A 64,424-nucleotide genomic window follows, 5' to 3' on the forward strand; every position below is an offset into this window, starting at 1 on the left:
AAGCAGAGTGGCGAGCTTTACAATGCTCCTCCTGCTGAAAATCATTCTAAAAAAAGAAAAAAATTGCTATACCGTTATTTTATAATAATATTAAAAAATAATTTATTAAAATAAATTTAAAAAATTAAAAAGAGCCGATTTAATCAAGTCATATGGTATATACTATCCTAAAACGTGTTTCGTCTCTGCATACAGATTTGTGACAATCTCATTTATAAAGAATAATAATTTGGCTTAGTCCGATTCTCCTCTAATACATACGATCATTGGGAAGGTTTGCCTCGGCCGATTTCTTCGTCAGATTAAAAAAAAAAAATTGCAAGAGGTTTGAAAGAATTAAAAATTTTTTTCTATCTTGTCCCAGGAGAAGAGAAATGGTAATAGGCTTTTTTTTTTTTTTTTTTTTTTCCTTAGGAAAAGAAGGAGGGAGGGGAATTAATCCCACCCGCGTAATAGTCCTTGCTAGGCCCCTTTTCCACCAGAAAATGTCTGATACGGATAGACAATACACTCATACCCTCCTCGACCCGTGGGGAGCTCCACTAACATGGCAGCTCCTTCTACGTGTGAGTACGTCATTCCAACACCATCTCAGTACCGGCGGACCAGATGACGACTCCATCGGACAAACCAGGCGAGGGCATCCGGTCCCTGCATTTAATCGACGCCCGCGCGTTTCCAACCCGGGCCATTGCGGTGGAATCTTAGCTCCGTTCCAACCGTGTTATCACCTTGGTGGTGGTAATAGGCATTTCAAAAGATATAATATGTCAGAAGACAAAGCTGGTGTATATATATATATATATATATATATATATATATATATATATATATATATATATATTTTTTTTTTTTTTTTAAGTTAAAACCCGAACACCTCCACCGTTCGATGCTCAAAATCAGAGCACAACATGGGTCGGGTCTCATCGCTCTCCCGGATAGAGACTGCCTCGAGCCTTTGTCGTGCTGCGACTCCGAGTCTGGAAGACCCGATTCTCCGCATCAAAAGAAGGAATCCTTCGCATCCGAGCAACTTGGAAGCTCTCGAGTCAAGGCAATTGTGGCTGTGAAAGTTACCGCTGCCAAACTCATGCCGGCAAAGAGGAAGAAGAAGCAAAGCTTGGGAGATAAACAGCCTGTTGATCTATAATGAGCTAGAGCGCGTGGCTTTTCAGAGGAGGAAGAAGCTTCAGTGTATTGAGGAAGTGTGCTTTCTAATTGTGGTGGTCCTTCGAGAATATATCAAAAATCCTAACGTGGAATGCTATCAAAGACTTAATCTCCCTCCACCTCGAATTGCCAAATTGTTCTTCTTCAAGAAACAAAGATTGTCTCTCCTTCCACTGCTTTCTTGGATTCAGCAGAATGGTATGACATTTTTTCTTGCTCCATCCAAAAAGCTTTGAGTAGTGCCTCATTAGATCATTGCTCTATTGCATTAGATTGTAATATGAAGTTCTTCAAATGTAATATTTTTAGATTCGAATCTTGGTGCACTAAAGAGGCAGATCTGGATGATCTTGTTATTGCTACTTAGCGCAGCTTTGTTGGATGTTCTGATCCTACTGCAATGTGGGTCGCAAATTTGAAAATGCTTCAGTCTGCACTTGAAACTTGATTTGCCTTTAAGCGAATCGCCAACAAAGACATCAAAGACAAGATTCTTCATGAGCTGGATTTTCTAGATAGGAGAAGAGCTTATGGACCATTCATCTGATGAATTATATGAAAAAGAGGAACTATATTGGCATCAAAGATCTAGAATCATTTGACTCGATAGGGAGACTGAAATACTTCTTTCTTTAATAATGTGGCTTCCAAAAGGAAAAAAGATTTTATTACATCATTATGAAACGGCGGTATTGAATACTCTAATTAGGAAGATATTGTTGAGAGGATAAACTTAATTTAATGAATAACTTTTGGAGGATTTATGAATATGTGAAGGGTTACCTTGAGAGTGGTGATTCATGTATATGTATTTAAGTGGTTCGTATCTTTTGGGTTTTCTATGTGCATTTAAGTGGTTTATGTCTTTTGGGTTTTCTATGTGTATTTAAGTAGTTCATGTATTTGGATTTATTCATGTACCTAGAAGTCCTATAAATACCATGTAAGTCTTATAGTTTTGTAAGCAAGGCAAGAGCCAAAGTGAATAGAAAAAATCTGAAATATTCTTCCTCTCCATCCTTTCCTCTCTAATCTCTCTTCCTATATTTCCAACAAACTAGTATCAGAGCTCCAGTTTCTTGATCCTGGAGATGGCCAATTCTACCTTTCCATTTCAATTCCCTCGCCTTACAAAAGAGAATTATGAGAATTGGTGTATTCGTATGAAGGCTTTGCTTGGATCGCAAGATATATGGGAGATCGTAGATAGAGGCTATGAGGAGCCTCATGAAGAAGCTTTGATGAGTTCTGCTCAAAGGGAGGCTCTACCCAGAATGCGGAAGAAGGACCAACAAGCTTTCATCCTCATCCATCAATGTTTGGATGAAGCCATGTTCGAGAGAGTGGCTAATGCGACCACCGCTAAGCAAGCATAAGAGATCTTACAAAACTCCTACCAAGGAGTTGATAAAGTGAAGAAAGTATGCCTTCAAATGTTACAAGAAGATTTTGAAGGTATACGAATGCCAGAATCCGAGTCTATTACGGATTTCTTTTCGAGGGTGTTGGCCATAGTAAATCAAATGAAGTGGTACGGAGAAAGATTGGAGGATGTCCGAGTCATTGAGAAAATTCTTCGTTCGTTGCATTCGAAGTTCGATTACATCGTCGTAGCCATCAAGATGTCCAAAGATTTGGAGACTATGACGATTGATCAACTTATGGGTTCGTTACAAGCCCATGAAGAGAGAATCAACAAGAAGAAGGAGAAGCCGATCGAGCAAGTTCTAGCCACCAAGCTCTTGCTGAAGGAGAAGGAAAGGGAGTGTGAGAAAAGTCAACAAGGAAGAGGACGTGCATGGGGACAAGGTCGAGGGAGAGGAGGAAGAGGAAGAGGAAGAGGCGGACAAGGCAATCAATACTCCAACAATGAATAAAGGAGGCAATTTTCAAGAGGACGTGGTAGAGAAAACTACACAAGGCAAAATGATAAGTCCAAAGTTCGGTGTTACAATTGCCAAAAGATCGGGCACTATGTTCGGGAGTGTTGGAGTTCTCCTTTCAATGTTGAAGAGAAGGCTCATTATGTTGAAAATGAGGAAGCGGAGGCCACTTTGTTGCTAGCATACAAAGGAGAAGAAAGAAGCAAGAAAGATTTGTGGTATCTTGATAATGCCGCAAGCAATCACATGTGTGGAGATAAAAGAAAATTTGTGGAGATTGACGAATCGGTGATCGGGTTTGTCACTTTTGGAGATAACTCTAAAGTTCCAATTGAAGGCAAAGGTACGATTTTAATTCGTATGAAAAATAGTGGCCATCAACTTATGAGTAATGTTTATTATATTCCAAGTATGAAAAGTAATATACTGAGTTTGGGACAACTTTTGGAGAATAACTATGAGGTTCATATGAAAAATCGTAGTCTCTTACTTCAAGATGATAGGGAGAATGTGATTGCTAAGGTGCCCATGACAAAAAATAGGATGTTTTTGCTTAATATCCAAACTGATATTGCTAAATGTCTCAAGACTTGTGTGAAAGATTCTTCTTAGCTTTGGCATTTGAGGCTTGGGCATGTGAATTTTGAAGACTTGAAGTTGTTGGGACAAAAAGAGATGTTGAAGGGCTTGCCGACTATTGACCAACCGGATTAAATATGTGAAGGATGCCTTGTTGGCAAACAATTTCGAAAGAGTTTTCCAAAAGAAACTATTTCAAGAGCAAGGGAGCTACTTGAACTTGTTCATGCCGATGTTTGTGGACCAATCAAGCCTTTTTCATTTGATAACAATCGGTATTTTCTTCTCTTTATTGATGATTGTAGTAGAAAAACTTGGGTTTATTTCTTGAAAGAAAAATCTGAAGTATTTGGTGCTTTTAGAAAATTTAAAGCACTTATTGAAAAACAAAGTGGCTATTATATTAAAGCCTTGAGAACGGATAGAGGGGGAGAGTTTACTTCTAATAAGTTTAATGAGTTTCGTAAAGCAAATGGCATTCGGCGGTTCTTGACTGTTCCAAGATCTCCACAACAAAATGGTGTTGTCGAAAGGAAGAATACGAGCATTCTCAATATGGCTCGAAGCATGTTGAAGACAAAGAAGATGCCAAAAGAATTTTGGACGGAAGCGGTTGACTGTGCAGTGTACCTATCCAACCGATGTCCAACTAGAAGCCTATGGAACAAAACTCCTCAAGAAGCATGGAGCGGAAGAAAGCCAAGTATTTCCCATTTAAAAATTTTTGGGAGCATTGGCTATATTCATGTACCTGATCAAGAGAGGTCCAAGCTTGATGATAAAAGCAAGAAGCACATCTTCATCGGGTATGATCAACGTTCCAAAGGCTACAAGCTCTACAATCCAAGTGTTGGCAAGGCGACTATTAGTAGAGATGTGGAGTTCGATGAAGAAGATTCTTGGGATTGGAGTAATGAAGATAAGGAGAGGTATGATTTCTTTCCATTCCTTGATGAGGATGAGCAAAGAAGAGAAGTTCAAGAGCCCATAACACCTCCTCGATCACCAACAACTCTTAGTACACCTTCTTCATCTTCTAGTGGAAGCTCTAGTCAAAGGCAACCACGAATGAGGAGTCTTCAAGATTTTTATGAGGTAACAGAAAATTTAAATGATGATTTAACTCTTTTTTGTCAGTTTGCCGATTGTGAGCCTATAGTTTTTGAAGAAGCGGTTAAAGATGAGAAGTGGAGAATTGCCATGGATGAAGAGATCAAGTCAATTGAGAAAAATGATTCTTGGGAGCTAGCAACCATACCGGAAGGTCAAAAGCCCATTGGTGTGAAGTGGGTTTTCAAAGAAAAGAAGAATGCAAAAGGTGAAGTAGAGAGATACAAGGCAAGGTTGGTAGCCAAGGGATATAGCCAACATCCCGGGATTGACTATGGTGAAGTGTTTGCTCCTGTTGCACGGTTGGAGACCATCCGAATGATAATCTCATTTGCAGCTCAAAAGAAGTGAAAGATTTATCAAATGGATGTCAAATCAGCTTTTTTGAATGGCATTCTTGAGGAAGAGGTTTATGTTGAACAACCTTTGGGCTATGTGATCAAAGGTCATGAAGACAAAGTGTTGAAGTTGAAGAAAGCATTGTATGGTTTGAAGCAAGCGCCAAGGGCTTGGAATAGTCAGATTGACAAGTATTTCCAATAGAATGGGTTTACCAAGTGCCTACATGAGCATGCTCTCTATGCTAAGGTGCGTGAAAATGGAGATATTTTGCTTATTTGCTTATATGTTGATGATCTGATTTTTAAAGGCAATAATCCAAGTATGTTTGGAGAGTTTAAGCAAGCTATGACTAGAGAATTTAAAATGACCGATATTGGTCTCATGTCTTATTATCTTGGCATTGAGATCAAGCAAATGTAGGATGGAATTTTTATTTCTTAAGAAGATTTTGCCAAGAAAATTCTTAAGAGGTTCAAGATGGAAGATGGTCAACCTGTGAACACTCCGGTGGAATATGGCGTAAAGCTGTCTAAACATGAAAAAGGAGAGAAGGTAGACTCTACAACCTTCAAAAGTTTAGTTGAAAGTTTGAGATACCTAACTTGCACAAGACCGGATATACTTTTTGGAGTTGGGCTTATTAGTCGGTTTATGGAGTCACCAAGCATGACACATTTCAAAGCGGCGAAACGAATTCTTCGTTACATCAAAGGTATAATTAGTTTTGGCTTGCTTTATTCATGTTCTAATGAATTTAAGCTTGTGGGCTATAGTGATAGTGATTGGGCCAGAGATATGAATGACCGGAAGAGCACTACCGGTTTCATTTTCTACTTGGGAAATACAGCTTTTACTTAAAGTTCGAAGAAGCAACCAATTGCGACACTTTCTACTTATGAAGCTGAATATGTTGCTGCTACTTCTTGTGTTTGTCATGCCATATGGTTAAGAAGATTATTGAAGGAGTTACAGATGCCACAAGAGGAGGCCACAGAGATTTTTGTTGACAACAAGTCGACCATTGCATTGGCAAAGAACCCGATTTTTCATGATAGAAGCAAGCATATAGATACAAGATATCATTTTCTTAGAAATTGCATTGCAAAGAATGAAGTGCAAGTGAAGTATGTGAAGACCCATGATCAAGTTGCAGATATTTTTACTAAGCCTCTCAAGTTTGACACTTTTAGCAAGTTGAGAATGATGCTTGGAGTTACAACAAATTAAGTTTAAAGGAGGGTGTTGAGAAGATAAACTTAATTTAATGAATGACTTTGGGAGGATTCATGAATATGTGAAGGGTCACCTTGAGAGTGGTGATTCATGTATATGTATTTAAGTGGTTCATATCTTTTGGGTTTTCTTTGTGCATTTAAGTGGTTTATGTCTTTTGGGTTTTCTATGTGTATTTAAGTGGTTCATGTATTTGGATTTATTCATGTACCTAGAAGTCCTATAAATACCATGTAAGTCTTATAGTTTTGTAAGTAAGGCAAGAGCCAAAGTGAATAGAAAAAATCTGATATATTTTTTCTCTCCATCCTTTTCTCTCTAATCTCTCTTCCCATATTTCCAACAGATATCGCCAACGGTCTTCACTTTTTCTACAAGCATCTTCTTGGATTCTCCTGTCATCCTTCCTTATCTACTATTGGGACCTTCTCTATGGCAGTTCACCTCTGGATCTCGGTTCTTTTGTGGAAGACTCCTCTTTGCAAGAAATTAATAAAACAAGTGGTTTTCTCAATTGGAAGCTTGAAGGCACCTAGACCACATGACTTCTCTTTCATATTTTTTTTTCAAAGATATTGGCAGAGAATCAAATATTATCTAAAGATTTTGCTTGATTAATTCCACAAGGGCAACCTGGGCTTGTCAAGATTCAACTTCGCTTTTGTGACCCTCATTCCCAAGAAGGATGGATAAATAGATCACGGTTCAGGACCTTCGGCCTATCAGCTTATTGAATAGCCTCTGTAAGATTATTTCTAAAATTTTGGAGACTCGCTTGTCAGATTTGCCTCCTTAGTTGATGAAGCTCAGTCAACTTTCATCAAAGAAAGGTCTATCTTTGAAAATTTTCTTAGTGCTCATGAGATGTTGCTAGGAGTATGGTGCAAGCTAGAGGATTCCCTGATAACCAGATTAGTTGGATCTGTGAGTTCCTATCTTCTTCGAGAATATCCATCCTTATTGATGGATCTCCTGGTAGATGAATTTAGTGCAAGCATGAACTTAAGACAAGAGGATCCTTTATCTCCAGCACAGTTTATTTTTATTACTGATGCATTGGCTAAGCTTCTCAAACAGGCTAGTATTGTTGGTCTTATTGAAGTGATTAGGGATGCTTAGTGCTTCTCAAGCATCAAAAACCTTCACTTCGCTCGTGATACTCTCCTATTTTGTGCTGGGAAAAGAGGAAGTATGGCTGCCATAAAATCAATTCTTTTTCTGACTTTTGAGAATGCGTCTAGATTGAAAATCAACTTTAGCAAAAGTTTAATTATTTACATCAATATAGATGATGATGAAGCTAATTATTCATGTACTATGATGAACTGTAAGAAGGGCAAATCACTGATGACCTATCTTGGACTTCCTTTATGTGTCACTAAAGTGCCCAAACAATGTTGGATACCGCTTATTGAGATGATTGGAGCAGGACTTTCCTCATGAAAGGGTAAATTTCCTCCCTTGGGTGGAAGGCTCACATTAATTAATGTCGTCCTATTAGCTCTTCCCTCCTACCTCATGTTAGTTTTCAAATTACCTAGATGGGTATGCAACAGAAATTGATAAAATGAGGCAAAGCTTCTTGTGGAAAGGATAAGACTCTATTAGTGGATTTCACTGCTTAGTAAACTGGGAGTATGTTTGCAAAGACAATAAAGGAGGTTCTGGGATCAAAAAACTTCGCTTCTTTGTTGGCTAAATTTGCATGGAAGTTGCTAAATATTAGCATGCATACTATACAAAAATATTAGCACATGCACATAATTATAATAAGCATGCCTTTTCTGACTAATTTGGATCAATGAAAGAGTGAAAGAGACATCAATCAAACTCTGATAATCAAGTAGCACGATATTGCCGTCAGAGAGGAGTTTAAGCTTCATCAAAATCGACTAAAAAATTTAGATTTAGTGTGACCAATAGATTTGCAATTTATGAAAATAAGACAATATTAGCCAACAATCTTTTCAGGCCACCACTAAAATCCATTCCTGATTAATATGTAGGACCTTTATTCGAGTGTCAACCTTCAACATAGAAAAGTGGTGCTTGAAGAATTTCGCTTCTTTAAGCATATGAAGATGAGAAATATGAACTAGAAAGGAAGCTGCCAGACATAAATGCATCATAACTATCTTCTAAAACAATAGCACACTGTTGCAAGGCCAAATATTTGATCATTTAGACATGTAAGGAGCTTGATGAACGTGATACAAAAACTCAGGCATGCAAACGTACGTATTTTTTCATGACCCAAATTCTCATTGTAACTAGTGTATATGCTGAACATATTAACATCGATCGGAAGCCATATTGCAGCCCTACAAAGTATGATCACCACCTCTTCTTTTGAGACTACAAGCAAAGTCCAGGTCTCTTTTTGTCAAGCACCAAACGATGCACGTCTTGGACCGAATGACATCGTGGTGGGATCACAATCCCATGGTAGGATCATAATTGTAGTAAAAGTTTTCGTATAATATGTATAGCTTGCAGTGCTACAAATGGGCGTTTGTAACATCCAACAAAGTTTCTTTCTCTGCAAATGACGAAGAAATGCCGAGGATTTGCTTTTCCTCAGTCCTGGAGTGCAAGAGCAAACCAAAAACAATGGTGACACCGATAGTTTTAAAGCCTTAGATTTCATGGAAATAAGATATCATTGGAAAGGAAATTTGCAGACTAACAATGTGATTATTGGTAGATTATTTACATGTAGTGGAACTGTGTTGTCTGGACTCTATAAGAGTTTTTATCAGACTTTTCAGAAAAAAAAATCCATATATGAGATCGAGGTCAAGTGTTCGGTGCGAAGCATGTTGTTGAAAATATAGCTGGAGATTATTAGCACATGAATCAACTTGTATTATCGAATACCATAGCTTCACATCACTAATGTACTATGTTCCGCATGCGATATTGGTTCCCCTGACTGCTCTATCATGGCATCTTCATGCACCCTAGGGCCTAGGCTCATCAATAGTATACGGTAAACCACATTCTTGTAGTCTCGCTGCAATAAACCACAAAATCATAAAAATGATCTATATTAAGCTACACAGGAGAAATTTTGCAGCATTATGATTGACAAATTGAAATTTGTAAGTTGGTTGCATTAAGCTAATTTTGAACTAATACATGAAACATCTCCCATGCGAGGCGAGTTTCGAGGCCCAGTGTATCATCCTAGAGAGAGACTCAGTGGAGGTAGTTGAGTGAATTCTACAGAAGGGGTCGGGGGTCTTCGACTATCGCTTCTAGAGGACGTTCAGCGGTTACTGCAGGAGTGTGATGCCTTTCAGGTTGGTCATGTGTTCTGAAAAGCGAACAGAGCTGCTGACTGGGTCGCCTCCTTTACTGCTCATCATTCTGGAGAGATTCTTTGGACCCGCTGTGTACCTGTCCCTCCACCGTTGTGGAGTATTTTGTTCCTTGACTCTGTAGGCAATGCTCACGCTAGATTAGTGTGAATGGCCGGTGTGAAACTATATTAATTGACCAAAACTGTGTCCTGCAGGATAATAGAATTTGAGTTTTTCTTTGACCTAGCTCACCTACCAAGCACTCAAAGAATGTCCCTTGTAAGGAATCTCATCCCTCAAGCAATCTTCAGCAAAGGGCCTCTTCTTTACTGTTGGCATCCATCTAGCTTGCTTGCTGGGTTATGCCCAAATCTATCTTTCTCTTCGTTCAACTACCATTGGGTCCCACACTCCAAAAAAAAAAAACTGCCACTGGGTACTGCCATCCTTCTTAAAACACTTCCAAAATAACTAATTGAAGGCACATGAGTTGCAGGCTATAATAAAATCTATATTAATGACTGCTAGATCTCATCCACATAAGAGAGAGATAAATGACCCGCTATTTAGATTCTCGACGAGCAGGGGCACTTTGGAGCTCACATGTGCTTGTTTAAGTGCTCAAGATCTTTATGTCGAGTTTGTAAACTAGAACAAGGGATTTCCTATTTCAAATCGAAGTCATGACTTCAGCTCTTATTGATACATTAGAATGAATCTTAGTTTATCTTAATGCATACATCTGGCATCTAAATTAACTTCTTGTTCTTGTATCATTCCTCCCTCTCAGGCATTTTCAAGCATTAAAATATTGTCTGCCAAAGATCTGGCAGTTATGAATTAGTCGAGATAACTAAAGCAGCCAAACGTAGATAAGTATACTTAAATATTTTGGCCTTCAATCTTAAACCCAGCAATATTCATCAAGCACATACTTTTGTATTTCTTTTGTCGCCATTCACATGATTCAACTTTAAACCACAATGATGATGATGATGATGATGTTGATCTCCCTCTTAAACCCATCCTTCATTCCACATTCAAATTCACATTTACTTGAATATATTTATATTACACTGTAAATATTAATTTCATCTTAATGTTGAGTGTAACCCTAAAAATCACTTTTTATGCTGTTATGCAGTCTTCTGTTCTGTCCGTGAAACCATGGAACCCTAGAATACACCTGGATCATCCACAACAGAAACCATCAGCACTAAAGAAGCCTGTCCTGGTCCCTAATCCCAAAAAAACATCTATAAGGGTATTTCTGAAAAACCAACCCAGCATTACTGTTGCAATAGGTAGAACGAATAATAAAACAAGAAAAAAAAAAGAAGAACAAAAATGTACAATATTTATCTGATTCGGTCTATTGACTTACATTCACAAGTAGAGATAATGCAAAAGTTTTACTATAATTTTTTTTTGAAGATTACAGAGTATAAAATTACCTCACACACAAACTTTAGCCTCTTGGGTACTCAATTATAGAGTAAATCGATTAGACTCGATTAAGTATTTCCAAAATAACCAAGTTAAGCCAATATATAACTGGTGTCCTAAGTCGGTATAAACTTGAACTAGTATCCTAAGTCAACTTTCTAGAATTGACGTGGACTCGGCTTTCTAGAACTTTTAAATTAAAACATACTCAATAAATCTTTACCTTGGCTTAAAGTTTACCAAGTCAAATATATGGAAACATTTCTCACTATCTCTTCTATACCTACCCCTAAGTGCATCAATCTCTATAAACACCAATCAAGTCTAAGCAATGTTTGAACTTGTCAACTAAAAGTGGCTCAATCTCTTCATTCATTGTTGTGGCCCATTGCACAAACTTTTTGCTATTAATTGTATCCTCATATGAAGAAGGTTCCTCACCCCAATAATCTTAACTATTGAAAGAGCATAAGCACCCATATCTGCATATCATAAATGCGGTCCAATCTGCTTTCTCTTACTACCAGTAGCATTGTACTATTATTGTTGTTGTGACGCATCATTCTGTATAGAATTCTGCATCTTTATCTCGTTGGGTTGAATCGGAGAGTTTTGTGATACTCTTCTTGGAGCTTAATATCAAGTTCCACCTGTTTACTAACACCACGGTCTATATTTGCACTGTCAATAGATTCCTTCTTTTGGTTTAATGTAGTAGACTCATCAAAAGTAACATCCCTGCTAATAATAATTTTGGTTGACCTAGAATTATCTGTAACCATAATCTATATCCTTTCACCAATTGGCATAACTTAGGAATACACATCCTTTTGCCCCTAGTTTTTTACCATCATTCATATGAATATATGTAGGGCAACCAAATGTTCTCAAACCAAAATAATTAACAGAATGACCGGGCCATACCTCATGCAAATGTTGCACTCAATTGCAGTTGATGGAGACCAATTTATTAGGTATCGTGCTATATTAACTGCTTCAATCAGAAAGTTTTGTTGAGTCTAATATTTGGAGAATACAACAAGCTCTCTTCATAAGTGTCCCATTCATTCATTCTGCAAGTCTATTCTGCTATGGTGTTTCCATTATAGTGCGGTGTCTCACTATACCTTTATTCTTGTAGAACTCATCAAATTCACCCAAATAGTACTCCAAGCCATTATCCATTCTCAGCATTTGACTTTTCTTTCTGGTATGCTTCTTAACCAAGCCTTTTTACTGTTTAAATTTGACAAACACCTCATCCTCGTGTTTTAGAAAATATACCTAGATCTTTCTACAATAATCATCAATGAATGTCAGAAAGGAATGATGTCCAATCATCGATGCAACTGGAGAGGAAACCCACAAGTCTGAATGGATGTAATCCCGCATACCCTTGATACTATGAGTATTGGTATTGAACTTTGCCCTACAGTGCTTGCCAAATACATAATGTTCACAAAAGTCTAGTCTTTCTATCTTCACACCATCAAGCATGCCATTTTTGGACAAAATCATCATCCCTCTCTCACTCATATGCCCTAAATGCATATGCCATAACTGATAGATTCCGTATCTAACAACCCTTCTTTCATAAGTAGGTGGTAGAGCCAATGCTTTAAGTATAATTAATTTGTGAGTGGCTTAGTCATGTATCTACTCTTCAATTTTAACCATAGTCCAGCTACTGCCTTCTCTTTAATGACTTCTCAGAGCACCTCATCTGTCAAACATAATTAAATTGTATTGTGCACCTTCGCTAGCAGCTCCTCCTTGCCTTTATCGGGCATGCTATCTGGTAACTTCTTCTTGCTTTCCAATACCTTCCACAACCCTCGTTGCACTAAAATGACTCGCATCTTAATCTACTAGATGTTGAAATCGTTCATGCTATTGAACTTATCGATTTCGAATTTTGCAATCGTTATCACAAAACTCCAATCAAAAAGACCAAGATTCTAATACCACTTGTTGTGACATACAAGGAGACAAGCGTAACAAAAAAGAAAAAAAAGAAAAGAATAAGGGCACAAAATATTTATGTGGTTTGGTCTATTGGCCTACATTCATAAGCAAAGACAATACGAAAGCTTCACTATAACAAGAACCGGAGATTAGAGAGTATAAGATTACCTCACAAACCCTAGCCTCCAATACACCCAATCTCTAGGATACCGAATTGCACTCTTCTCTTGGGGATATAAAGGATATATATAGTAGAGTAAATCGATTTAGACTCAAACTGATATTTCTAAAATAATCAAGTTAGGCCAATATATAACTGGTGTCCTAAGTCGATGTGGACTTAAATTGGTATCCTAAGTCGACCTTCTAGAACTAATATGGACTTGACCTTCTAGAACTTGTAAACTTAAGATATACTCAACAATTATTAAATAAACTATTTAATTCAAGTTAGATAATTAGGAGGAGTCTTAATTAAGCAACTAGCTTTCCAATCTACGCCTATAAAAAAATTCTCCAAAGCCCGTTCGTTAATAGATAAATATCATGATTCTGGGTGTACTCACGGCTGATGTAGTGAGACGCCGGTACAAAAAAAAAAAAAGACAAATATCATAAAAAAATTGGTCAACTTATTTATTAACTAACTTACCTATATTCTCATGCTTCTTTACATGGGTAAGTTATTTTTCCATAGATAGCATTTACCCATGAAATGGAGGAAAGTTTTACCATCTAAGAAGCGGATAACTCATTTTTCCAAAAAAAAACCTTTTATTATATTCTCAAAATACCCCTAACCCTATATAATATAACAATAATAATATAATATATATATTATATTAGTATATTATAATAATATGTTCCTATAATAATATAACATATCATTATAATAATATTTTTATATTCTAATATATTATATTAATATTATAATATAATATATTATTATATGTTATATTATTTTATATTATATATATTATATAATATTAATATTATTATGTATAATAATATTTATATAACAAAGGATATTATCAAAAATATGGATAAATATTAGCACTTCACTTGCAAAATAGTAATGCAAAAAAAACATGGATAATAAATTTTGGAACTATTTTTCAATATATAAAATAATATAAATATTTTTTTTAATCTACATATTACCTAAAAAATATTTGTTTAGAAAAATATAGAATTTCGGATAAATTTTTTGCCCTCTAGAGACTGGCCCCTAATGTTGCAAATGTAAAGCAAAACAAAGTTCCACCGACTAGGCTACTCCCCCATCCATTGCTTTCGCCATCCCTTCCCTTCTTGAAACCCCCCACCCCCAGAGCCAGCTAAGAAAGAGAGAAAAGGGCGCAAAAATTTTTAAACCCTCCCAAAGTTATGATTCTCACGTCCCACCAGGAGGTCCGGAAACCCTTCCTTCAATCCAACTCAACTCCAAAGAATTCAGCCACTCTTCCTCAAATTACCACCCCAGGGGAAGCCCCCATGTTCTAAAGATCCCATTTGCCCCCCCTCTTTGGCCCACTCCCTACTAGCCTTCCCATAATACGCCTCCATCGCCAGCCATGACCGAGGTGCTTCGGTCCCCCTCCCACCTCCCTTCGTCTCCAAGTCGGCTTTCGCTTTCTTGGGACCCGAATAATGGTTCCCCGGGCCTTTCAAGCGGCTATGGGGTCGAGGAGGAGGAGGAGAAGGTCCCTGGGGCGGTGGTAGAGAGGAAGAGGGAGAGCCGGAGGCGAGGCGAAGACGAGGCGTCGGCGGGGGCGGAGGAGCACCTGCCGGTGTTGGCGCTGCTGCTGGCGGTGGTGAGGAAGTCGCTGCTGGGGTGCAAGACGGAGGCCGCGGAGGAGCTCCGGGGAGCCATGGAGATCGGGCGGCCAACGGACGTGCGGCACGTCGCCCATGTTACCTTCGACCGGTTCCATGGCTTCCTCGGTTTGCCCATCGAGTTCGAGCCCGAGGTTCCCCGGCGGCCACCCAGTGCCAGGTCTACATTCTTCTCTTATCTTGTCTTGATGATATTGGATTGCTGCGAAAGTTGTGACCTTGGAACCAAATTTGGTTTTTCAGAGATGAAATCTTTTTGAAACAAGGTGAAAGGTGGCTCATTTTTATGTTCCTCTTCAATGCTGTTAAAAAAGAAATGTTTTCTTTTTCCGGATTTATGAAGGAATCTTCAATTTTTATTTTGATTTTTGGTTCTGCGCCGATATTTCAGGTATATCACGTTGGAGTTTAAATTGTTTAATTTCCACATTAGTTCTCTTAATGAAATGGATGTCTGCTCACCCAGTCTTTTGCCTCCAAAAAAAAAAAAAAAAAGAAGTTCGGATTTCAAGTACAAATATATGCAGATTTTAATATGTTGCGGTGATGAGTGCTTTATAATTAAAGATTTCGCACACATGATTAAAGATTTCGCACGTGCGGGGTCTTCTTGGAGACAGAATAGAGATATAGGGTGGCAATTTTTGGTAGCTGGAGTCATCATGTGATGGTTATGAGTTTTATTTTTTAAAGAGATCAAAGTAACTTGCGTAGATCTCATACATACTCAACAGAAACTAGCGGTTATATCCTGCATCTCTTCTAATATAATGTTTTTACTTCATCATCTCATCTGCAGTAAGCAATACAAGTGTCATTGGTTGTCCAGTTCATAAAGACTCCATATCTATCAATGTTTATCAAACTTTTGCTTTTGTTTTCCTGAATCCTTCACCTTCTCGCCAATCAGTCGTATTAACAGTACTGCAAACTCTTCCAATTCTGATCCATGTTATTTCAGATGATCACCGCCACTTACCTTGATTTGTTAACATGAATGCTAGCCCCAATCCTTCTTAGTAAGAAATTGGTGGAAGTACTTCTAGTTGCTTCAGTGGTTTCTGCATTCTCTTAATATTTGGATAATCCATAAGGCCACAAACTGGTCATATTACTTCATTTTAGATCTAAGCCTGGTTTTGAAGCATGAAAGGGCTTGATATGGTCTTTATCATTTGAAAGGTCAGTTTTGGAACCTTCTTATGCACTTGCCAAAGAGTGCTTCACATGGATGTCTCCTAAAAAAAGGCTGTAAGTACATCTTTTTAGCCTCAATTTCATCTCCTCTGACTGCATGATGGGTGGTTCCCTTATACAAGCATCTAATCTACCACAACTCCATCAACAAAGTGTTGTTCCTCAATTTTGTCTTAAGAAGTGCACTGATCTTTCATCTATTGAATCATGCCGTTTGGATTAGTCTCTAATTGCAGTAATCCAACCAAGGATTGCAAGAGATACATTCTTTTCCTTAAATTCCATAATAATCATCTATCCTTGTGCGCAATACCACCTTAAAAATATTGCCTTTGGTGTTGATCTTTGCTGAGGAATAGATGGTGCCTTTACTCCTGATGGTTAATTGCACAGTGTGCCCCTAATGAGCCAGCAATTTTGGTGCGAATTGTCCCATGGGAAGGATTGAAGAATACTTGATTCTGTCGGGCTTCAATGGACAGATAATATTCCAGAAAAATAAAGGGATTCCCATAGACAGGGAGGTTGATACTAACAAGTAATTAATTGACAGTACATTGAACCTGAAAGCCACTTTTATCTTTCCCCTCCTAAAAGAAAAGGGTAGGAGGTTGGGTTAGGTGAGGTTCGGACGGTTATAATTTCAGTCATGGTAAAGTTTGAATAGTAATTGATTCTATAGAGACTGGAATGACGTTTAAAGGAATCTTATTCTAAATACAAGGACTTTTACTTGTTGAACAGATCCTGTAAACGTAGAAATCAATGCTATGAGAGAAATTGACGATAACCTCATTCTAGAAGTCAATTTTGGTGGATTAATGGTTGAAAAGAAATATCATCCAAAGTAGAGAAGACAGAGAAAGAGAGGTACTTGTCAATAAAGATAGTTTTGGTGGAGCTGTAACTACCAACACATGCAGGAGTCATCACATGCAGTCTGTTAGAGTCTTCATCCTTGAGTCAGACCTGGAAAAAAGAGACAAATCGATGATATTTTATTCAACACTCTATTGTTAATTTGTCAATCCAAACATGGAAGACCTTGAAAAAAGCCTGAGCTAAACAACTATCATGACTTAATTAAAACTGACATGACCAGTTGAGAAGTCACATGAGGACTTTAAAATTACTTGTAACACTGTTGCTCTTGGCGGCTTAAAAAATCAGCCCAGATGACTGTGTGACATGACCAATCCATCCAAGCCAATATAGTAGCAATTAACCCAAAAACAAATGAGATACCAAAATGCCTAAACTATCCTTATACTCTGATTTATCCTGTTAGAGTTTCCTTCTGGCAGTATTTATTTATTTTTTCAGTGCTTTTCCACTTCCTCTTTTACTTGCTTTGCTCATTGCTGTTGAAAAGGGAAGTAATAAACATTTGATGTAAACAAGGCCCTCTCCTTTTCATTTGGTAGATTATGTGAATCTTGCTTCAACATTAATTCATATGCAATTCGAATCCTTGAAAATGGAAATAATTATTAAATCCCATTTCATATACATAACTATCATAAGTATAATGTGTTCTAATGTGCAATACGACACTGCACGTACGCATGTTCTCCTTTAGCAGATGGTCAGTGACCATGTTCATGTCTTAGAGATGTTTATGTTAATAAGTATCTGGTTTGGTTGACCATAACAGAAACTTCTATAATCCAAGATAAACAAACTTGAGTCTGCAATAGTTGATCAGGTTTATACATCTTAATTTGCCACTTATAATCCTCTATCAGTACAACATCTTGATAGTGCTTAAGTTTAAGCTTTTGTGGTTACAAGTTCTGTTCTTTTTCTAGGATTCTGTATACAAGTCAACCTCGTTGATGCCGAAATGCTGCTTTTCCTTTGCTTTATAGCTACCTGTTCCATATGATGCATCATCCAGCATCTAGCTCAAAATCACAATTCACAGTCCTTTTGTCAATGCAAATGTATTGCTATGATCTTTTTGATTCTGTTGTTGGTGCAATTAGTTTTCTACCATGCGCTGTAGAAGAATTTAACACCATATCCAATTCCTGGAACAGTGCAAGTGTGTTCGGTGTCTCTACTGTGTCTATGCAATGTTCCTATGACTCTAGAGGGAACAGCATTCCAACAATACTCTTGCTAATGCAAAAACGTCTCTATGAGCAAGGCGGCCTTTGGGTAAGCTTCAACTGATGCTAAATACATTATCTTATGATTTCTGATGCCTGACACTTGATTCCCCTTCTAATTGAACAGGCTGAAGGGATTTTCAGAATCAATGCTGAGAATAGCCAAGAGGAGTATGTCAGAGACCAGCTAAATCATGGAATTGTACCAGATGGTATTGATGTGCACTGCCTGGCAGGTTTAATCAAGGTAATAAATGGCCATGTGGCTGCACTAATTTAGATTGATGTTGCATTTGTGAGCATCTTCAGACAGTTCACCTACAGCAAGCATCTTACATTTCTTATCATGAGTAGTAACAAGTAACAAATGTTGGGTCTGAGACGATTCTCATTAGACTGGCATATTGGTTTTGGCTAAGTCCCATTCCTACCTCAGGGAGAGCTGAGATGACTCTGGTTGTGTCTAACATGATCATGTCTGGACAAGCCTGCACACCTATTGGTGATGGGAGGATATAAAGTTTGATGTCATCAACTGTATTTCTATGTTGGATAAACATTTGTTTTATCACGTACACTGATCTTAAAATTGCATAGTTTAATGTGTATCATAATTTTCTGGTTCCCCATCTTTGAATTAAAACCAAGCACATCCAGTTGTTTTAAAATTGACTATTGGTTTCATTTGCTAACAAATACATGTGATGGTTATAAACCATGTAGAATTGGCAATTTTGAAGTAACCAAAATATTCTTTTCCTTTCCTCCAAATATATGGAATTTTGGAAGCAACAACATCATGCTTAGTCTGCATATTCTGTTACACTTTTTTTTTTTTTGTTTCTTTTTCCTTTTTCTTTTGCCTGGAGCATGTAGTGACTGAATGATTGAACTGAAAGTATATATTATTTAACTGCATTACTGGTAATAGTTCTTTCAAAAGGAAGATGATTTTCATCAAGGATTTAACTTGCTCTGCATGATGACACAATGTCATTGGCCGATGCCTTGCAGGCCTGGTTTAGAGAATTGCCGGCTGGGCTGCTAGACTCTCTTTCACCTGAACAAGTGATGCAATGTCAGTCAGAAGAGGACTGTGCTGAACTTGCAAGACTTCTGCCACCAACAGAAGCTGGTCTACTGGATTGGGCTATTATTTTGATGGCTGATGTTGTCCAAGAAGAACAGCAGAACAAGATGAACGCACACAACGTTGCCATGGTATTTGCTCCAAACATGACCCAGGTAACATTTGCTTAATCCAACTTATTGCGATCCTGCATTAATTTAGCAGTGGGATATATTAAACTGAGTTAGCTGCTCTTTCCTTTGTTCGGCCTAGTTTCATATGTTCTGCACTTTTTTTATGCTTATGCTCGGCTTACAGATGAATTGAATGGTCGACATTGATTTATTTTTCATAATTGTAGATGGCAGATCCTTTGACTGCACTGATGCATGCAGTGCAAGTGATGAATTTTCTCAAAACGTTGATATTAAAAACACTCAAGGAAAGACAAGAGTTCACTTTGGAGGATTTTTCAGCCCCTCATTTAGATCCATCCGATGCAAATGGTCATCACAGCCTTCAGCTTCATCTGGAGGGTTGCAGGGAAGAAGCTGCTGAGCAAGTTTTTGTTCCTGAAGAACCTGCTTTAGATAGCCCCACCCATCTTCCTGAAGAAAATACCGCTGATAGTTCTCAAACCTCCCACGACAATGCTGTCTCAGAAGAAACCACAGTGCATTCCACTGATGAACTCTTTTGTGAGACTCCAGCACATACTGATGGTTCAACCACTGGCGCAGAAATTGCTGCTAATGGTTCTAACGCAGTTTGTGAACATTCTCATAGGAACAAGACAGGGCAGTCAAGCAGTTCCAATCATAAGAAAGGAACAAGAAAAGCTAAAGGGAACTCTGCCATTCGAGGAACCTTGCTGACTGAGAAATCAAGAGGGGCCAGCATTGTGAGTCGTATAAATTCCAAGGTGGGGCGACTAGAAGCATGGAGGTGAAAAATGTTAAAGTGGGTCTGTTTTACATGACTGACTTGTATTTGACTATAGTTTTTGAGTGAAGGGATCATGAATTTGCTTTGAATTTTTTTGCTTTCTGGTTGGCATATGTTTTCCTGTCTTGACACATTCTATGTTAGAAAACAACTTATGTTTGAATGATTAAGATCTACTTGGTTCTCTTGTAAATCTTACTTCTTGTCTTGCTTCTGTTTCTAAGCTCTGAGACTGATTGCTTGATTAGTGCAGTATTTCACCAGATGCGATGTGGCCATTTTGTTTGATATCAATATCATAGGTACAGAAAGTGTTCAGCTTGTGTGATCGCTCGTTCTCCTCCACTCTGCTTGATGACAATCTCATGAGGATGCTGTTAAGATCCTATCTAAAAACTCGAGTATTTGAATGCATGGGCCCAACAGAATTAAGCACCATATCCGATGTGGGACTAATATTCCTCAACATCTCCTCTCATGTATAGAGTCCGAGAGACAGAACCTGAAATAAAAGAAAACACATGGATTAGTAAGTGGAAGCATGGAGGTTCTGATACCATGTTAAAATCCCATCTAAAAATCTGAACATTTAGATAGATGAGCCGAAGAATATATAAACACCACAAGAGTTTTTGACCGATAGAAGCTCTTGTGGTGCTTATACACTCTTGGGCCATTCATCAGATTTGTAGATAGGGTCTCAATGCTTATCAATTTCAATTCTTCATTAGAGATGCCATCAGAAGAGCTCACTTTGCAAATCATAAAACTTAATTCCAGTGGGTGGTCCATCATCCTCTGCATCTAGAATTATGAAGAATAATCTTCTTTTGTTTGATAGCAACATTACCTGCAACTCTGAGAGGCATATCCTCAGCCGTGTATTCCCTTCTTTTTTATGCGCATGAGGCATGATCCACATGTAATCGCCCTGACAGAGACAGCAACGGAGGCCGGATGCTGCCAGAAGAGGACGCCATTATCGGGCCACGCTAAGCACGAGCCTCGACACGTCTGCTCCTTGGTTTACACATGATCAGTATGTGGCTGCTACTCACCAGTCATTGTTGAAGCAGCTCCGTCGTCAAGCAGATTGGATGCTGCGAATGATATCAACACCAAATCTATAAGACAGCCGCGTCATCATGATCATTTATTATCAGATTAGTAAATCTTGACAAACCCATCAAATCATCTACAGCACTAGTGAAAAGAATTGTGGTTGGCGACGATCATGTAGTTCTACCCTGAATAGTTTTAGGAAAATGCTTCAGAGTACCTCAAATGGATGATAAGTTGATCGGCCTTCATGGTCGATCAATCCTCTCTTGCAAGTTGATTGCTTGTATGCATAGCATTGCTGGTAATTCTATATTAGGTTGCTACTAAATGGTTAATAAATATCTCTAATTCATACGGTAGCAAGAACAGAATCCACATAGATTTTATCGATGACAATCTCATATTCAGTTAGTCTGGTAGTTTAATTAGGGCCTTGATCAATATCCTCTCAATGTTGGAGGTTAGCAGTATTCTTTTCTCATACAACTGTAATACAAGTACATCCAAAAAAATTAAAAAATAAAATATGACATAAAGGAAGAGAAATAGCAGTATAGCTGGCTCATAAAATACCGCAAAAGAACCAAGCTTTATAGAAAGCAATTTAATCAGCTGCAGATTTTATTCACATCGGTCTTGGATGGCCCCGAATCCTAATGTCCTTTAATGGATGCACTCTTTTTTTTTTTTTTTTGGTACATCGGTGGCTCACACCTGACGAGTGTGAAGATGGCCAACAAAATCAGAAAACAAAATGTTGCGCAAAGGCATAGGCACAGCTCCGTGGTCAATACAAAAAAAGTCTTCCGAGTGATGAACCGCGAAGGAAACAACCCAACCTGCAGCACCGTTCGCCTCCCAATATACGTGCATTGCATGGCTTGGTAGGAGTCAGCCTCCCCCAAAGCCCTGCGAATATCGTGGAGCAGCGGCCGATCCTCAACTGAGCACCCCTCTTCTCGCATCCACTCGATCACCGAGGTCGAGTCCCCCTCGAGAAGGATGCGACCCGCATCTAGTATCTGCCTCGTATAGAAGATACCCTCCCAGGCCATCCGAAGCTCTGCGGTCACCACTGATGAATCAAAAATCCTCCGCCCACCTGCCACCACAAGTCTGGCATCATGATCCCTGATAATAAATTCCACTCCTCCGCTGCTACGCTGACATTAAAGTTTACCTTGAAAAAGCCAGGGGGTGGGGGCACCCTTTCGTCAGAGCAATTCAATAGAGCTCGGGCATGGGTCATCCTCCTTATCATGTTTCCAACTGTGGCTTCACAATGGACTTCCATGTGGAGGATTTCCACCCAAATTCCCTACCCCTTCAGCGGAAGCAGTTATTTATAAATGCCAAGCCATGCAGAAAGCAGTGGTGAACAAACTCCACATGTCAACTAAACCACCACCACCCATCCTTATTTCCCTCTAACTGGAAATCCTCAGAAAACCATCTTAACATCCTTCTCGTCTTCCTCCTCCAAATCTCCAACCTTCCTCCTCGCTCTCTCTCCCTCCCATCTAGTTCTTATATCTTCTTCGTTCGTTTTTACTACAAGATCATGGCTACCTTGGGTAGCTTGAGCTCATTGTTTGAGAAACCGCTGCCCGACAACCTGACGCTGTTTGATTCTCTGTCCTCATGGAACCAAATCAAGCCCAAGCAACCAGCGGAAAACTCGTCCTTCACCGAGATCTTTGGCGAGCTTCACTTCCAAGAGAAGCCTGCACCGCCCGCCAATCCACCCTCCGATCATGAGAAGAGTGGCAGGAATGGCTACGGATGCCAACCCAAGAGCAACGGAGTCTTCTCTGCGAAGAATTCCGAGTCCCTGCAGCTATGCACTGAAGGGCTGGGCTCCGAGAGCTCGGATGATGTCGACGACTTGATGAAGGAAGGTGGCGATGATTGCGGTGATCTCGAGAAAGAGGAGGACACAGAGAGGCGCGCGCATGGTGGTTACTCGAGAAGTTTGTCGGAGGTGCGATCGAGGAGCGGCGGCGGGTTCCCGCCGCCGATATCGTCCATCGGGAAAAGCGGCAAGCCATGGATCTCCTTCAAATCTTATAGGGAGGACGGGAGGTTCGTTCTGAGAGAGATCAGGATCCCCACTTACGAGTTCTTGCAAGCCTCGCGGGAAGACGGGCGGCTCAAGCTGCACATAGTCCACCCAGATGAACCCATTTCAGAAGGAGAAGAAGAACAAGATGATGAAGAAGAAGAGCAGGATGATGGAGGAGGAGGACAAGAAGAAGAAGAAGAAGTAGCTGATCAAGGGCAAAGCACTTGGCAATCCGTGTAGATTGGCTCCATGCCATCTGTTGGGAGTTTCTTGAGGCCGTCTGAAAGAAAAGGCAGAGGAAAAAGAAAGAAACAAAGCACAAAGGTTATGGCAAAAAAAGATAACTGAGAGAAAATAATCATGAGAAATAAGGATTTCTACTCTTTTATGTTCTTAAGCACAGTGATGGTGAATAAATTATAGCTTCAGGTTTAAGAGACATGCTAAGCCTCAGGTTCGCATTGTCAAAATTGGTATGAGAGATTCTCTGTCAGTCGTGTGCAAACTTTACAGGAGGAAAAATTACAGTATCCTATACATCACTGCCGAAAGCTATCTAATGCTAGCCCATGCTTAGTTTTATAAGCCTTTTCTGAATAAAACAATGCATATACAAATATGTTATTAATATGTGATGATATGTTTCACAATGATTGAGATAATTTTTCTTCAGTGGGCTCAATTCTGGAAGAGCAAATGGCAGTATGAATGCTTTCTCTAACCTCCCAGCTTGAAGTACCCTTGAAAATCTAACTGGTGTCGAAGCAGGTATTAATCTCTATCTAATATAAAGAAGAATAAATTAAGGACTTTTTAATGTTGATACAACCTTCCATCATTTGACAGAGCTTGCATCTTTTTTTGAGTGGAGAGTCACAGCTTCTGATCACAGTCTTCATCCTTGCCAATATGGTTGGGTACTCTTAACATTGAGACACTTGTTCAATTAGCCTGACTGATGCAGCAGAAACCATGTTTATTTGCTTCCTATGGCTGATGCACCAATCATATGAAATAAAACGATAAAAAGGCAAGGAACTTGCTTTCCTCGTAGTAAGTAACAGAAGAGGTTGGGATGCTTAACAAGTTCATGCTTAGGTTGTGACAAGCCTTGGAAGTATGTGCCCATACAGAGTTCATAGGTTGAAAACAAAATTACAGGCATCCACTAGAAAATTTCTTAAGGACATTGAAGTCAGAGATATTGCTAATTGCTGATAGGGCCAGGTTGGGTACGAATTGAAAACAACATGTTGCAACGAAAAGAGTTCTGCATGCTGCACAACCACTATCACATGATTAGGATTCCATGGTGGGTAAATGCCCTCATCCAAAAGCCTTCAGGATCAGAAATCTGTGGACAGAAATTTCACACCCATTAATTTAGACCAAGCAAATCCTCCCTTGATAAAAAGGACCCCTTCCAACTTTCAAGCTCTCAAGATACTCGGTCCACTACCACCCATGGTGGCAGGCACTCTTTAACTCTTGTCACATGAAACTCACAAGAATGCCGACGTGCTCACCAGAAAGAACCAAATAAGAAAAAAAAAGAACAGAGAAAAAGCAAATGAAAGTCAGGTGAACATCAGTTACGGGGCACCTAGTAAGATTATTCAAAGCTTTCGAGGTTGGTGATCGTGATCTTGATGCTTTTTCCTGATGTGTTTGACTTAGTACTTGCAAAATTTTGGAAGGCTAAATATAGAAAAATTGTGAATTTTGTCAATGCCTTGGAGACTAGGACAAGTACTTCAAGGTAATGTATTAGTCTTTGAAAAAAGCTGCATGCTAGATTGCCATATCAGAACATTTCAAGCTCCTGCTGAAAATTCACTCCCATACAATGTGAAAGCACCAAGTATAATTCTAGGCAACTATCAGGAACGCCCCTAACTGTGCCTCCGGCGCTTGATATTACCCAGGTTGAACTCTGCAATCAAAGTGTCTCCATCATTTGCAAGCACCACTATTTCTCCAGTTGGTGCTTTTTTCCATATAACCAGTATCACACACCAAAGATTATATAATAAATTGATTGCGAGTCATGGAAAAAGAAAAGCATGCGCATTAAGTGCAAAATATAATGGTAAAGACATAAAGTGTACCTGCAAGAATTGCCATAATTTGTTATCAGCTATCACCATGTTCTGTTTTGACCTCTTCTCCAGTCCAGTTCAAAGCTAGAACAGGGACCTGCATCATCAAAAATGCAGTGGGTTAACAGCAAGGCCAAAGAAAAGACAAGGACACAAAAGATGCATCAACCAGATTTACCAGCTATACAGCTACCAAACAAGGCTAACAAATATCTCAAAAGTATCAAATTAAAAAGTGGCACAGTTACCAAGTTAAACCGTTCATGGCCTTGCATTACTCATTTTCAATCTTTACAAGAGTCAAGTGCTTCATCTTGTGGCTCAGATCCAATGGCAGTGGGATGCAAGCATCCTGAATAACCATTGCCTGCACAGCCTCTGGAAACAACGGATCCCAGCAAATTGTTGCCAGGGAAAGGAAGCAGAAAACTTAAGAGATTAAGGAGACACAAGGAAGGTACTTCTTTAATAATTCTATTAGTTAGGCAAAGTGCAGAAACATATGCAATGCATACATGGCACATGTACTATCTTAACAACTATTGCAATCCTAATTTCTAAGTAACATTTGTTCAACCAGCATTTTTTTGATTCATGAATTGATGTACCAACTACAATGCTGGTGAATAAAGTAGCAGAAACCTGATTTTTGGCATAAAACAAATAATATGATGTCCGCATGTATATACGAACAGCAACTAGAAGATGGGATCCCCCTAACAGTTTATTTGTTGTAGTATATCCAAAGTGAAATCTACATAATGACTTACGCCCAATATCTGTAAAATTCATAGCAAAAGCTTTTCCCATAAAACAGCTTGCATCCTAAGATAATAGGCAGAATCATAGCATGCACAACCTTTTATTTTTTCTACTACTATAACTTCTAAACCTAATATAGGACACCAGCAACAAATTGGTCTACTCAGCACATTCCAAAATTTCTATAAAAACATTGACATAGGGCACATACACATTTTTCAACTATGGTTATCAAAATACAGATCTAATAGGAGACAAATCAAATAATTTAATGGTTTCCTCATGTTAAATCTTAAACACAGCACAGTGATTATATTATGAGGATGTTTCTTTTCCTGAATTAGTAATTGAATTTGTCCATTCTTTCCACTTCACTTTCTCTTTGAAATAAAGTTATGGGACTTCCCCATCTTTTCTTAAAAAAAAGAAAAAGAAATAAATATTGACGAATGTTTTAATAATTGTAAACAAGCATTTTGATCCTTTCTGCATGTTCAGCACTTTGCTCTGGCATGAACATTATCACATTTAAATCTGCAAGATCCAGGCATCATCAGTTCTTTCATAAATATGCTTCAAATGGGTGTTATGCTGCGAACCTCAGCCACATCATATCTAACTGTGAAATGTAACCTCAAGAATTAAAATAAAAGTCAAACTTTTGTTCTTAGAAGTATCACTAATGCATCCTACCTAGTTCACTATAAGACAGATAGTGTGAGATCTCTCCAGAAGAAATTAATGGAATTGATGAATTATGCTTAACTGCAGTTCCATAGCACCACTTCAACTGAAACAGTCAGCCGTACACTGAATACTCTATTATGGAAAGAAGCAGAACTATGATTCAACATTGTCAATAACATGTACTGTAATGAGATGCTGGGAAGCAAATACAGTGAAATCACAAAGTGATGCAGGAAGTAGACATTAAGTGTAGCTCAAGAAGGGCCCCGTTATATATGGTCATGACAAAGCTCGGAAATTCTTACAGCTATGCCTCAAAGGGCCTTTGCATATTAAAACGTAAACACTGCATGGTGATTATATTATGAGTATATTTCTCACCTTGAGTTAGTGATTGAACTTGTTCATTCATGACATAGGATAATCATGTCATGTAATCATGATTTCCCTAAACAGAATGATGAGCATGAAAGATTCTACCGCAAGGCAAAGAAACAAACCAAAATATGAGAATCCATGTGCAGATAAGACAAGCCCACAAACCTTCTGCACATCTATTAGAGAATTATACACCATCATTGGTAAGATAAATATTCTTGTCAATAAGGTGGCAAGAGATACTTCATGAGTTCTTTTGATATCATGTATCCAGAAGTTTATATGCTGAAACTGAATTTCGAATCAGAAAATCAATCAGCAAGAACAGATGTCCAACCCCTAGTGCAGGTTCGCAGAAGCACAAAGATTTCCTGCAAATAACAAAAGAATAAGGCGCTACTCCTGTGCCCATTACTTCCTCACAAGTAACGTCCCACTGACTTCTCAATTCAAATGAAAAATCCAGTACCCGGCCCACCAGACTTGCTTTCAATTACAGAAAGATCTTTAACTTCCAATCTAAACACAATTAGACTTCTGCAATGCTTCTCTTGTTCTTCATTAACATTCCATCACTCACGTAGTGCACAAAACAGGAATGACAGGCAAAACTAATTCAATGAAGAATCTGCTAACCTATTACGACATTCCGGAGGCTTCCATCTGAACATGCCATAGACCTCCGGACAAGATCTAAATCAAGATTACAATTTGGACTAGACAACAAAAATTACGATCAAAGAACACAGTTGGATCATAGCGAGAGGAAAAAAAAGGCTAAAGGTGATACATTTCCGCAGTGTCGGCGTTATGGAAGATGGATTAAGAGCAAGAGAACTGGAGAGCGGCGTCCGCGTCCTTCCTTCTCTCAGCTCCTGCATTGTTGCTCTGCCTCCTTTCTGCGAACCTAGGGTTCGTGAGAGGGAAGAATGGGAGGCCACCGAGGAGGCGGAGAAGGGATCTCCACCGTCCGTCGGCCTATGGACTCCTGGAGAGCTTCCGTGGCCGCCGGCGAGAAGGGGGATGTCCGGAGGCGTTGGGAGGAGAGGCGACAGAGAGAGGGGAGTCGGGGTCAAATAAGCCACCAAAGTGGGAGCCCCACCCCCGAGTCTCAGATCAATTCAGACGGGCCTGTTTTGGAAAAAGGCATGCGGGGTAGTGCAGATTTTGTTATTTGGAATCATTTGTAGGATTGTGGCTACAAAAGCAGCCAACTTTTCAATGTATGGATTCTGAATACGGAGTTGCGGGCTACTTAAGTAGATCTTCATCATGCTCGATGTATTTTATTATCCAGTTTCATCGTTCTAGAGAGGATTCGACCACTGTCATCAATTGGATCCGAAGATCCTACGGATTATAGTTGCGTCCACTTTTTACTTTGAGATATCTAGACAATAATAAAGGATAAAGGAGATTTCAGCCTATTTTATGAAGATAACGAGATTGTGAATTGAATGGCTGTTTAAATAGTTAGTCATCCTGGTAGTACGTTAATGATGGAGGTTGTCCCTTGCACTTTGCAGTATTTTATTTTTTTTTTGTTTTATTGGGAGCATCTGTGCGATCCATCCGCTTTAGTGTGGAAAAAAAAAAAACCGGATTGCAGGACTTAAAAAATAGTGATTGGTCCGAGTAGGACGCTTTCGATAAATTTACGTCTGCGGGACAATGGAATGTTAACCGGTTCCGCGGTGACTGCATATAAGAATGGGGGAATAAAGAGACAAGAAGGGTTCTTGTTCTCCATTATCCTATCCTTTCTTCTGCACTTCCTTTCATCCTTCCCTCTCGACATGGAAACCATCTCCTTCTCGGCCGTTTCTTCCCGCCATCTCTCTCCGTCCGCGCCTTCCCTCCCTCTCCGCATCGCCCTCCGCATCTCCAGGGGCGCGGGAAGGCCGAGGCTTCCCGCGAACTCGGCTTCTTCGTGGACCGGCTCGACCCTGTCCCTGGGATCTTCGCCCAGGAATCCCTTCACTGTAAGCTCGTCCGCCTTCGATTCCAGCGGAAAGTTTCTGTCTTTCGTTTGTCCGTCGAATTACTTCTCATTGCAAAGCTTCTCATTGTACTTGGTCTCAGAGGGACGTGGCGGGTTGGGTTAATTCCAGCTCTCGAAATGTAAGCAGACAAAGCAGTTTCATAGTGAGGGCTGAGATGTTTGGACAATTGACGAGTGGCCTCGAATCGGCATGGAACAAACTCCGGGGAGTAGGTCTGCTCCTCGTCTGCTATTTTCTCCCTACTGTTGCTCTTTTGCTTTAAATTCCTTACTTTTGTTCATCATTTTGTTTGAGTTTGCATTCCTTTAATGCTTTGCAATACTTGCAACTTCTCTTAAGCTTATCAAAATCCTAATTTTCACTTTATTTTTTCCGATAGTGATTGTTCATTTCAGTTGTGAACTGTTTGTTAAATTACTATCGGAAAGGAAAAGAATAATGACCATACCAACAATCTTTATGCCGTTGTCTTTGGTATATAATGATTTCAAAAGCACATGTTATTATATACATGCCTTATAGAATTTAAGAGGAATGCCTCCTTCCGGGCACTTTTATTATGCTTCAGATGTTCTTACGAAGGAGAATATCGCTGAACCGATGCGAGATATTAGGAGGGCCCTTTTGGAAGCAGATGTGAGTTGATTGTTAAGCTTCAGAGATTTGATATATGTCAGTGAATTGTATCTGTCTTCTAACATCATCTTTAAACCCTGAATTTTCCTTTTTGTGCAGGTAAGCTTGCCGGTTGTGAGAAGGTTTGTGCAGTCTGTCGGTGAACAAGCTGTTGGTGTTGGCTTAATTCGAGGGGTGCGACCAGATCAACAATTAGTGAAGGTAGTTGGTTGACTGTTGGGCATTATTTATCCATAGCCAATTAATAATGGACATGAGACCTTGTTGATTGACTCAGTTTGGGTTGGTTTAGGAACCAATGTGGGCTATGTTCAAGATAAACCAATCCAATTACCAATAATCTTCATGATCTTTTTCCTCCTCAATTTCAAGGCCCCAGCAGCTTAAGATTCTTGGCAATGTGAAATTGCAAAATTTAAACTCATCATGTGAGAATTTTGGCAACTAGGCTTGATGAAAAGAAACATGGAATGTGCGTAGGAGCTCTAATTTTGAAACCTTTAGTACATTCTGTTTGAATTATAGATAGGTCACTTTTAGTTGATGGATGATAACAAAGAAGAATATTGATACAGCCCATATTGGAAAACAGTAAGACAGGATATGTTTTGGGTTGTGTGCAACACTTGCTTAACAATCAACCAGCACATCATTTAGAGTTGCAAAACAAACTTCTCCTTGAGCAAAAAATTGTGAGAAACTTACCAATGCTGTCCGGATCAAAACCTTGACAAGAAAGATGGTTTTATGAACATAGAGTGGGCTTAGTAGGTTAGGATCCTAAAGTGGGTTTTGGTAAATCTGGGAATGCAGAATGCGAAATGATTATGTTGGAGGAACCTCAATAGCTGCATTTATCAGAGTCTAGTAAATCTAGGAAGTACAACTGACCCTCCCCAGACATTGGAATGGCAGCAGCCCGGGTGAAAAATATAGAGGTCTTAATGGAACAGTCAGTGGTGGTGGTTTCAAAGAGTTTGTAAAGAGCACCAGACCAGCGAAATATGGACGTGTCTTGCATTGATGGTTAAGTAGGCTCAGAAATCAGGAACCCAGATGCGATAAATTAGGTTATGTTTTTTAGATGTCCTTTTTTTGGTTGTGGGCTGGTGTAAACATTGGAAAACTTTTGGTTCAATACAAATAATGAAATATATGCAGCCCTGCTGTTTGTACATGATGTTTTCTGAATAATATCTGCAATTTCTTACATGTCGCATGCTTACTTTCATAAGTCAGGGTAAGCTCAGGTGCATATCTCAGATAAGGGATTTTCTAGCTGAAAATGCCTCCGAGAAAGTGCTGAATAATCACAAGAAAGATATAAAACTATTTTATCTTCAGTAAGATAAAATCACCAGTACATAGGAGCATGCCATTTACTGCTACTAGTAGGAACAAAATATGTCATCTACTTTGCTTGGAAAGAGGGTATACATATATCTAGCTCCTTGTTTTCCACCCTTTGGAAGTGCTTTCTTTCTAAGCATCAGTCTTTCAATTTTTTTTTTCCATTTTAAATTTAAATGTTTACATAATCCTTTTACTCCTTACCAGAGAAAGAAATTATTTAGTATTCAAATGCTAATCTTGTTAGGAAAAACCTGTGTAAGGACAGCAATTTCACGTAACTCCAAATTGCAGATTGTACGCGATGAGCTTGTGCAACTGATGGGTGGTGAAGTTTCTGATTTGGTATTTGCAAAGTCTGGTCCCACAGTGATATTGCTAGCAGGCCTACAAGGTGTTGGAAAGACTACTGTTTGCGCAAAGCTTGCCTTCTACCTTAAGAAACTGGTGCAGTTCAACTCACTTTCATTTTACTGCCTATTTATGAGAAGAGGAATTCTTTGTAAACTATCAATACTAATAGACATGACACAGGTTACAGGGGAAAAGTTGCCTGCTGGTTGCTGCAGATGTGTACAGGCCTGCAGCTATTGACCAACTTGTAATTTTGAGTGAGCAGGTACTTTCAATGTGTTCTACATCTGATTTGTAATAAACATATCATTTGTGATGTCCTGTTACACTTTAGTTATTAACATGCAAACTTGAGCAAGTTTGATCATGCACAAGGCATTCATCTGTGGAACTTCTTTCCATGTTTGCTGCATCTATTTTCAAATAAGCATCTTGGAATATACATAATTAAGATTCTTATTTCAATTATTTCTTTATTGTGGCATTCAACATGATAACATTCTTTTAGTTCACCTTGTTTATCCTTATGCTAAATAGTAAGCTTGTCACAGGTGGGGGTACCTGTTTATACTGAAGGTACTGATATAAAGCCTTCACAAATAGCTAAGCATGGTCTTGAGGAGGCTAAAAAGAAGACCATTGATGTGGTTATAGTGGATACCGCTGGAAGATTGCAGGTTCCTTGATACCCTTCATATGTGAATTTTTTTTACTTTTATTTTTCTAATGCAACTACATGGGTGGATTATTTTGACTAGGAACACCAACATGCTCAATTCAGCCATGGATTTTCCTATATGATTGTTGATAAGTAAAATTTAGAATGATATTGCTGAACTAGAATAACAGACTTTTTTTAGAGTTCTGGTTCCGCAATTGGTTAAAAGACAATTAAAAGACAACATTTAACAAGCTGCAATATTATATCTTTGGCATATTGAAGTATGTAGAACAACATTGTAGTTTGGCCATATTAAAAGACAATTATTTGACAAGCTGCAATATTATATCTTGGTGATATTACAACTTTAATTCTATGTAGCAAGCTATTGGATGAATGCTGCTCTGTAGCATAGAAGCTAGAGGCCATGATTCTTCATCTTTGAATTACTTTTTGAGTTGTCCTGTTTTTGTCACTTAACCAGAAGCTGCTTAGTTTCCCCTCAAAACTCAATAGGTGCCTGTCATATCTTTGAGATCAGGGTCCCGACCCCTGCAGTGTGCCATCAGAAATAAGATTTACACAATCTATTTACATGAAAAGATTTTGATGCTATCATCCTCAGGGATATGGTTGTTGATCTTAGTTATTGCATTGGATCAAGGGTTGTAAATGCAGGTATATTTAATGATGGAACTGGAAATAGATATATTGTTTCTTTCTTTTTTTTTGGCGAATCCCTTGCACTTCTGTGATTTGATGTTTTCCATCAATATTTTTAAGCCATAGTTTATCTTATTTTAGGCTATTTTTACTGTATCAACTTCATAATCAAGCATTATTGATTGATCTTAGCTGATTTTCTCTTGAATCAGATAGATAAAACAATGATGGATGAATTAAAGGAAGTAAAGCAGGCAGTGAATCCTGTAGAAGTTTTGCTTGTGGTGGATGCAATGACTGGCCAAGAAGCTGCAGGTATTCAAGATTTATTTTACTTTGCTTTGATGGATTAATTTCCAATATGTTAAAAATCTAGGTTAATTGCTTAGTGTTGTTTCTTCTGTGGGATTTGAAATTTTGCTTCCTGTAACCTGATACTTTATCAAGTTCTTTATGTCCATTTTTATGCTGCATGAAAGGCATAGACCGCAGCAACTTGCAAGTAATTCTTTGGCAAGAAGTTGCATTATATCTATGGTCTGCTACGAATGGGTTGCTTTGGTAGTTGTTAACTTGTTTTGTTTTTCTTTGCTATGATTTCTCCTTCAATTGCTTTATCTTCCACTTTAACTTCCATCTTACTCTTCTTCTTTTTTTGCTTTCTTATTTTCCATCTCAGCCTTGGTCACAACATTCAATATTGAGATTGGTATTACTGGTGCTATACTGACAAAGTTGGATGGTGACTCTAGAGGTGGAGCGGCTTTGAGTGTTAAAGAGGTTTTTATCTTCTCAATATCTCAGCAGATATCATGTTTTCTTTTTTGGATATGATTGTGTACACGAAGAAAACTTTTCTTCATGCAGTCTTAGGGTGGTGATGATTCTGCATTGATGCTCCAACTTATATTAAATAAGCCATGGCCAGTGCCTCTTATATTTATCTTTATAAAATGCTAGTTCCTGAATCTTTTGAGCCATATATAATTCCATATTTGCATTTCTATATCTGCTGATTGTTCCCTGTCATTTTTTGCCAGTACATTCATAATTTCACTTGAGATAGATTCCAGTCTATGAACTCTTAGATTGAGGACTCAGGGTCCAACTCTCATTTCAAGTGTTCCAAAACTTGCTTAACTTGGTAGTTTCTTAACGTAATAAGATTATTGGAAATCATGTGCATTTTTTGAATGGTTGAATATTAGAATTTGTATTAATAGCTTGGTGGATTAATGGAACAGGTGTAAACTTGTGTATGCAACCATGCTATGATAACACACCTCCATTAAAACCTTGATTTAGAATCCAAGTATGAACAATATGGCACAATATGTAAACTTGTTTCATTGTTTATGTGTAGAATGAAGGACAAACAATTTGTATGGCACAATAGGACTCAAGGTTCACATAAGAAAGGCATGGGACAACCTTCTCTCTTAAGCCTTATCTCTCACCGCGTTTGCTTGGGGTTCCAAATTATTCAAAGGTTCAAATCCTGTCATCCCTACCCATTACTTATCCTATGGGCAGTAACGAGGGATCAATTGAGATCGATGAAAATTGGACAAAATTATTTTAATCTGCTTTTATTGTACTAATTATTATCTAATTATATCTTGTTACTTTTATGGAGGATAAGCAGAAAAAGCCTCTAATTACTTTATCATTTCAATTTCATACTTCATGCATGCACCATGTGAACCCTTTTTTTTCCTGCTTTACACAGCAATAATTTTTGGGCCATGGCAGGTATCAGGAAAGCCAATCAAGCTTGTAAGTCGAGGGGAACGCTTGGAAGACCTTGAGCCTTTCTATCCTGATCGCATGGCAGGACGCATATTAGGGATGGGAGACGTTCTTTCATTTGTGGAGAAGGCCCAGGAAGTTGTAAGTTTCTACTTTCTCTTCCTTTTTTCTTTTTTTTTTCCTGGTGAAATGATGTTATTTTAAGGAGTTTTGACCTAAATTGTTCAAGTAGATGCAACAAGAAGATGCCGAGGAATTACAGAAGAAAATAATGAGTGCAAAATTTGACTTCAATGACTTTCTTAAGCAAACACGTGCCGTTGCACAAATGGGATCTATGAGCCGTGTAATTGGAATGATCCCAGGTATGGGAAAGGTAAGTGTTAAACTTTCTTTTCTTTGTTCCTCTAAAATAATTTTTAATAAGGAAGTAAATTTGAGAGGTGGTTGTAAGATATGGGCCATCCCATTGTGAATCTGAAGCATATAACATAACCTCAGTGTTGGTTTGGATTGTAGAAACTAACACAGTAGCTTACTATGACATTTTATGCTGATAAAGGTGACTCCAGCTCAAATTCGTGAAGCAGACAAGAGCTTAAAAATTATGGAATCAATGATTAATGTGATGACCCCTGGTATGTGTTATACCTCAGGACAATTTCTAATTCCTAAAACAAGTGGTTCTTCTAACTTTTTATTTATTTATTTACTTCCTATGGTTCTTTTATGCTGCATATGCATCTCATACACACATCAATATTCTATTTCTGGTCTTTACTCATGGCTCCTTGCTGTATATCTAGAAGCATTAATATGAATTTGAGAACCGTGTTCTAGAAGTTTACCGTATTCATTATTTATTTCAGTTGGAAAACTTACTTCTGTATGATAGATTGTGCTGAGAACTATTGTTACTTTAAAGAGACAAAAGGAGGGTGGGGGATGTTATCTTGGTGCAACTTATGGAAAATTGTAGGACTCCATTGTTTTCTTGAAAATACTGCATCAGTGACAAGTTGGTCGTCAACAGAAAAATAGTTAATATACATTTTTCACTTGTAGGGTCTCATATATCCAATTGCTCCAAGATAAGTGTCGTATAACTTATCATATGTTTTACTGTCAATTCATTGTCATTTAACTTGCAGAGGAACGAGAAAAACCAGAACTGTTAGCTGAATCAGCTGCTAGGAGGAAGAGAATTGCTTTGGAGTCTGGAAAAACAGAACAACAGGTTTATTTCTCTTAATGTTTCTGGGCTCAGGATGTTGCTCCAATGCACCCTGTTTTGATTGCCTCCTGCAGAAGTAACTGGAGTATTCTTCATGGAACGTTACAACAAATTTTAGTGTTGATGTTGAGAGTGAGAGAGCATTTCACTGTTTCAGGTCAGCCAACTTGTTGCTCAACTTTTCCAAATGCGCATCCGGATGAAGAATTTAATGGGCGTCATGGAAGGGGGGTCAATCCCTGCCTTAAGCAATCTCGAGGAGTCACTCAGAGCTGAACAAAAGGTACTCTTGTTCACTATCTCTATCGAAAAATAGACCTATTGCTTGGACTCATGGATTCATATTTATTTATCTTCATTTTACTTGGTACTTAGCAGTTTCCTTGGACAATGACATTAATTAATGTATCCAAAAAGTTATCTACACTTGACATCAATAGTAGAGCAAATCTCATACCTCATTGAGGGTGTGCTCCTTGATGACCTTCAACATTACAAAGACTTGGTTGGATCATGTCTTAGCCTACTCACATGTAGATGTAACCAACTATGCTCCAAGATATATTTTACTCATTTAATTCAAGTTTAATACTTGATTATCAATACATTCTGAATTTGCTTATACTTCTGTATACACGTAATATATGTCTATCAGGCACCTCCTGGTACTGCAAGGAGGAAGAGGAGATCAGAGTCGCGGAGGCAGTTTGCAGATTCAGCATCATCAAGGCCGAGTCCTCGTGGTTTTGGATCTAAGACTTGAAGAATGTCGAGTTAAAATATGTGTAGCCTTAAAACATTCCGCGTTTATTCTTGCTGGGATGGATTGCTTTTCCTGCTATATTTGAAGTCAGAAAAAAGGGGAGATTTTCCTGCTGTATCGGTAAATCTGTTTAAGGATGTGCCTTGAGTTTGAGTCCTTGATATTCATTTTCGAAACAATCCAACAGCCTGGAATGTAATTTAAAAAAGAAAATCTCCTCCACCATAATTCAGAAAATCCTCTTTCTTTGGGATCGAAATGTAAAGGATGGGGGCAGGTGACTTGCTAACTTGTACAATTGGAGCCAACCTCGTTCCTAGTCTGCCAGAGGATCTCATTTCTATTGCTGGGAGGAATCAAGTGAGGCTTGTCCCTTACATCATATATTTGAGCTCATACATTCATTAGGAGTTATCGACTTGCTCTTGGACATGTGTCTGTGGGCGAGGAAGTGTATCATCTTTAAGAAGAGTCATATTTACCACGAGGTATATAGAGCAGCGGATTGGGTTGTTTTTTTTGTTATAGATCATTCTGTTGAGATACTGTGGCTGGTTGGTGCAGCTTTGCCACCCTCCCTTTGGGGTGTATTCGTATTAGATTTGTGTGATTCATTCGTTTTAGCAAAAACAAAAAGAAAAAAAGAAAAAAAAGATGGGGTCTGCCTGCCGGTAGGCACTACAGCTTTTTTGTGAATCGCATTGTCATCCTGCATGCAACCTGCTAGGAATCCACCATTTATTGAGAAGCAGCATCCATCCAGATGCCAAGAGAAAATTTTCTCCCAGATGGTTGCTTGTTAGCTACAAAGAGCTGGCTCAGTCTGGTTCTGGTCTCATCTAAATGCTGATGGGCGCTGTTGAGCATGGGAGTTCACTTGAACCCCATGCCATGGGAATCATGGCTATCTCATGTGCAACAATTGAGAGCAACAAGATTCGAGGGTGGTCGTCGGATTTAGCTCCATGTTATTATCGTGCCAATTAGCCTTTGCATGTGAACCGAGTTCGTATTCTGTTAACAAAAGCTTCAAACTCAGCAAAGGAAATATAACCACACAAGCAAATAGAGAAAAGCTAAATACGGCAGCCATACGACCCAGCCCTTTTTTGGGCTAGTCTTGGTCTAGGTTTGGTTTTCTTCTCGGGTTTGGATTGTATCCTTCGCACGAAAAAATGGTTGATCTTTTTTAACTATGTCGACCGTTGGATCGCACTCCCATGGATCTCGCTAGTCTTGGGTTAGGGTTGGTTTCCTTCTCGGGTTCGGGTTGTATCTTTGGCACGAAAAAATGGTTGATCTTTTTTAATAATGTCGATCGTTGGATCGCACTCCCATAGATCTCGCTAGTCTTGGGTTAGGGTTGGTTTCCTTCTCGGGTTCGGGTTGTATCTTCAGCGCAAAAAAAGGTTGATCTTTTCTAGCAATGTCGGCCGTTGGATTGCACCCCCACAGACCTCAACACAGTTCGGGCTTTTTAATTCATCCGCCTGCACGAATCTTCAAGCGAAGGAAATCCTTCTTTCGCTCGAAGAGGGGACAATCGGACCGTAGGAGTACCCAGCGCGGATCCAACAGTCCTGATCTTCCCCGAGTATTTTTTAATCGGACCTGGCGCACGTTAGTCCAAGCCAGCGAAACCCTATCTCGCGGAGGGCTCTATTTCTTCGATCCGACTCTCAAAAGGATCGGTAAGGCCCTCTTCGACGCTGCTGCTTCCTACCTTTGCTGAAACCTTTAGCGGTAGAAGCCCAACTTCCCCTCCGGAATGGTAACAAGATCTCGCCTTTTCTCTCATCCTTCTCTCCCTTGGATTCCATCATAGTCGATGTTCTGGTGTCTGATATCTTCTTTGATTCCTGAGGCAGGCGCCGAAGAAGGACAAGGCTCCTCCTCCGTCTTCTAAGCCGGCCAAATCCGGCGGAGGGAAGCAGAAGAAGAAGGTAATGCGATATAGTTTACGGTTAAGATTTTGGGTTTAGGGAGTTTTTGATGTTCGATTGTTTCTAAGTGATTAGGGTTTGGAATGCAGAAGTGGAGCAAGGGAAAGCAGAAGGAGAAGGTGAACAACGCGGTGCTCTTCGATCAGGCAAGCTATGATAAGATGCTCTCCGAGGTTCCCAAGTACAAGATGATCACTCCCTCTGTGCTGTCTGACAGATTGAGGGTAAAAGATCTCAACTTTGTTATCGATCTATCGTTTATCTTCTGAATTCGATTGTGATATATGAGTATCTCTGTGAGATTAATCTGCCGTTGCTTTTCTTTTTTTCATAAATTCTTAGACCCTTTTAATCTGCTTTCTTTTTTATGGATTTACGAACTCTTGTTTTTAGTGCTTACGGTGCTATCTTTTGATACATGTTTGCATGATTTATTTCTTGGTGGAACTATTTGATATCTGCTAGGATTTTCTTAGTCTAGCCTTATCTTTTTCAAGGTTTGTGCAAAGTAGAAAACATTGATGAAGAAATCAGAAAAATGTTGTCTTTGTATTTTTTAGTCTATGACAGATGGACTTGTTGCTGGATGCCCTTTTTTTTGTAGCAAAGAAAGCGAAGGGTGAAGCACCCAACTGTGAGTTCGTTAAAGAAAGCGAAGGGCGAAGCACCCATTCGTGATTTTCTTAGCCTAGCTTTATCTTTTTTAAGGTTTGCGCAAAGTAGAATACATTGATGAGGAAATTAGAAAAATGCTGTCTTTGTATTTTTGAGTCTATGATAGATGGGCTTGTTGCTGGATGCCCTTTTTTTGGTGGCAAAGAAAGCAAAGGGTGAAGCACCCATCTGTGAGTTCGTTAAGTAAATGAAATTAAGATAAGGTACATGGTTGAAAATAAAATGGAGGCGAGGTTAGGAGAGGATGAAAGAGGAGAGATGGTAGGAGGTAAAGTAGTTTGAGAATTTCTTAAGTTTTGAAATAGATTGACTATGTTAATGAGTTTTAGTACATTTTATATCTAAAAATTAATTGAAACTAATGTTTATATGAAAACCTTAGTTTCCTTTTCTATAATCGTTTTGTAATCATAGAATACTAATAAGATATTCTGCAGAGCAAAGTCACCTGACTGAAGTGGCATATACTCTGGGTGAAGGTTGGAGATAATAGTTTGCAATTCTCTGCGACTCTCAATTTCCTTGTTTGAAGATGGCCTCAACAAATTGCTACATTCTGATTCCCCTTATTTTGTTTTCATATTTTTTGTTATTTTAGGAAATGCATAAGCCAATTTCACAACAAAGTTGTCAAATTAGAATGGCGAATACTTTAGATAAAAGTTGGCGATGGTAGTTGTGCAATTTTCCATCCCTCAATTTTTTTCTCTTTGAAGATGGCCTCGAACAAATTGCTACATTGCTTTTCTTTTCTGAGTACAAAAGTTTTTTGTGAAGTAGATAACATTTTTTCTAACATCTATTTTTGAAAGCAATCATGGATCAAAGATCATTTCAAGGAAATCTTTGTATCCTATCTTTGAACATCATTCCAGGCTCTTATAAGTTTCTTATTTTTTAAAATCTTTTTTCATTGAACATCTGTTTTGAATTATCATTTTGTAGATGGTTAGAAGCATATTTCAGCATTCTGACTTCCATTTTAGCTTTGCCTCAGCCATTTTGATTTTATGTTAGTTTAGCACTGCTGGACTGACAACCTTTGCACAACCACTAACTAAACTGATCTACACTCTCGTCAGCAAGAACTAATCAACTAGAGGGAATATGTCAGTGTTGAGCTGGATACTTTCAATGCGTGCTTGTTGTGTTTTTCTTGAGTTTGAATAGTGTAGGTAAGAGAAAAAAAATTTAAAGATTGTTTCTCAATCTAGTTTCCTTGAGCAGTAAAATGCATCCTCTGTAATAGTCCCGATTTCATATAATTTAAAGTTTCATGGTCAGGTAATTGTTTATCATTGTGTTTTACTTTTAGCAATGCAGCATGCCTTTTTGTCTGTGATTGATGCCACATTTTTATTTTATACATTAAAAGCTAAAAATAGTACCTTTTGATTGTGCTGTTACTAAGCTTGGTACATACCCCCTGATTTACAGGATTCTTCAACCCAAGCTTTGACAACACAGATTGCCAACATCAACAATTATACATTTTCTTCTTTTCTCATTTTCTCTTGTATTTCTTTGCTTGTATAGTCCTTCTTCTCAGAAACCCCACCTTGAGCTTTAGCGGTTAGCGATTCTACTCTGAATAACACACTTTTAGAATTTTGTGGACTTGGGACCTGATAAATGTTAAGATGCTGCAACTTTAAATTGTCACAACTTTAAGAACAACCCAACCTATGCACTGTCAGTGTAAGATGTGTCGGGCAAATTTTGAACTTAGAGTATTTTTAAATTATTTATGTCATATCTATTGTTAACAACAATAAGATCTATTAGAAATTACCTTCTCTGAATTTGACCGCCTAATGTCGAAATGAATGGCTTGGCTGCTCTGACTGCAATTTTGGGTGCAAGCTTCGTACATAGCAAAACATACTTACCATGGCTGCACCAGGAATTTTTTTTAATTTTTGGGGGGCGGGTGGGGGTGGGGACTGAAAACAATTTAAGTTTCAGTTGATTAAGGTTTGTTCATGCTAATCTTGTCTTAGCGTGTGTAAATTTCTTGTTCTTGTAGTTTTTCTTCCTTTGCTATGACATTTTAGATGTTCCAAAATCTCCTTTTCTTGCATTTCAATGAAAGAGGCAAATTGGAAATCTGATGACCTAAATTTATTAATGGATAGATTAATATAGATCTGCAACACGTAGGTTTGTGGCCGAGTGCTGAGACAAAAGTGATGTATCCAAACTAATCACTAGGTTCTTGGCTGATGGCCTTTCGTACTTCTGTGAGTCGCCCTTTATTGACTAGAAGGGTATCTACTCTGAAAAAGCTAGCTTACAGGTTCCAAAATTGTGATATAGCTTGAGGCTTCGAGCTAGAGACCAAAATTTTACCTGCAGATGTAAACGCAGATGAGGATTATTGCTATGCTGTATTTTAATGCCCAATGGATCTAGATGGTAAACAAGCTAAAGTTTTTTGATTTTGAATTTCCTTCATATTCTATATAGCATTAGCATTTAAGCTGTGGCTTTCTAGATGCAATTTTTTTCCAACATGACAGGCAACTTAGACAAAACAAGTTTAGAGTTCTGCTCTTCATTTGTTATTTTTGGTTAAGCCACTTAGTGCATATCTTTGGGTGCTAGAATCTTCCTGATCCCTCTCTGAGATGCTTCATGTCAATATATCTACTAATGTGATGTCATCTATTTTTTAATGATTTTTCCTTTTTGCACAAAACATTATCCTAATCTGACTTGTATCTCTGTCCTTTTTTTAGGTCAATGGATCACTGGCGAGAAGGGCAATAAAGGATCTAATGGCAAGGGGTTCCATCAGGATGGTATCTGCCCATGCCAGTCAACAAATTTACACAAGAGCCACCAACACCTAGAGGGACAATTCTGGGTTTTGTTCTTGGTTGATGATGTTCTTCATATTTCAAGAGTTAGTGACTTGTGCTTTTTGTTGTTTTTGAAACAAAACAAGTCTTTTGTTTTGGATCCTATCTTCTGTCGTTTATTAAATCCTGTAGCAGCTAAATGAATTTTAATATTTTATGCTATGATTTACCAATAAGAAAAAAAGTAATACCTTTATGTTTGGTCTGGATGTGAAGAATGGTGCCAGGAAGAGATTTTTGCCAATATGTTAATTATCAAGCTTTATGAGATGAAGCAGATGCACTGGGTATGTCTTGTAATCAGTGTTAGATATGATTTATTTCTATGGTGATTGTTTTTTTCTTCTTTTTCGTATACTAGGGTGATTGTTGAGTGGAGTCAACTGACATTTTATCTGCCGGGGTTTGCTGATAAATTTCTGACTTGCTCTGGTTTTCGCCAAAGCCTGTGGACTTCATGTAAAATCAGACTTTCTGGGAACACTAATAGGAGTCAGATGGATCGGCAAATAAAAATGTAAAAATACTTCAGAGGAAGAGTTTTTTTTCTCAGTCTTTTTGCCGGATATGCTAATATATACCTGGAAATTATCCACCTGAAGATCAACGACAACGTAGCTTCATGTTTAGAGCTGCTACAATAATTTTTTCAGCTGGAGGACATGCCTACCTGGCTACCTGCTTATAAACACTCATCTATGATATATGCTCTCTTTTGGTAAAGGGGTAATAAGCATTTCAAGTAGGATGGTCCTAATCAGGGCAGAAGACTTCATCTGGCTGCTTCAATTTGGTCTCTGATCTCAGTCTAAGAGATAATTAACTGGTTATGAAGCATTATTGTATCGTACATTGACTGGATGAGTCTTTGGATATATCGTCTGCACCTTTTATGGCTTGTATGTCACACAGGTCAGTGTGAGGGAACACAGAATTGCAATTTGTTATTATGCCACATGGCTCTGCTGTTCTTGGTCCGAAATTAACATAATGTAATGAGAGAAGTATGAGCCAGTAACTTGTAATCTCTACAAACGCAACATGATGCCTCTGTTTCCATACCATGGTATCAATTATTTTTACCTGTGATGATCTGAACCTTAGTGGTTTGCAACCCTTCTATAGATCCTGGATGCAAGCTTAAAAGTGGACGCTACATCGAATTAATCAGACACATACAGCAGAGATATCTGATCTCTTTTGAGGGCGGAGGACCCATTCTGACAGTCTATTGGTCTTACAAAACACACACAATGAATAAAAAAAAAAAAGACAGAAGACTTGGTAGGTTGGATTAAACAAACCTCTCAAATTAGCAAAAGGAGAGGGAAATCCTCCTGCAATTTCTTAGCAGCATAGGGGGCAGTGAATCAATCCATTCTCATTGCACCGTCCACACCTCACCATCTTCTTCTGCTCCCTGTCCAACACCTTGCAGCTGCCATTGCAATCCATGCACATAACGAACCTCATCCCTCCACAGCCCTTACACCACGACTCTGCCCTCGGGATCCCCTCCAATAACAATCCCAATTTCCCTTCCTCCTCCAACTCCAAGACCTCCTCGGCGCCACCAATCAACCTCCCCTTCACAAAGACCACAGGGACCCTCACCTCCTTTTCCCCCATCAGCAACCTTAGTTCCTCCCTGTATCCCGAGTCCATCGAGATGTCCCTCTCCACAGTCCTAACATCGTGAGACTCGATTGCGCACCTAACAGCATTGCAGTCTTCATAGGTTTTCCTGATTCCCCTCAGCGTCGTTGTATACAAGATCACAACGTTCTCCCCACCTGGCGGGCATTTCTCCTGAAAGGACTGCAGCAGCAAGCCCAAATCATGGCCCCTTCGGTGCCTTCGAGCAGGATCTATCATCTTCTTGATCTGTTCTCCCTCTTCATGGTGCGCTTTTTCAAGTGAAGCAAGGAGCTCTGGATCAAACAAAGGACTAAGACTTCGTCTCGACCCCGAACCCCCATAGTCTCTCCCTGATTTCTGCATGGTGGCACTGGTGGGGGTGTTCTTCTTCGGAATCGTTGAAACCGATCCAACCCATTGCGCATTCTCGAAGGAACTGAAGGGTCTCAAGACCCTGTTGGAATCAAGATCCGACCTTTCTGAACCCTGACCAAGAGGGCTATTCTCCTTCCCTACTGATTTCTTCCTCTGCTTCTTGGGCGTCGCCGTGACCTTGGCCGGAGAAGATGGACGCATCGGGGCGTGGGATTTCTTCAACGGAGACCAAATGTACATCTCTTCGTCGAGATCCCCCATCAATTCCCATGCATTGATGATCTCTGAGGGCTCTTCCTTCAGAACCCTTCTCTTGGATGGACGAATCATAGAAGCCGGAGAACATCTGTTCCATTTCTTGGTCGCAAACTCTTCTTCTTCATCTTCATCTTCTTTCCCCTTGTCTTCGCTCCTGTCGAGATTTAGTACTCCATAGGTGCTTGAAGCGAGCAAGACGACGTGGTTCGGGCAATCGCCGGCGGCTGCCTTGCTGCCGTAAAAGCGGACCTCCCTATCTAGATCGGTTGCAGCCAGAAGTTTGGAGGAGATGCAACCCATGACTTCTTCTCTGCTTTTACCCGTTGGTCTCTTTTCTTTCCTCTCTCTCTCTCTCTCTCTCTCCGTGTTCTTTGGTGGCGATGTTTTATATGTTTGAAATGTAACGGTCATGGGGTTCGTCTTTTTTTTATTAACTTTGTAATGACGCCCCCCAACGGTCAGAAATTTCTCGGCTTCGTTCCTCGGAGCGATGGGTCCCAGTGGGCTTTCGGTCCGATCGGTCGAAAGCTTGGGCCTTGGGGGTTGGGCATGGCTTCGCCTGCCCTGCACCCACGAAACGACGTACGTGTGGCCATCCAAATATCCAATATAGCATGTATGTGCATCAGAGTGCTGGATGCATGGGATGGATGGGGAAATAGAACTATGTCCATTGGACATATACATGAAAGGTATCTTGCTCTTATTGGAAGGTTGAAGTGTGGCCAATGCCACGTTGGACGATACCGCATGCATCAAGCATATTGGTATCTACCATGGGTCAAATAATACTTCCATCATGTCCGCATGTATGTGAATGTAGTAACCCTTCAGTTTGGTTGGCGTTTCCCATGAAGGACACAAACTAATAGCAATTTTGTTATGCATGAGTGTTTGCATCATAAATTACACTTATAAGAAATATTAAATATATATATATATATATATATATATATATATATATATATATATATATATATATATATATATATATATATATATATATATATATATATATATATATATATATATATATTCTTTTGGAAAATTGAACCATTAGATAGATATATTTCTTGGAAACATAAACCATTAGGCCATTTCCACCATTTTATAAAGGAAAGGAAAAGGAATTATTTTCAGAGCATCAAACCTCCCTCAATTCTCCGTTAGGCCAGTAATAGGTGCATCTTTGAGGCTATTTCTAATCAAAAAATGGCTAGCACCACAGTTACAAGCAAATCAAAATGTATGGAAGAATCAAAAGAAACAAATCCTCAGAGGCACGCTCAAGGCTTTATTTTATTGGTGACAGCAAAAAAATTACAGATCTAGAGCTATTAATCCATTTGGGATCAAAATGGTTCAAACTCTTGCGCATCATTCCAACAATAAACTAATCCTCTTAAGAAGATCCCAATCGACGCCAATATAGTATACTTGCATGTCTAATGATCGATGCATGTTATGTCTCACAACATCATAATCATCATACGATTAGCGAGAGTATTCATCATGTTTTCTTGACTCATGATAGAGCTGCACAGCCCTGTAATTCAATGGCTGCGTGGGTCTCGCATTGTTTCGATTCTCCTGACTCAAAGGTGCTTGCAGTGCAGCTAATTGTTCCTCGGCCATCTCTCTCACCTATGACAAGCAAAACATATGTAGTTCCACAAACATGCAAATTAGTGGAAGAAGAGGAAACCACTCATTTCTACTGTGTTGAAGGTGGAAGACACATACCTTGCCAAGGATGCTCCAGATGACATTCTCAGTGCATGGTGGTGTGGTGAGGGATCCAGAATATCTGAAGTACTTGCTGCTGTGGCGTTTTAAGGACCTTGTATGCACAACTCCAACCGGAACGTGTGCCTCCTCATCTCCTTTGCAAGCCTCCTCAGCCAATTCCTTCAGCTTCCTCTCTATCTGCGATCCGCCACAAACCATGTCAGCTGCAACTTACAACCATGAAGGAGGAACCAGTGCTTTGATCAAAGTCTCTCTCAATGCATCTTCTCCAACCTTGGATATTTTGAGCACAATTTGGTTGTAAGTACTTGCAGCTCATTAGAGGTACTTGTACCTGGACAACAAAAGGATCACGTCGGCCGATCTGATACAGGATTGCCACCACAGCAATCCTACCATTGTCGCTCATGTGGACCATGTGAAGCTCCACGGCGAATCTGTATTGAAATGGTTATCTCATGATGAAAAGAAAAAGCAGCATGGTGAAGTGAAAACCAAATCAAGATTTGTTATGTCATTTGGTGAGTCCTACGTCGTGTACAATTGGAAAGACCCTAACTGGTTGCTCTTGTATTAGAAGGACGCACAATAGCTCTTCGCTTTGTTTCAACTGCATATTTATCTATCTATCTATCTATTTATTTAGCGATACAATTGCAATGTTCTACCATCAGAGTTCGAGTCCTGGATTTCGTCCATGAGCAATACTTTAGGAGAAGAGTGCCAACCAGCTAGCCGGCCTGCACATCTTCAATTTGATCAGAAACTACACTTCTCACAAAGAGAAATGGACCTGGTAATTATCCTCTTTTAATACAGCATCAAGTTTGTTATCATTCGTCAAAGATGGTACATACCGTTTGCCATTGATGGTGTGCTCAGAAGGTGAATGCCAATGCACAGATTTCAGGCTATAGTTCTTTCCATCTACCACCAGAGTCCCCACATTTTTATCAAATAGGAGCTACAAGAAAGACCAGGTATCTTAGTACTTCAGTTGATTGACTATTGTTTTACAGTACAATTAGAAAGCCTAAAACATGGATCCTAGAAGCCTGCAGATTGTATCCTCTTTAAAAAAAAACTGCAGTATTATGATCCTAAAGACTTGATGATCCACTCATATCAAGCATAGAAGCATTGTCAAGAGTAATGGTACAAAGAAGCTTTCATTTATATGTTACAAATGCAGCAACATAGACCCAATGGACCGGCAAGTCCTGCACCTATCTAAATATTCTGGTTTGACATTTGGGGAAGAACACTAGACATTAGAAACAGTTCAGGAAATTAACGACTGTAAGAAGCTCTAAAGAGTGCACAGAATTATCGATAAGTACTGCATGCACTTGTACTTAGGCATGGGATGGGAGAGACAAGAATAGCGATAAATAACAAGATAAACAATGGTGAAAAATTCAACTCTTCATGAGTATTCCATGGATAAGTTGTGAAATGATTAATGTGTACCACGTAATGTTTGCTATTGGTAATTGGTTGGAAACTATTTACACATAAATTGTTCTCCGCATAATTAAAAGTATGAAAGATAATAATGATTCAAGAACTTCAAAAAAAAAAAAATGGAGTTACCTCATACTTTTGTCAAATCAATTATATGCCCAAAAAATGGAGGCCTAAAGAATAATTAATACAGATATGTTGCTCTTTAGCTAAAACACACATTGCTTTCACAGGAATCATTGCTGAGGTCTTCATTGCTCCCCTTCTTATGTTCTTGTTTTTATATCATCTGTTACAAAAAAAAAGATGATGAGTTTTAGGAACAAACCGCAATTTGGTAGCCCTTGTTAACAAGGGTGGCATTTGCAGGAACATAATTCCTCTCCAGAGCTGCCAAACCCGGGTTATAAGCCAATTTGCTCTTATCGATGTTGACCGGAGATTGGCGTTCTCCTTTCGAGCACATCTGATAGCCAGGGCTCAAGCTTGCCCATTTTTCAGGGCCAATTGATCCCACTATATCCAAACTTAACTGCTCCAGTTGACCATAAAAGTGAAAGCAGAACAAACAATGGTAAATCAACAGAAGTAAATAGATGTTAACAGCGTAAAACAGTTTCCTATTCTTTCAATTATCGTCAAACACTTAGTATGAAATCAATGACAATGACTGTTTATCGTATGAATCACAGCATTTTTTTAACCATTATATCCAGATTCAACAATGATTATATAAATTAATAATATCGCATTAACAACGACCTATCAACTATATCCAGATTTATATACTTCTGTCGAACAGAGATAAACAAAAGAACAGAAGGGAAAAAATCATCACAAGCAAGAAGAGCTACTAATATTTAAAGCAGCGTCTTCTATAAATCATCAACCGTATGACAATAAAACAAAATGGGGAAAAGAAACGCTTCTCTCTACTAAACTGAGGGAAAGGCATGTCTGTAAACAGAGGGGGTCATAAGTAAGAATCCAGAGTAAATAACAAACGTAACGTGAAAGCTGAAAAATGGCACCCCACTTATTTGGAGGACAAAAATAACAAATTATCGACCACCAGTTCATCCATTCATTCATGACAAAATCAAAAGAACGTACGACTCAAGAGTAAAAGAAAGAAAAATGAAGTCTCATACGTGTGCATCGTCAGCATCGACCAGAAGAACGGATGCTAATACCATTGCAAAGATAGCTTTCCATGCGGCCGTTGTCATCTCTTTTCCCTCTCTATGTGTCTTCCCTTGTCTCTGTGGGGGTGGTCTCATCTATTATGTAACCAATCTCGAGGAGGAAGGGAAGGAGGGTGGGCTGGTTTAGTTAAAGCTGCAAAAATTAAGTACGTATTTAAGGTAGTGTTTTGTGGGTTTTCCACATCACAAGACAACTCTGGGTGTTCTTTGGATTAGCCCAATTGTCATGATGACATAAGCTGGGTGTTCAACCATGTTTATGTGGCAGGTTGGCCGTGCATGTGTCATCTAAACCAACTCAAATCAAAGGAATCACAAGGATCTGAGAAGTAAGAAGTCTGGTACCATATCACAGCTTTTAATTACATCGCAAAGCACGGCAAGAATGATGCTTTACTTTTGCAAAGAGAAAAAGAACAAAGATTTGGGCAACATCTTCCGGTTCCTTGATTACGACTAAAGCATCTTGGGTGTGTGGATGTACGACAATTCTCAGCAAGCTTTTTTTTTTTTTTGCCCCCACGAAATGATTTGGGTGGAATGATGCATATATATAAACCGACAAAATGCCGTGCAGGTTCACTTTCTTAAAAGAAGCCATGTTAAAAAGCTGTGATTCCGACGTCATAGGTGAAAGATATGGCTGTAATGCCATGACAGGAAACTAGACGAGGAAAAGTACTCTAATGAGGTCTTTTCTTATAAAAAAAGAACAAAAATATGAAATGGTAGCTTTCTGGATACTGTAATCTGAACTGCTATTGTTGATCTTCCATGCTATATATTATCTTAGGAAGCCAAAGGGTTGTTAGTTCAGGATCGCAGGAGGTAGCCAATGAAGATGGGAGAAAGCCACATCTGTCGACATATTCCTTCTTCAATTTGCTTTGCTTTGGACTCACATTGGCGTCGAATCTCTATATGCAGCAACACCTTTTCCTTGCATGCATTGCGATAGATCCACCGCGATTCACGGTTGATTTGAATGCGTTAATAAATCAGCAATAGCGAACAGGAAAAGAAGAGCTTAATATAGACCGGATACAACACCTGGGCATGATGCATGGTGGGTAAAGATCGGCAAAGTAGATGAACTGAAAGCAGGTAGTGAGTGAATTATACTTGCAGAAGTCGACAATAAAACCATTGTTCATGCATGGTTGATCATTTCATTACAACGAGCAGATTAAGTTGATGTTTGGAGGATACCATGTATATATATATCTTCCTTTTAATCAGAAGATTTATTGCTTCTGCAAAAGATAAGTTGAGTTGGTTGTTTGGTCATCTCAAAGTGAACTTCGATGGTAGTTAGATCGGTGGATGGCACGGCTGGACGGTGGCAGATATGTGATCAGAGATTTCATTTGGCAGGCTAGTAGCAGCTAGGGGGTCGGCGCACACCTGGGATCACTGTTGCAGGAGCAGAGCTTCGGGCTGCATGGAAGGGGTTGTCATATGCGATGAGGTCTCTTGGAACCGAAGAGGGTGTACCTTGAAGGGAGATTCCTCTGTGGTGATTGACTGGATTCGAGGTGTGGATAGATATGATCGATAGCCACCCCGGAAAGATTAAAATACAACATGCAACTTTGTGAATGCTAATATAACTAATTTTAGACTTAATAAATTATAATTGTGCAGACATGAGAAAAGAGCAAAGGGAAAGCAACAGGTCCACTGATTGTTCTTTACTTTGATTGGATTTGTTTGACATTTACATTGTGAACTAACTACAACTTTTTATTTGTTGTGCCAGTTATGGCCAAAGAAAAAAGGGAAACCAAGAGGTAATGGGAAAAGCAGCTTTAATACTGGCTGCTACTCAAGTTCCTTCTCAACCTTCTAAGTTGCCTGAGTGTGTCGAGGATTGTCATGATGATGATGATTACATTCCCTGATGGGGGACATGATTGAAGAGGTGGGATACAAATGAAAGGAAATAAACGATGAAGAAATGAATGGTGCAGTGCAAAATCATGAGGATACAATGAATGGAGGATCAGATAATGATGAACTTGGGATTGATCCACGACAAAGCAATGCCGAGAACCAACCCTTAAAGCCCCTGTTGATGCAAATGAAAAAGTGATTGTTAGGTGCACAAGAGGAATGTATGAAAATATCACTTTCTTATATCACTAATTTGAATTTATGTGTTTGTTGCATTTAAAGTATTTTAATTTATTTTCTAATGAATATTTTTTAAATTGCAGGTTTCTTGATATGAGGTCAGTCACAAAGCTGTTGCTATCATGCGCCCAATTTTTTCAATGGTCCGTGGTTGTCATGGAGGGGAGGTCCCTACACATGCTAAAGTTGAAATGTTAGAACAAAATTTGAGGGTGATGTAATTAATTTATATTTCTTATCATTAACTTTTGCCCTTGTTACACATGCCAATTAATAAGTCTGATTACTTGCGACCTTTTTTTTGTTAGGAGATACACACAATTCTTCCAGGACAATTGCATCATGTGCATCAAGTTTGGGACAAGCATTGTCAGCGACGGTTGACAAACCTCATTAGGGAGGGTCAGAAGCCAAAAGCTTTTGGAAGCAAAGGAGATTTAAATAAAGCCCGTGATAAACCTCCTAATTGATCTCTAGAGAAAATTGGAATAAGCTAATTGATATTTGGGATCTCCCCCAAAATGGAAGAAGAAATCAGAAGCCAACAAAAATAATAGAAACACCATGAAGAATGGTAGCAATCTCTAAACACTGTGGAGGATCAATCGCATTTTGTCAATCATGACGAACGACTGGTACATATCTTTTATTCAATTAGATTTCTATAATAATTTTTATATTATTGTTCAATCATCTTAAATTAGCCCATTATATGTTAATGATTTTTTTTCTTTTCTCTTTTGTATAAATTAAAGTTAGGTAGGGAGCCAACAATAGTTGAATCTTTTAATCGGACGCATAAGACAAAGCAAGGCATGGGGAGGATATGTAGATAAGAGAAGTGAAGCTGTCATGGTAAGTATAATTTTTTTTATGATTCATAAATATTATTGAGCCTTGCTCATGTTTATCTCTTGTTTGATCCACCATAATGTTTTTCTCTTCTTTTAAATCAACTGGCAGGCAAAGTATTCAGCTGAATACTCCAAAAAATATGGTGATGCCTCCACCTCAGATGCTCCTCCACGTGATTATGACTTGTTGGTTGAGGCAACTGGTGTCCCAACTCATGGCATGTCTATGGCTTTAGTCCCCTAGAGGATCTCACTAGAATTTTGGGCATCATCATCCTCTTCCACCTCTACAAGTCAAGCTCCAGACTGTACACTCATGAAGACCTTCTACGTATTCTTGAGAGGAAAAGAAAAAATGGCAAGAGGAGTTCTTCAAAAGATGAGAGAAGAGATTGGCTTTGGAACAAGGCATGCAGATCGTGGGGTGTAATGGTGATTCTCGTTCTGCTGATCCATGCTTCATTTGTTGTTTTTGCCTTAGATGATAGGTCCTTGCATTCCTAGGAGGAATGAAATTCTGTTGATCTTTATGACATATTTTTAGACTTTGATTTTGATGGATTCGACATGTTGATGCCAATTTTGAATGACATTTAAAATGATTTTGCGTAATTTGAATGCCTTTGCTTTAATGATATTATTATTTTATTATTATTATGAGCCAATCAATGTCACAAATGTACCAGGTTATTTAGATTGTTCGGTGACCAAATTTTGGTTACTAAATTGTTTACCAATATGTGACGAGCAGTCATAAACTTAGTGACAGGATTTTGGTTAATAAATTGATTTTGCTCAGCGCGTTTGTAACCAATTAGTAACGGTAAACTTTATCACTAGGTTAGTGACGGATTAATGACAAATGTAGTGACAAAATGTGTGACCATGTCTGTGACGACTAAATCTGTCACTAAAGGTTGTGACAGATCAGCGTGATCAAACTTGTGCCGCATTCTGTGACAAAACAGTGATTCTATTACCTTCGTCACTAACTCCGCAACTAGATAGTGACAAAAAATACATAATTTCTTAAATTTTTAATTCTTGAATTTGTAACGGCTTAGTGACGGCGTTCTGTCACGGGAGTTAGTGACGGAAATTCCGCCGTCACGGTAATTAGTGACGCGTGTTTTTGTAACCAAGTCAGTGACGGGAGCTCCGGTCCAATTCCATATTAGTAACCGGAAACACGGTATAGTGACGGGAATCTCCGTCACTATACGCGTGTTTTCTGGTGTGCTCTCAATCAGAGAGACTGTAGACTTAGCTCAGAGGATGGATGGTCTGCGTGTGGCAATTGTGTTTCGGAAGGCAAACAGACTTGGCAGCAGATTGGGTTGCTTTTTGTGCCCTGGCACTCCGAAGATTTTCTGTGCCATATATAGAGAGATTCTCTCTTCTTTGCACTCTTTACTTTTCCACACATTTAGCGGTGTCTAACTAGCGCTAATTAATTTCGTATTTAAAAAAAAAAAAAAAACCCGAAAGCTGGAGGACTGACAGCCAACCACAAATGTCCACTGGCTAAGAACTATCTAAAGGCCTGCCTTTTCCAGGAGCATTGCCTGGCAGGTTGCTTGAGGTCGGGATGTCAATTCGAGAGACATCCCTTTGTCCCACATAAGGACCACTAGCTTTGCAAGTTTGAGTGAAAGCACTTAACAGGTTGAGCAGCCGACGAGGCTCAGAGAACCGCACACTCTTTAGGGGCACGCGTGGTAAATGTTGTGCAGCAGCAGCACTTCTTTTGCCGCCACGTATCGTATAAATTTATTCAGTACGAGCTACTGAACGTTTTTAATTATGGGCCATGTCGTATGTGTGTAGACTTGTAGTTGTGTTGAGGACGATTCATTTACAGTGATTAGCTGAATTTAGAATGGCACCAGAAATGTAGAAGGGTACACCTCTTACTTTGGGATATCCAGACTATGATCAGTAGCCGTGTGACATTCAAGCCAAGCACATATTCAAAGAGGCTAACGGCCACAGACTGAATGGCCTCGTATATGGCTAGTCACTCCAGAGGTATCGTGTAGGTTGGAGGAGGAGTTGCTTAGAGTGCTCCGAAACTTGTTGTTTTCTAGCCATCTTAGATGTATTCGTCTAGAACTGTATGAATCACATATCATAGGGAAGTGCTATCTGGTTTCCGGTCAGGTCCCGGGCTTGCTCGCGTCTCTCCTCCTCTCTCCTACCTCTTTCCTCTCATCATTTCTCTTCTCTCTTTCTCTCCTTCTTCCCTTTTTCCGGACGCTGGAGCTGTTTTCATGGCGGACGCAGGCGATATCGCGACGTAAGTAGTTTGTGATGGCCAGATCTAGTGTTAATGCGGTATCTGCCCTTCCTTCTAACCAGACCAGCGTGATTAGTGTACAGCAGTGGAGATGGGCATCCAGGTTTGTGTTTGGACCATTTTCGAGTAGAGCTCATTTGGAGGCGGGCCTGATATTTGGATTACTTGGCTGGGATGTTTTCTTTTCTCCTGTTTTATCTCATCCTTGCTTTTATTCATTTCACGTCATGAAATAAAATGCATGCTGGTTTTTCCCATCGTTCTGCTCATCAAAAGTTTGAAATGAATGCCAAATTCTGAAATATGAATGATAGCATCAGAATGCCATTCTATTTTGGACATGTCGCAGACAAGCATCATGATAGGGATTCAGGCTATGCTTTTTAATCATCTTGGTGCACTGCTGCAACGTGTTCGATCGATAAGCCATGTTTAGCAAGGTTCCAAGGCATGCAAGCCAGAGGACCCAGGGTAGCGAGTCTTCTTTAGCCCTCTGATATGGTCCTGAACGTGTGATGCAGGGTTCCAAAAGTTGAACCACATACAGGAAAAAAACAACATTAAAAAAAAAAAAGGGGGAAAAGAAAGAAAAAGGACAAGAAGTTGCTCAGAATTTTTAGAGCAGGGTTTATGCAAAAAGGATTGGTATAAACTTATGTGTCAAGAATTTGCATGGCTACCATCTATACCAAAGAACTTTCTAAGTCTTTTGACATCTAGGTTACAGCTCCCTTCCAATAAAAAAGCAAAAAGACATCTAGATACAGCCATAACTTACCTCAAGTTCAGCTTTTAGTATGGAAATTCAGAGTGTGCGGGTAGGCAAGTCTTCGAGAGAGACTAAAACTGAACAAGAGGAAGCGCATGCTTGTGATATTTTTTTTTTAAAGGTATAGAAAGTTTCAGAACTCAGTTTCATGTTAGGTGGTTGTTTTGAGTCCCGACTGTGACCTGCAAGCTTAGCAAGTCTATCGGCGGTGCGCCACTACCCGGATGAAACATCCATAGACGAGATGCCGCGTTGGCTAGTGTGGCCCCCAGCTTCCATGGCCAAAAAGCTCAAAAAAGGACGTTTAAAGTTATGGGGAAGAAATTTTTGTGATTAAGTATTGGTGCTTGTGAAGGTTTCATAGTGGGACGATGAGAAAGATTAAAATTCCTAGGGGGGTTGGAAAGGAAAGATGCTTGTCCTGCACTTCTGTGCTTGCTGAAATAAGAAACTTCGTGGAAATACGTTGCACCAACGTCATGAATCCATCACCTTTCTCAATATATATAATTTGCTTTGTTTCTCTGATGAAGAAAGGCGAAAAATCTTTGCGTGTGATTGAAGGCTTTTTAAATGATAGCAAGATATTACTTCTGAACTGTTTCTGATTCAACTTTTTGTCTAAATATGCAGATGTTTAATAGGGCCAGGTGGCGTATCCTTCTGTGCCTCCCTTTCAATCAAAAAAAAAAAATGCAGATCATTGTGTAAAAATGAATGGTGTATAGAAATTAATTGAGTTCGGAGACTTTAAATAAAAGTGAAGTGAGTGGTCTTGCCAGTCCATTAAGCAAGAGGACCACGTAAAAATCCTTGTCTTTCGTCTCCTCATGGAGTTTTGATTCTCTTGCGGCTTTGCAAATATGGTGACGGCGAAATATGCTTATCCATTTAATCAGTCATATTTTTTTGATGCAATGTTATCATGATAGCATTTATTTTGCATGTGTATATTTTGAATTAATTAGATCTTCAGTACAGATTATCTCTTGTTCCATGCAATATCTTATTATTTAATGTCGGTTCTGCAGATACTTGCAATCGCAATACGATCACTATAAAATATTAACGACTGAATGAGTCCGACCGGGGAGATGAGATGTTCAGTGAATGAAGATAATTATTAAGAATCGTTTTCTGCCATGTAGCAGCCTCTTGAGGCATGGCGTGCTACTTGTTGACAATATAATCCTACCATCCACTCAGCCATCTTCCCACCAAATTCACTATGAATCATGCTTATCTCATCGGACCACCTTATAACCTCATACCATGACCCCATCTTTTATATGTATGTATGTATGTATGTATATATGTATGTTGTGTGCATGTATTGTATATGTAATCCTCACAATGCCATATTTCAAGTCCAGTGATAAAACTCTGCCAGTATCTTTGTTGAATAATCTATTGGACCACACTAGATGAAATTGGGCATGATGAGGAAAAAGAAGTACGAGGGAGGTATTGTAACACGTATATTACACTCCTTCAAACCAAAAGATCTACTCGCTTTATAATGCAAAACAAGCCCTTTGATGTATTTTAAGAGATTAAAGGGATCACTCTGGATGTCAACTCAATGGTGACTGGTCACACTAGTGCCCCATTCGTATCTTGGTTGGTCAAACCACTAGCCGTGCAATGAGTGGTCCCTCTTTGCTCCAACCATCTCCCCACTAAGCCAAATGAAATTGAAAGGGTAGACCCCTCATTGCCTCACTGTCCTTAAGTTTCTTTACACGGGGCCTTGTTTATGAAGTAGTTGCAAGTATTCTGAGGGCTTACAAAAAAAAGAAAAGAAAAAGAAAAGAAAAATCTCGTGCTCTCTTTGATGCACTTTTCTTACTCTGTCAAGACTCCGATTAAATCGATCTCATCTTCATGATTTTTGCTTAGATTGATATCCAATAAATGTAATGAGACAGAGATTTTATTATACTGAACCTCAAGTTTTCATCAAAAAAAATTGGTCCGGACCACTAAATTCCAGTTCCGGGGAAACAAAGTTAAATATGGGGGGTCTACTGGATACTTTGTCTAGGGCACCCTGGGATATTTCGCCAAGTCAGGGTCTTTTTCTCTACCTCTTCTTTAAATTCTACTATCCTCCCTCCACCATTCACCCTTGGGGCCTTAATAATCCTTCTGGTCCAGCAGAAGAACTTAATAAGGCACCAGAAAATATAGTATTGATGGGAATTGCCTAGTTCTTCAGGAGAAGAAGTGATCAAGATCATGGGAATGGACGGGAAATCCTTAGATACCAATCACCTGTGAAAGTTCATCAACTGCTATGTGAATTCCCTGGGCATGCCATCTCCGATGCACTTCCTGTCATCGGCCATCTCGATCCTGCAACCGATATGAGAAGCGGGCAGCTCTACTATCTTGTCCCTCCGAAGACGCCACTCAAGGAGACCGGAAATGGAAATGGAGTTGTTAGGATCAAGCTGGTCATCAGCAAGCAGGAGTTGAAGGACTTGCTGCTGAAGGGAGGAGGGGTCACCTTCGACAGTATGATATCTCTTGTTCAGAGAGGACCAAGCAATGATGGCACAAGTGGTGATGGTGAAGAGAAGTGCATCGAGTGGAGGCCTGCTTTGGAGAGCATACCAGAAGGGAATGATTGCTAGTTACAACTACTGTGCTTTTTAGAACTTTATAGGATGGAAAAAGCTTGCTTCGCCAGCCTACATGCATGTATACGGATGAGTGTCTGAGTAGGGGTTCTCCTCCTCTTTTCTTAATTACCTTGCTTGGCTAGAAAAGGCGAGGATAGCCCAAGAGCCATATACTCAACTCCGTCTCCTTTAAAGCTTCCGAATGGATATCTTGTTAGTTGCTGGAAATTGTTAAATGAAGTTCTTCTTTTTTCAAGTTTTTCATAGCAAGTATATACAAAGATTTCATTGTGCATGTACTTGCAGACTTGGTCGCTGGGAAACTCGTTTTAAAAAACCAAGTGAATATTTTCGTGCCTCATGAACCACTTAATTACCCAATAATTTACTTATGTCGCCCATGGGGTCTTCTGTGTGTTTAACCATTCATTTGGTTTGCCTTCCACTTCATGTATGGGTTACTGTGATCCGTATTCCGAAGATTGTAGCTACACCCATGCAGTAGGCGGTGGTGACAAGGACAGATTGATCTTATGAGTCGAATTGTGATTGGACCGACTTGGTCCGGAGCTTATCTGATTCCGGTTGGAAAATTTTTTGTTAATTGTAATTTTCACTAGTTGTAAGAGAAATAAATTAACAATTTAAGGTCTATAGAGTGGAAACCGATGCATCTGCTTCTGCTTAACGATTGGTCTAAAGATCAAAAGACAAGGATAAGAGATATTTCTAAACCTAGTTTGTTCTTCATCTCTATCTATTGGAAAAATAGTGTTTGATGTACCTTGTCGTGTTCTTTTTTTCAAAAAAAAAAAAAAAAAAAAAACAAACAAAAGAGGTCCTGTAGTGCTTAAAATATCCACTTAGCATTCATTGAGGGGCTGTTTGGTCGGCAAAAGCTAAAAAACTGCAAACTTTAGATTCGCATCTCGTGGGCCAAAAGCGCATTAATAAGAAACAAATTAACAATTGATAGTTAATATGGTTGGTGGAAAATCTCGGATTCTGTGGTCTGATACCGCTCTTCTGACCAATAGGAAGCTGAAACGTGACTTGTGGTAGATGGTCTCCAAACATTAGAGTAAGAATAATGGAACTGAAATAATTAACCTCCATCTTTATATGCTGACTTCGATCTGATCTTATTTGCCAATGTCACGCTTTGTCCCTTCTCAGTTATTAAAAAAAAAAAAACCTTATAATCCAATACATGGCATTTACCAATTTAAATCATATAAGATAAATAAATTTTTCCTCAAAAAAAAATGACAAGCATATATAAGCACATTTCTCTAATGAAGACTCGATGTGCTTTCATTTTTAGCACGTTTCTGAATTCAAAGCCATGCGTAGAAAGTAGACACACTCCTTATCAAACCCAAAAAATCACGAGCCAGCAAAAGTTTTCTTCTTAAAAACGCAAAAGAAATAAACTGATCAAGTTCAGATCTTGATGATTTCAGCTGCATAAACTGTCAACGAGAAAATAGTATTTTACAATTGTAGAGTGCCAACTGCAGTTAGTTCCAATTCTGAACCAGTTCCAAGAAGATTACCTCGCACGAGTTAACAAAAATATGATAAATAATGCAGGGCTGCCATTATGAAATTATGAATTTGCTAAATGTTATTAAGTGCTGATGTGAACTGTTCTCACCATTCAATCGTATAATTATGCTTTATTATTCAACACAGTGTTACAACAATAGAACTGTATATTTAATTGACACAATCAGATGATATAGCCGTACCAGAAGCTTCATGACCTGCTTCTTGCTACAGAGTCGGGCACATCTGGAGCAACCTTACATCACTCCAATCTGACATATGACGTACTGTGCATTTGCATATGTCACAGAGCTCTATTTGGTCTTCCTTTCACCTTCCAGTGCTATTTCGGTGCACCATGCAGAAGGCCAGTGCAAAGGGGGGGTTAAACTGCAGATGCAAAGAGCAGGTCAATCCACAATCAGAAATCCACGCTCTCTGTGGAAATCTGCTATCATGCTATTACTAGATCAGCCTATTTGTGACAAGGAAAGATGATTCAACACAGTTTCTCTCTTCGCATTGACTGTGAGTGTCGAAAAGAATATCCATGCAAGAGGTTTCTTCTCTCGTCAAACATCTATGCAAAGTAAAGGGGGGAAGTCTTCCACCAGACGCCCCCATGAATGTTCAGGCACAACTTGATGGTTGTTCTCTTTGTGCCGACTTTGTAGACTTTTCCCAGGGATATCTTTCGCAAAATCGTTCGAACTGATGGTGTATCTCCATGGATGTTCTATAGCATTTTTTTTCCATAAGGAATGCATCTGGAACAACTTCTTCCTGCTTTCCATGCTTTTTGGTCTAACTGTTGAACGGATGCACTTCAAGCATGATAGGTGTATTTTTCAAATTCAAGCTCAGTAGATTCTGCATTAGTGCTCCAACATTTTGGTGCCATCAACTCCTGAATGTTGATCAACAAGCACTAAAGCTGTTCAAGCTCAGTGATCCCAACCTGAACCTCTCAGTTACTTACATCTGTCTCCACCAAGCTGTTCTCGACACAGCTGCCACCTGGAAAGCACTAAATAGTGACATGCATATGCTGTAACTCAATCCATGGAGCAAAAGGCCACACGAACTTGTCCTCATGGATCTTTGAAGACCAAAAACCATGTCATCTGAAATCTCTTCGCTTCATTGAAACTAACCGTTCTGCAGAAACCATAAATGGTCAATGTCTAGGTTGTGTTTTAGAGCAGACGACTTTGCCCTCAGTGGAATTTTAATTGCTCTATCAACTTGTGAATTTTTATACAACAGCATAAGACCGCATTGTACTGCCACATAACATTTAGAACAACTGTTCTTTTAAGATTTCAGTATCGAACTGTTCATCATTTGAGGGAGGAAAATGAAACCAATCAAAGCTGCAAGACGGAAGTGTGACAGATAGAGCTGTTAGCATCCGCACTTCTCTTTGATCTGTTGACTTCCTTATCTTCTATCTGCAAACCATTTTGCTCCAAACTTCACTTTTATCACATTTTAGCATAATCTCTAGCTTTCTTAGAGTATCCCCAAACACCCTCTTAGCAATCTTCGACAGTGGTTCTCGCTGATCTGGTTGTACAGGTTTTCTCTACCTTACCTCCAATTAAATCAATTTTATTGACAACTCTATCGGCCTCACTGTCTTATCCTCTTCAACTAGTTTAGCAGAAAGGCTTGGATCTACAAAGGCCCTCCAATGGGTCTCCATGATTCTCGACCTATTGATGCATTCCTTCTCTTCATCTATGATTTTTAAAATAGTTTCATCCTCAAATTCTCCTGTCATCACTGTCTCCTCTTTGAGACCTCTACATTCTAAACTTTGGCTATCAAAGGTTGGTTCCTTGCTTTGTTTCTCATGCAACTTCTCTAAAATCCTCCAAGTTACAGCATCAGGCTTCAACCCATTCTTTCTCATCTCACCCATGATCTGATAAGCCTCTTTCTTTAACCCTGTTTGCAAGCACTGTCGACGAGGATGTTGTAGTTCACAATCCCTGGAGCAGCCCCACAATCCACCAGTTCATACAAAAAATCACAGGCCTGATCCAGTTTCCCCATGTGACAAAGACCTCTAAGGATCGCAGCATAAACATAATTGTCATGGATCTTTGAAGGCCAAACTATCTCATCCCAAAATCTCTTTGCCTCTTCGAGCCGATCGATGTTACACAAGCCTTCAATTATTGCTGTGTAAGTTGTGCTATCAGCAGCGATGCCCTTGCTGACCATATCATTGAAAATTTCCATTGCTTTGTCAACCTTCTGAAGCTTAACTAAGCCACATAGAACCACATTGTAAGTCACGACATTTGGAAAACAATGGCATTTGGGCATTGTCCTTTGCAACATATCAAGGGCTTCTTCTGAATTGCCAACATCCAGCAACCCACGAATAATGGTAGTAAAGGTCACCACATCTGGACCAAAGAAGTTCCCATTCAACATGTCACTCATGATCTTTTTAGCTTCAGCGACTTTTCCAATCTTGCAGAAGCCATGGATAACAGTATTAAGAGTAATAGCATCAGGCTGGCATTGCTTCTGAAGCATTGAGATGAGGACATTAAGCTGCTCACTTGGATTGTCCACAAGATGCAGAGCACTCAGAAATATATTGTAGATTCTCGTCTTATCAACACTATCTTTTTGTAACATGAATTCGGCCACATCCTTGGCCTTGTGGAGATCCATTTCTTTGCAAAGAGCCTCGACAAGCACCTTGTAAGTAGGTTCCGACGGTGAGTATCCAAACTCGATCCCTTCCTTAAATAATTGATAAGCCCTCATACAACCTCGATTCTTGCTTAAACCATGGACAATACAATTGTAGGAAACCAAGCTTGGAAAGAAGCCTCTTTTCCTCATTATATACACAATTCTGGAAGCCCCATGATGCCTTCCAGCCCTGCAGAGCGAATCCATCATCTGCCCATAGGCGAACTCCTCTGGGAGGCTCTTCCCCTGCGGCATCTCTTCTGCAATTCTAAAGACCTCATGAATGAATCCTTCTCGGCACAGGGAGTCAATCAAATTGGCAAATGCCGCACTGTTAACCGATGGGTCCTTCTCCTCTTCCATCTTCGGCCAAAGCTCCATCATCAATTCCCTCGCCTCGTCGAGCCTCCGCTTCCTTAAGACTCCTTTAATTAGGACGCTGTAGGTGAGAGAATTAGGCAAGATGCCACCTTTAAGCATTTTGTCGAACAGGCGGCGGGCCTCGTGCAGTTCCCCGGCCCGGCAGAAGCCATTGATGAGGGTTGTGTAGGTGATGGCGTCCGGGAGGCGGCCACGGGTCTTCATGTCGGATAAGAGACCGAGGGCCTCGAAGGGTTGACCTTGGGAGCAGAGGTGGTCGGCGAGGCGGTTGTAGTTGGTGAGGGAAGGGGCGAAGGCGGGTTTGGCGTCGGCGAGGCGGCGGAGGACGGCGAGGGTGAGGGAAGGGGTGGCGGCGTCGAGAAGGCGGGCAAGGAGGACGTTGGCGGTGCGGTCATCGGGAAGCCAGCCGGCGGCGGTGGAGAGGAGGAGGCGACGGTGGGCCTCGTCGGAGCGGCCGACGTCGCAGAGGGAGTGGATTACACTGGAAAGGTTGAGGGAGTCAGGGACGAAGCCTCGGAGGCGGAGGCGATGGAGAAGGCGGAGGGCTGCGTCGGGGTCGCCGGCCGTGGAGCAGAGGAAGTGGATGCGCTTCGTCCAGTAGGAGCGATTGGTTATACTTTCTGCTTCCAACTCCTTTTCTTCTTCTTCTTCTAAGGATTCGTCGTAGGGTCGATGGAGGAGTGGAGATGGGAAAGAGGTGATGGTGGAGAGAGGACGGTAAGAGGGGAGGAAAGGGCGTCTGATGAGAGCCATGGCTTCAACTCGTGAAGAAGAAGACGATGGGAGAGAGACTGCCTTTATTGCAGACTAGGGATGCAAATGAGACGATGGAGCTGCCCAAGCTCGGCTTGGATCAAAGCTCGACTCCACTAGCCGTAGCTCGAACAATTTTCGAGCAGCAAAACACTCCTATCGACGGCCCTAATCGAATTTTATATATTATATTATTTAATTTAATATTTAAAAATATTATATTATATTTTGTTTTTATTATATTTTTAATTATGATTAAAATTTGAATTTGAGCTTGAGTTTGTCTCGGTTGATATTCGAGTCAATCTCGAATATTATTATTATTTTTTTATTCAAATTTGGATATTAAAATTCAATCGATCTTGAGTCGAACTTTAAATCTAAATATTTTGAGTTGAGTCAAGCTTGAGCCTCTAGCTACTTAACTCAGCTCGGCTCGATTGCACCCCTAATACAAATAAGCTTGCGTCCCGGGCGGTTTCCTTCAATCCTTACCAATTACCGCTGTTTAGGTTGGTTATGATTTCGGCGGCCTCTCCTAAGAATTAGCATTTGGAGAAAATATTACGAAAGTTTGCAAGAATTATTTAGAGTTATAGTCCCATATTAATTAGTAAAATAAGTGTTGCATAGTTTTATTAGCTTGGACCGATCCTTCTCCCAACAACTTAAATTTTTGGATTGTGAATCCATGATAAATGATATCAGAGCTAGGTTCGTTATGCATCACAACCTTTTCTTCTCCACTCCATTTCTCCGAGTCCAAGTAAGGCGTAAGTATGAATAAAACAATATTTATCTTGCGATGATAACAAACAAAAGGATAGTTTAAATTTGTTGTCACCAACTATTACTCATAAAAAAAGAGAGAGCTATTGTTACTGAAAGAATAAATTAAATTCAGACCAAGATGCAGGCATGGTTATAAATAGATCAATGTAGAGAATTTACAGTTCATCCATGAATGAACCCTGACGGGCAGAAGAACTACATGCTACTTTATCAGACAAGAGGGGGGCATGCATGCAAGTAATCTGTCCTTATAGATCTTGTTTTTATTTATTTTAATATAACAAAGACATAGTCTCATAACAGAAAAAGGAAACGAAATTAGAGCCAGCCCACAAGATGACCTTGGGGACTAAAAAAAAGGGGACTTTTCCTTAGGTTCCGGTCCAACACCGGACCGCCCATCAATTACCCCAGCATCGGTTCTCTATCCCCAGCGGGCTGGAGTTCGCTCGTCGGCATTCCTCCACCAAAGCCTCTCGAGCCAGCATCAATCCCCTGGAGACGAGAAATCTATCAAAGGCTGCACAATCTATCCAATCCTTCAGCAGGCTCTCCTGCCCCCAGATCTCTGGTATCCAAACCCGGCCTTCCATCTCCATCCTGTGCCTCTTCAGTCTCTCTCTCCCACAGTCCTCGGCCGACAGTCCCTTAGAGCCGACCTCCTTTGAGATCTCCCACCGGGAGCTCTCAGGATTCGCGCGCACTATCCTTCGTCCGCCACCATTATTCGAGGGCATGTC

General features: G+C 39.5%; 7 protein-coding genes, 1 long non-coding RNA gene and 2 other non-coding genes across 10 annotated transcripts; 6 read left to right on the forward strand and 4 right to left on the reverse strand.

The window, feature by feature from the left end:
• Positions 1-14,316: 14,316 nt before the first annotated feature.
• Positions 14,317-20,381, forward strand: LOC103703100 (rho GTPase-activating protein 4). The gene is made up of 5 exons (XM_008785811.4): positions 14,317-15,026; positions 18,103-18,223; positions 18,302-18,421; positions 19,189-19,419; positions 19,605-20,381. The coding sequence occupies exons 1-5, from the start codon at positions 14,605-14,607 to the stop codon at positions 20,190-20,192; spliced, it is 1,482 nt and encodes a 493-aa protein (XP_008784033.2). The 5' UTR covers positions 14,317-14,604; the 3' UTR covers positions 20,193-20,381.
• Positions 20,382-22,467: 2,086 nt separating this feature from the next.
• LOC103703099 (protein FAF-like, chloroplastic) lies at positions 22,468-23,984 on the forward strand. Its single transcript, XM_008785810.4, has one exon. The coding sequence runs from the start codon at positions 22,812-22,814 to the stop codon at positions 23,550-23,552; it is 741 nt and encodes a 246-aa protein (XP_008784032.2). The 5' UTR covers positions 22,468-22,811; the 3' UTR covers positions 23,553-23,984.
• A 1,033-nt stretch (positions 23,985-25,017) lies between these two features.
• On the reverse strand, positions 25,018-28,339 carry LOC120109160. Its single transcript, XR_005510179.1, has 3 exons — positions 28,029-28,339; positions 25,421-25,508; positions 25,018-25,245 (listed from the first exon to the last, which is right to left on the reverse strand). It is a non-coding gene; the product is annotated as an uncharacterized LOC120109160 (long non-coding RNA).
• Positions 28,340-28,970: 631 nt separating this feature from the next.
• On the forward strand, positions 28,971-36,973 carry LOC103703097 (signal recognition particle 54 kDa protein, chloroplastic). The gene is made up of 15 exons (XM_008785808.3): positions 28,971-29,220; positions 29,321-29,453; positions 29,810-29,877; positions 29,977-30,078; positions 31,522-31,674; positions 31,769-31,846; positions 32,133-32,258; positions 33,118-33,220; positions 33,585-33,685; positions 34,658-34,795; positions 34,887-35,030; positions 35,217-35,292; positions 35,806-35,891; positions 36,046-36,171; positions 36,544-36,973. Exons 1-15 carry the CDS (start codon positions 29,035-29,037, stop codon positions 36,649-36,651), a joined length of 1,728 nt encoding a protein of 575 aa, XP_008784030.2. The 5' UTR covers positions 28,971-29,034; the 3' UTR covers positions 36,652-36,973.
• Positions 36,974-38,276: 1,303 nt separating this feature from the next.
• LOC103703096 (40S ribosomal protein S25) lies at positions 38,277-42,331 on the forward strand. The gene is made up of 4 exons (XM_008785807.4): positions 38,277-38,422; positions 38,520-38,594; positions 38,684-38,818; positions 42,008-42,331. Exons 1-4 carry the CDS (start codon positions 38,420-38,422, stop codon positions 42,119-42,121), a joined length of 327 nt encoding a protein of 108 aa, XP_008784029.2. The 5' UTR covers positions 38,277-38,419; the 3' UTR covers positions 42,122-42,331.
• Positions 39,706-39,825, forward strand: LOC113462480. Its single transcript, XR_003384908.2, has one exon. It is a non-coding gene; the product is annotated as a small nucleolar RNA snoR86 (small nucleolar RNA).
• Positions 39,889-40,010, forward strand: LOC113462482. Its single transcript, XR_003384910.1, has one exon. It is a non-coding gene; the product is annotated as a small nucleolar RNA snoR86 (small nucleolar RNA).
• A 932-nt stretch (positions 42,332-43,263) lies between the features above and the next one.
• On the reverse strand, positions 43,264-44,753 carry LOC103703228. Its single transcript, XM_008786011.3, has one exon. The coding sequence runs from the start codon at positions 44,699-44,701 to the stop codon at positions 43,478-43,480; it is 1,224 nt and encodes a 407-aa protein (XP_008784233.1). The 5' UTR covers positions 44,702-44,753; the 3' UTR covers positions 43,264-43,477.
• A 911-nt stretch (positions 44,754-45,664) lies between these two features.
• LOC120109163 (alpha carbonic anhydrase 1, chloroplastic-like) lies at positions 45,665-48,122 on the reverse strand. The gene is made up of 5 exons (XM_039122914.1): positions 47,943-48,122; positions 47,008-47,114; positions 46,485-46,587; positions 46,145-46,327; positions 45,665-46,045 (listed from the first exon to the last, which is right to left on the reverse strand). The coding sequence occupies exons 1-5, from the start codon at positions 48,078-48,080 to the stop codon at positions 45,896-45,898; spliced, it is 681 nt and encodes a 226-aa protein (XP_038978842.1). The 5' UTR covers positions 48,081-48,122; the 3' UTR covers positions 45,665-45,895.
• Positions 48,123-60,643: 12,521 nt separating this feature from the next.
• Positions 60,644-63,077, reverse strand: LOC120109161 (pentatricopeptide repeat-containing protein At3g18020-like). The gene is given in 2 exon segments (XM_039122913.1): positions 60,644-60,990; positions 60,993-63,077. Coding segments are annotated over 2 exon segments (2,247 nt in total). The 5' UTR covers positions 62,893-63,077.
• Positions 63,078-64,424: the final 1,347 nt, after the last annotated feature.

Source organism: Phoenix dactylifera, unplaced genomic scaffold (assembly GCF_009389715.1).
Source record: "Phoenix dactylifera cultivar Barhee BC4 unplaced genomic scaffold, palm_55x_up_171113_PBpolish2nd_filt_p 001873F, whole genome shotgun sequence".
NCBI lineage: Eukaryota > Viridiplantae > Streptophyta > Magnoliopsida > Arecales > Arecaceae > Phoenix > Phoenix dactylifera.

What these genes read in the sequence shown, in the direction of transcription:
- LOC103703100 (XM_008785811.4), top strand. Translation starts at nt 14,605, where the DNA reads ATGACCGAGGTGCTTCGGTCCCCCTCCCACCTCCCTTCGTCTCCAAGT. An exon ending in CGGCGGCCACCCAGTGCCAG is followed by an intron (nt 15,027 to 18,102) that starts GTCTACATTCTT and finishes TTCCTGGAACAG; the next exon opens with TGCAAGTGTGTTCGGTGTCT. An exon ending in TTGCTCCAAACATGACCCAG is followed by an intron (nt 19,420 to 19,604) that starts GTAACATTTGCT and finishes TCATAATTGTAG; the next exon opens with ATGGCAGATCCTTTGACTGC.
- LOC103703099 (XM_008785810.4), top strand. Translation starts at nt 22,812, where the DNA reads ATGGCTACCTTGGGTAGCTTGAGCTCATTGTTTGAGAAACCGCTGCCC.
- LOC103703097 (XM_008785808.3), top strand. Translation starts at nt 29,035, where the DNA reads ATGGAAACCATCTCCTTCTCGGCCGTTTCTTCCCGCCATCTCTCTCCG. An exon ending in GAACAAACTCCGGGGAGTAG is followed by an intron (nt 29,454 to 29,809) that starts GTCTGCTCCTCG and finishes ATTATGCTTCAG; the next exon opens with ATGTTCTTACGAAGGAGAAT. An exon ending in CACTCAGAGCTGAACAAAAG is followed by an intron (nt 36,172 to 36,543) that starts GTACTCTTGTTC and finishes TATGTCTATCAG; the next exon opens with GCACCTCCTGGTACTGCAAG.
- LOC103703096 (XM_008785807.4), top strand. An exon ending in GAGGGAAGCAGAAGAAGAAG is followed by an intron (nt 38,595 to 38,683) that starts GTAATGCGATAT and finishes TTTGGAATGCAG; the next exon opens with AAGTGGAGCAAGGGAAAGCA. An exon ending in TGCTGTCTGACAGATTGAGG is followed by an intron (nt 38,819 to 42,007) that starts GTAAAAGATCTC and finishes TCCTTTTTTTAG; the next exon opens with GTCAATGGATCACTGGCGAG.
- LOC103703228 (XM_008786011.3), bottom strand. Translation starts at nt 44,701, where the DNA reads ATGGGTTGCATCTCCTCCAAACTTCTGGCTGCAACCGATCTAGATAGG.
- LOC120109163 (XM_039122914.1), bottom strand. Translation starts at nt 48,080, where the DNA reads ATGTGCTCGAAAGGAGAACGCCAATCTCCGGTCAACATCGATAAGAGC. An exon ending in ACAAGGGCTACCAAATTGCG is followed by an intron (nt 47,115 to 47,942) that starts GTTTGTTCCTAA and finishes TCTTTCTTGTAG; the next exon opens with CTCCTATTTGATAAAAATGT. An exon ending in CACACCATCAATGGCAAACG is followed by an intron (nt 46,588 to 47,007) that starts GTATGTACCATC and finishes ATTTCAATACAG; the next exon opens with ATTCGCCGTGGAGCTTCACA.